Here is a 69,578-nt window from a genome sequence, read left to right as displayed (position 1 = left end):
GAAGCTTGACTTGGTCGATAGACAGACGGAGACATATTTGTCATTTGCTTTTGTAAGTGAACATGCTAAATTATGATACGTAACTTGAAATTTTTGAATTTGAATTTGGTCCGAAATTAAAGCGATGTTATTTCGTCATTCTAATATATATATATATATATATATATATTTTAAAAAATTAATAAAATTAAAAAAGAAGAAGAAGAATAAGAGAAAAGAAGAGAGTAGCAGAGAGAGAGAGAGAATCATCATCATCATCAACAACCACCTAACAAGTCATTCATTTTCAGATCTTCATCAACATCATCATTAACAACCATTTATTTTCATTTTCCGATCCAAAAAAAAATATCAACCATTCATCTTCATCATCAACAACAACATCTTCATCAACATCACCATCACCATCAGCCAACAGTTTTATTTTTTTTATTTTTTTCCCTTCATTTTCAAATCCAAATCCAGTAGGAAAAAAAAAAAAAAAAAAACAGGCTATGACGAGCGGAGGCGGTGGTGATCAACCCCCTCTCTCTCTCCATTCCCTCTTCCCCTCTCTTCTCTTTCTCTCTTTCTCTTTCTTTTTCTCTTCCTCTTCTTCTCTCTTCTCTCTTCTCACTCCTCTCTCTGTTTCAGAAGACATAAGGAGGAAAAAAAAAAATTGCCTAAAATGATGTCATTTTGGGCAGTCGGGGGATTCAAGGAAGAAATTTTCGAGCTACAAAGAATTATTCACACAAAAATAAAAATATATAAATAAAAATAAATAATGAATCACATCCCTAATTCATTTCTTAATTTAATCACCTTGAATATTTGGATATATAAGAAAATGTTTAGCTGCGTTGGATGGATTAATTAATGTCCCTCTTTCCTATCCAAAGTTTAAATTATAGCAAAAACATGCATGCCCATTATCCTCACAAATACATATTCAATGATTTTATATTATCACAAATTATAACAAGTTATACAAATTATAAAAGTGATTACGAGGTGGTTTGGAATATTCTAAATAAGTACATTTTTTGACTTTTTATAAAAAAAAAAAATGTATAAAAAAATAAAGAAAAGATGTTGATTGATGTAATCTAAAAAAAATAAAAAGATAAACTTATTTAGTTTATGCCATACCAATGTTTTAAAAATCGAATCGGTGAATGAACCGAAAAAAAGATTGGGCAAACGGGTCACCGGTTCAACCGTCGGGTTGAACCGGAATCGAACCGTGACGTCATAAATATATTAAAATTATATTTAAATAAAAATATAAGTAATAAAATTATAAATTAAAAAAATTAAATAATCGTAAATATTTCTCCTAATACTTTTTTTACTAAAAAATATAAAAATATATTTTAAAATATTATTAATTTTAATTTTGGAAGAAGAAATTAAATATTCAATATTTCCTCCATATGATTTTGATTCAAATAATTTGATTGAAAGAAGAGCAAAAATTTTGAGGGGATATCAAAATTTTAAGTTTTCCTCCAATAAATTTGATTGAATTCAACATAGATTTCTTGAGTTTTGTTGGAAGAATTTTTTTCTTATAAATAGGTAGAGGCTTTCACAATAATTTCAAGCTCTCAATGAGATTCCTTCCAAGAGGAGACCCTTGAAAGAGAGTTTCCAATTAAAATTTCTTTTATATATATATATATATATAATAAGAAAGAAAGAAAGAATAAAAAAAAAGAAAAAAAATGATTTTATTGACCCGGTGAATCGTCACCGGGTCGATCGGTTCGATTTTTCCAATTCTCTCAAAATAAGTCGGTTTTTCATTTTGAACAATCTAGTAAATGTGTCCGGATTAGAATCTCGACCGGTCGACGGTTCAACCGTTCAAACCGGCCGGTCCGATGCGATTTTAAAAACCTTGTGCCATACCACCCTAGATTCTATACGACTTATCCGAAATCAATGTCGAATTGACGCATCAGTCATAGTAGGCCCCGCAATCAAATCTATCTTAATCCACCATTGGATTTTTTATTAATTTTATTTTACGTTATATATATATACATATTTTTTTTTAGAAAAATATTTGGGAGCTCTAAAAAATAAGTTCTAAAATAGCTCTAATGTGTGTGTGGGCCCCATTTAATGTGATATTTTGGACTTTTGTTTGTTTTTTTTTTTTTAAATTTTTTTTTCACATCACTAGAGCTTAATTAAAACTTTAATTTTAGAAAAATGTATCATTGTTGATATTTTTAATCTCCTTCCCTTGTTCCTATGCAAACTGTGTAATGGAATCAGATTATCTATCGAACTCTCTTAGTCTTCCTGTCACAAGTTCTTTCTCTATCACAATCAGGAGCGGCTTAAACACATGGCCAAGTGTCACCCGTACCTCTAGATGATTTTTTTTACTTTTGATTATTATATAAGTATTATACTTTAAGAAAAAATAGAGCTGCTACAGGGCCCGAATATACAACGGCTCGAATGGCTCGAAATTGGTTTTCCTCCAAAAATTTGATGCATGTGGAGCTCATGTGTTCAGGAAAGCAAACTAATGAAACAAAAAACAGAAACAAGAGAGGAGAGAAGGGAAAGAGAGAGAGAGATAGAGAGAGAGGTTGCGAACCAGACTACAGGACTTTACGGCAACAAGAGAGACGACCACCGACCTGGTGTTCACCGACGAGCGTCGCTGACCACCGTCCACTACTGTTCGGAATCTCCATGCCGAATGTCCTAAACATTTTTTATCTGTGCATGTAGGTAAGTTATTGGTTTTTGTTTTTGTTTTTTTTTTTTTTTTTTTTTCTAAGATGCATTTGTAAGAGGCAATTTATTTGATCTGTGTCTGTAAAAAAAAAAAAAAAAAAAATTGGTTGTTTTGGAAGCAAGCCCTCTGTTAAACATTTTCATTGTAGTGATGCATGCCAATTGTTTGATGAAAGTCCCCATAGAGAAATTGTCCTATTTTTTATGTTTTGGTTGATGAAAGTCTTGATGCATGGCAATTGTTTTGGTTGATGAAATTATCCCCATAGATTCCTGATGTATGCCAATTATTGTCAAACAAACAAGTAAATAAATTATGTGTCATACTAATCTGTGTCATACTAATTTAGTGACATGATGCTAATCTTTCTTGATTTAGCAAGAACACTTAAATTATGTTTGAATTAACTAATTTTGACATTTAGGATAATGTTTGAATTACTGTTTGAATTCAAACACTAATCTCAGTGTTTGAATTAACTAATCTCATTATTGTACATTAGTTAATTCAAATAATCTCAGTGTTTGAATTTAAGTGTCTGTACAGTGTTCTCATTAGTTAACTAATCTCAATGTAAGAATGAACTCATTACTGAGATCAGTGTTCTCATTAGTTAACTGAGATCAACTCATTACTGAGATCATCTCAGTGTAAAAATTAACTCATTACTGAGATCAATGTGTTGAATTAATCTCAGTGTTTTCATCCATTGCTCTACATTACTATTTGAAAACTTGAAAATCATTGTAAACCATTTCTATGTTGTTTGATAAAACATAGAACTTTCATGGACATTAAAACAAATGGTATTAATTAACCTTGAAATGAAATATCCCTATCCAATTTGAACATCTATGTGGTTACTGGTTAAGTTGAAGAACCTTAGAAAAATTGAAATGCACTTACACTTTATTTTCTATTTGGTTTGAAGCTACACGAACTACACGCTTCAGTGGACATTGATTCAAACAATCCTTCATTGAATGGGAGTGAGAAAGTTGAAGAAACAGAGAACAATCCGTCATTAAATGAGATTGGTGAAGTTGAAGAACCTAAGAAGGGCATGTGTTTTAGCTCAAAGCAAGAAGTATATTCACTTTATGCAAAATATACGAAGCACCTCGGATTTGCTGTAACTTATAGAACACAAATTATTGGACAAGATGGGAAAGTAAAATACTTTGGAATTGAATGTACTCGGGCACGCAAGAGAACAAAACGATCAAAAGTACACCCTCTCGAACCATCTTTGTCATCATTCATTGAATGTAAAGCACAGGTTAGAGCAACTCTACAAAAGGATGGAAGATTTAAGTTGACCATAGCTGTGCGTGAACATACGCATGACTTGATTCCTAGTGACTCACGACATTTTGCAATGAATAAGAGAATTCTTACCCCTGTGAAGAGAAGACTAGAAATAAACGATGAAGTAGGGATAAGAGTGGCAAAGAATTTTCATTCTATAGTTGTTGAAGCAGGAGGGTATGAGGCATTAACATTTGATGAACGAGATGCAAGGAATTATATTCAGAGTATGAGAAGATTGAGGCTTGGGGTAGGAGATGCCGAATCAGTTGCACTTTATTTCATAGGATGCAACAACAAAATTCGAACTTCTATTCTACAATTGACCTCGATGAAGATGGTCGCATGCGAAACTTGTTTTGGGCGGATGCAAGGAGTAGGGCAGCTTATAAAGCATATGGGGATGTGGTTTCGTTTGACACAACTTATCTCACAAACAAATATGATATGCCATTTGCTCCGTTTGTAGGAGTTAATCACCATGGGCAGTCAATTTTGCTTGGTTGTGAGCTGTTATCTAATGAGAACACTGAAACATTTGTGTGGCTATTTAGAGAATGGTTAAGTTGCATGTCTGATGTTCCTCCAAAAGCTATAATAACAGACCAGTGCAGAGCTATGCAAAATGCCATTGAAGTTGTCTTTTCACAAGCTCGACATCGTTAGTGCTTATGGCATATAATGAAGAAAATTCCGGAAAAATTAAGAGGATATACCCAATATGAATCCATCATGTTTGCTTTGCAAAATGTAGTTTATGATTGTTTTACGAAAGATGAATTTGATGAAGAATGGCAAGCGATGATTGCAAAGTTCAAGTTAGATGATAATGAGTGGTTGGGGGTATTATACAGTGAGCAACATAGGTGGATTCCTGCCTATGTGAAGGATGTTTTTTGGGCTGGCATGTCGACTACACAACGAAGTGAGAATATGAACACATTTTTTGATGGATATGTGAACTCAACGACAACTTTAAAGCAATTTGTTGAACAGTATGATAATGCCTTGAGAAGTAAGGTTAAGAAAGAGATGAAAGCAGACTTTAAATCTCGAAACAAATTGTATGATTGCTTAATGGTATATGAGTTTGCGAAGCAATTTCGTGCAGGCTACACGAATGCAAAATTTAAAGAAGTGCAAGTAGAATTGAAGCGACTATTGTATTGTCTTGCGAATCTTGTCAAAGAGGTGGGAGCAATTTGTACTTATCATGTGAAGGAGGCTGTTCTTGTTGGTGAGAAAATGAAGACTGTGGAATTTGTTGTGTACTTTAATACAAGTGAATGTGAATTGCATTGTATGTGTCGGTGGTTTGAGTTTAGGGGCATTATGTGTACCCATGCAATTACTGTGCTACTTGAGACGTGTATATATTAGGTGCCAGATAAATACATTGTATCAAGATGGAAAAAAGATATCGAAAGAGGGTACATATGCATTCCAACCACATACACTAAAGCCGGAGCTGTTCTTAATGCAAAGTTGCATGATAAATACCACAAGATGTTGGATGAAATATTAGAAATTACTGCCAACGATGATGGTAAACACGAAGTGCTTGATCTTGGGTTGATAGAAATCAAGGATAGAGTGAGAAAAGATCAATCGGGTAGTGCGAGTCATGTACCACCTTCTACTAGTAATGTACCACCTTCTCATAGTTCGTTGAAAAGTCTGTCTGCTCATAGTACTACAATAGCAAGCATGTCTCACAAGATGCTTAGTCCTATGGTTGCTCGCCGAAGAGGACGTCCATGTACCAAACGGAAGGTTAGCAAAGTGGATGAAATAGTGAATCGGTTGAAAGGCAAGAGTAAAAGCCTCCAAAAGCACAGGTAAGTTCTTTTCTTGTGTGCGATATGAAAATTGTTGAATGTATTTAAGATAAATTATTCACCAATGTGTCTGTGTCTTACTATAAGGACGTACGGTTCCTCAATGTCAGCCTCAGAAGTTAAATTTTCCTGGTACAGATGATATACAATACAATACTTATCACGACCCGGTATGTATTTGAATTTTTATGTTGTTGGTTGTTTTTTACTTTAATGTGTTTTATGTATAATGAAATTGTGTTACTATGATCACAAAGCGACGCAAACTACACCTTACTATTTTCCTTGCATGGATAGCACGCAACAAAGTATGTATGTACCGGTATGTGTTCAATGTCTGAAATAAAATATTTGTACTTGTTTTAATTGATATATATGTTGAATGGACAATATTTGTAAAGTGTACTTGTGTAATAACCCAACCCTCATCTATGATTCTGGTATACTTTCAGTTCCCTTATTCTGTATATTTATATGCTCATTGTGAAATTCCATGTGGAATTACGGTTAAGTAAGTGAATCCCATGTTTAAGGATGTCTGTTTGTTGAACACGAAAAGTATCTGTTACATGTAGAATGCTTGAAGCAGAAATTGGAAGCCTTAGGGGCTTAATTATCTGAAATTGATTTTATATATGTGATCAGCATATATTTTAAGTAATATTAAATGTTTCTGTGAAATTTCAATTTGGGATGCTTAAACGATTGATTTTCGTCCTATTTAACTTTTTCTTTTATAAAATATATATGTGTATATGCTAGCTCTTTGACTTGGGACCCTTATATCAATATTTCCTGAGAGAGAGAGAATTAGAGAGGAGGAGGGTTTGTGAGAGAGTTCATCAAGGAAGAAGATTGAGGAATTAGAGGGGTTATAAAGATTTTAATGTAAGGGCACACTCCAGGAGGAGCAAGCACTCCGTTGTAGCACTGTGAGTAGTAGTACGGTAGTCGTACGTTCAATTATCGTTAATGATTCCTATTGTTAACGTTCAGTTCCTTGCATGCAATCATGTTAACAGTATTGATTGGAAAACCTAAGGGAATTGTTGCGCAGTACATTTTATTTACTGTTGATAAAGAATACTAACGTTATTTGCAAGATAGCTGTAGTGATTCATGGCGAACCAAGGGAACGTATAAGCATTATGGAACCATGGTATTCACGTATCCCTGATATTATTCAATCTGTACAATGTGCTTCAGGAATGTCCTGTTAGACTTAAGTTAACTATGTTAACTCATGTGAATGATGTAATGGTTACTATTAGTACTCTATTGATTACAAGTCAACTATGTTAACATATATGAACGATCAAACAAAGGTGTATGCTTCTATGTGCTACTGATTAATAGATCAAGTGAACTACGCCGTTCTTAAGGAATAAAGAGAAATTATGTTCATTCTTGAAGAACGGATTTGAGTAAATATGAGACAGTTATAGGTTATCAAGGGTAAACACCTTCGAAGAATCAGAATAATTGGAAAGTTATGTGTATTCGTGTGAATTGGAAGTTATTCAGAAACCACAACATAAGGGCAAACGTTTAACATTTTTATGTAACCCTCGTGAGAATGTGAATTATTCTATCTTTGTTAAGCGTACGATAATAACATGATATGACAAGAAATGCTCTATTTTCTAACATGTTACGTTTGACTCACTAAAAGATTGCTCATTCATATAAAGGTATTCAACACATCCTTAGCACAAAGCCCTTACCCGGGGGTAATAATACCGTAGTTCACGTATGTTACAAGTTCACATATATTACAAGTTTACGTATGTTACAAGTTTAAGTCTTTTACAAGTTCAAGGATGTTACAGGTTTCCTTTATGGAACTAACAAGAATGCTTTATATTGATTTATTAACGCTATTGAAGTGCCAGGTATAATTAAGTATGAATTCTGATTTCTGTTTATGATTCAAGCATAATGCATATGTATGAATTTGTTTCCGTTTATGATATGACGTGATATGTATGGTTGGTCTGTAAAACCTGTTAATCACTGGTATGGAACAAAGTGCTACTTGGAACTAAGTGCTACATTGTGAGCCACCTCTAGAGTCCATGTGAGACACCTCTTGAGTCCATACATATATGAACTAGGCTTATAGCCAATCTGGGCCTATGGCCATTCAATATGATCTATTAGGCCAGAGGCCATTCTGTGTTTTTGGTATGGAGCAAAGTGCTGTACGGAACTAAGTGTTGCAATGCGAGTCACCTCTAGAATCCGTACGAGCCACCTCTTGAGTCCATACATATGTGCAAGCTATGAGGCCTATGGCCATTCCGTACAAGTTGTTATAATATGTAACAAAGTGCTACACGGAACTAAGTGCTACGATGTGAGTCACCTCTAGAATCCGTGTGAGACACCTCTTGAATTCATACAAATATGTTCAAGGGATATATGCCAACATGTTTAAGGGCTTCATGCCATAAGTTCAAGGGCTATATGCCAACATGTTTAAAAGTTTAATGCTACTATATTCAAGGGCTTTATGCCACTCTGTTCAAGGGCTTCAAGCCATTATGTTTCAAAACAAGACTGGGCCTAAGGCCATTATGGAATTAGTACAGAATCAATTAACCTTACGCCCTCTTATTTATGTATGCATTGAAATGTATTATAATTCAAGTTGAATATTGAATTGTTATGTACTATTAATCATTGAGCTTCGCTCACTTTGTGTTATATCTGTTCTGTAGGTAATCACTTTGGAAGTCCGTCTTAATCCTTGATGCTCACCCTTCAGTTGTCAACCTCAGTATGCCCAGGCTCCCAGACCCAACCCATGCATTTATGTGAAGTGTTGTTAAGATTTTGGCTTACACTTTAATTATTTACCTAAGGTTAAAATGTATGTATATGACCCATTTCTTTACCAAAATTCGGTCATGCGCTCCATTATGTGTATGGGTATGTATATAGATAGATGGCTCTCACGTATGTGATCCTGACATGTTAGTTTTAGCTCAATGGATGTTATTCTACGTTACTTTGTAATATTCAATGCTTCCGTTCAGGCCCCATATATTATGTATATCAGGTTAAGTGTCCGTTTCTGCTTAGGTCATGCCCGAACTTTTAGCGGCGAGTTTAAGGCGTGACAACTTGTTTATTGAATAGGCACAGTTTAGTCAAATGCAAACAGAGGACCATATTGGAGGCATATCTCATACTCAATCAGGCATGGTGAACAACATCAGCAGTCAAAGTTCCTTCAAATTTTGTTCACTTCAATGTAGATGCAGATCCAAATGTCCCTCTTTTTTTTTAGTTTCGCATTGTACTTTTACTCTTTTTTTTTCTTTTTTTTTTTGTGAAATGCTCGTAAGATGAGTTTGTTTATAGAATACTATGAATGATGTTGAATAATGTTTAACTATAAATGATGGCAAATTGTATGTTGATGGTTAACTATGAATGATGGCAAATTTTATGTTAATGGTTAACTATGAATGATGGCAAATTGTATGTTGAATGGGGCAATTAATGGTCATATTCTTCTGTTGCTATGATTTTTAACTGTTTAATTGATTTTTAGGGTCATATTTTTAAAGTGTTTCAAACTGTTATATGACTGGTGCTTATGACTGTTCACTTCAATATGTTTCTCTTTGAATCTACCACATTTTCAAACTGATGCTTCAGGTCCATCTCATGATCCTTTCCTACTTCCATTTGCTGCTGGAATCTTCTCTATGAATCTGCCACATTTTCAATCTGTTTCTCTATGAATCTGCCAGATTTTCAATTTGTTTCTCTATGAATTTGCCAGATTTTCAATCTGTTTCTCTAAGAATCTGCCACATTTTCAATATGTTTCTCTATGAATCTACCAGATTTTCAATTTGTTTCTCTATGAATTTGCTAGATTTTCAATCTGTTTCTCTAAGAATCTGCCACATTTTCAATCTGTTTCTCTATGAATCTGCCACATTTTCAATATGTTTCTCTTTGAATCTGCCACATTTTCAACCTGATGCTTCACGTCCATCTTATGATCATTTCCTACTTCCATTTGCCACTGGAACCTTCTCTATGAATCTGCCACATTTTTAATCTGTTTCTATATGAATCTGCCACATTTTCAATCTATAATGAATAGCATTAGCACGGACAAGGGAATGGGATAGTTCAACAGGTTATGGTTCTTACCCCTGTTTCTTTTGTGCCTGATATAACTAAGGAAGATGCAGTTATTTAGGTTCCTACTCCTAATGGTTCCTACACTGTGAGGAGATCAGAAGTTATCTGGCATGATACTGTTTGGTTTAGAGGACTGGTTCCTAAATGATCATTTATTCTATGGTTGGTTTGTCATCAAAGGATAACTACTAAGGATAGAATGTTGCAATAGGGAATGCAGGTTGAACCCCTTTGTGTGCTATGTAATGCAGTTCAGGAAAGCCATAAGCATGTGTTTTTAATGTGTTTTTAGGCAGTATATATGGGATAGTCTCTGTTAAAGATTTATCAAACCAACAGAGGTGTTTTGGATTGGAGTAAGAAAATTCAGTGGTGTAAGGTGTAATGTTTAGGCAAGTCCCTGCGAAGTATGGCTCTTTATCTGTCTTTGTCTTGTGCAGTTTACCACATTTGGATTGAAAGAATATCAGAGTTAGAATTTGTTCTTTGAAAAATATTAGAAGAACTTTTCTTAATTGATTAGAAGAATGTTAGAAGAACTTTTCCACTTATCCATAATAAAATTAACATTTCCATTACATCCATTCAAACACTAACATTCAACATGTCCATTACATCAATAATTACATTCATCAAATTTTCCAAAAACTAACAGTCAAGTATTTCAATTCTTACATAATAAAGTACAAAACGATACACACTACAATCACATAAATTATAGTGTTGAATTTGTTATCCATCCTTTCAAGCCTTCTACCATGGTCATGTATTTCATTTTCTATCTCAGAAAGCCTTGCCTGACATCATTCAATTCTTCTATTCGGATAGCTTTACGAGGTCCACTATTGGAATGGATTGTCGAGGTAACGTCTCCATCATCATCGTCTACAAACTTGAAGTAATTGCAGTGTTCTTTGTTACTCTTACTCTACAATGCATGACAATCAATTATTTAATTTACACAAATAATTTCTGAAATACTACAAGTTTAATTTCATAACACATACTTACATATTTGGATGGGCAAACAAAAAAGAGACGCCCTTGATTTCCATTCTTGTTGGTTTGTACAATATACATTGTAGGTGTTTTCCCACAATCACACATTCTTGGTCTTAATCTAATATTGTTGTTGTTAGTAGAAGAAGAAGCTATTTTTAATCTGCATAAATAAAATTCATTAAATTTGAATATTAATTTCAAACCATGTTTCCATATTTCATGTCTTCAATGCTCTATGATATTCACCGGACAAGTGTTTTATACATTCAAAATTCAAAATTGAGATTTGATGGCAGTGAGTTTTTACAAAGTACATTTTTAGGAAAACTGACAACCTAAATCACTTAACAAGACACTTAACATATACATTCAAAATTATTAAGTGTCTTATAAATTCAAATTAAGTGTTCCATTTTCAGTAAAAACTCATAACCTAAATCACACCAACAAACACCCAACTTACATCCACAATTACACCATTAACAATTTCTATGTGGACTTTCATCAAACATAAATTTTCTATATAGACTTTGTGAAAGATGGTTTCTTGATTTTTCCTTGTTCAACATTCACAAATAAAACATATGTTAAACATAATTCTGGCTTCTTCATTTTTCCAAATGAAACATTCACAAATAAAACCCATGTTAAACATAATTCTAGCTTCTTGATTTTTCCTTGTTAAACATTCACAAATAAAATAGATGTTTCCTGATTGCTTCTTCATTTTTCCTTGTTAAACATTCACAAATCAAATATTATTACACATTCAGAAATTGATTTTTCTTTGTTAAACATTCAAAAATTCCCTTCCTGTTTTAATCTAATGGAAGAGGTTTACGCAGAGTCTGACTACAGAATAACCACAAAATTTTTTTTACAGAATGATTGGAACAAAATCAGTTGGGGACTTTCATCAAAACAGAAAGGGGATTTCTATAATGAACAAAATCAGTTAGGGACTTTCATCAAACACTTGGAATGCATCAATATAATGGAAGATGTTTAACCGAGGGTCTGATTCCAGAACAACCAAATAATTTTTTTTTAACAGACATGAAGTCACACAATTCAGCATATCCAATGTTCCTTTCACAAATGCATCTAAAAAAAAAAAAAAAAAAAAAAAAAAAAAAAAAAAAAAAAATACAAAACAATAGCTTACTTCACAAGCTGCAAGTGTGGGCCAAAATACAAAACTCTCAATCATCAAACTCTAATTTTTTGAGTTTATAGAGTTTACCTAAGATTGGGAGGAGAGAGGAGGTGACAGAACAACTTCTTTCCAGCGTCGTTTCGGAGGAGAGAGACTCGAATGATTCTTCAGAACGATGACAAACAGAGCAATAGAGAGAGAGTTTGAGAGTTTTGGTATGAGAACAAAAATGAGGACTTCGGGCGAGATAGTTTGGGTATGAGAAGAAAAATGAAAACAGAGGGCCAGATAGGCGAGATAGGCTCGTGAGCCCACGTTTTCGGGCCATTCGAGCCAATGTATTCGAGCCCTCAAACAATTTTCAAGAAAAAAATCTGTAACTAAACTCACTAAAATACAATTTTGAACTTATAATTTTCAGTCTCAAAACTTTGAACTCACCAATAAAAAAGCTTACTTTTTGACTTTTACCTACTTTTGTTTAAAATATTTTCTTTGTAAACCTATCTCTTTCTTTTGTCTACATTTTGTTTAAAATATTTTATTTGTAAAGTGATGGTTTGTATTCTTACTTTGGACACCTGAGAATTCTTGACATCTCTTTCTTTTGTTTGTTTTTTGTTTAAAATATTTTATTTGTAAAGTGATAGTTTGTATCTTACTTTGGACACTCGACTATTCTTGCCATCTCTTTTCAAGCTTCAGGCTAGAGATGAATTAGATAAAGACACTCCGAGCTCTCTCTCATTCATCACTCTCCATCCATAGCTTTCTCTTTTTATCATCAATCTTTTCCAATGACATCAACTACTCAGTTATTAGGTAAATCTTGTATAATTATTTTCCTATTTTATAGTGTTTTGGATAGAACAAATATAAATCAACAATTTTTGGGGTAAAAAGTTTGACTTTTTTTTAGCTCAAAAATTGTCTTGTTTGTAAATGTATTATGTATATTTTGTTTGTATATGTTTTGTTAAAACATCAATACTATTTAATTTCCCCCTTATATTTGGGGCTACAAATTAGGGCTTTATTTTTTCATTAGTTTTGTTTTTTTGGCTAATTGTTTGTAATTTGTAAATGTATTATCATGCATATGATTCTTCAATGCTTGTGTATGTTTTGTTAGAGATGTTACGTTGCACTATAATTGATTTATGAGTGGTTTTATGTACAATGTTTTTCTTTATTTATTTAATTTTTTTTTCCAATTAGTTCTACAGCTATGGACAAATCAACAGTAGTAGAAGATTCATCTCCTACACAAGAAACTTCTTTTAAGCAAAATCATGTAGATGTGAACAATCTTCCATCTAACCCAGGGCAAATTTTCATCTTCTATCTGCTCGAACCTGAATAATTCATTTTATGCTTTTGATAAGCAAAGGTTAATCCATCTTGCTAAATTCTATCCATCTGATTTTTCTGCAGTAGATCTCATGGCACTTGATAATCAACTTTGGAACTACATTGTTGACATGCACTCTAGCAATGAATTTTCTAAACTCAAAGGAATTGGTGACCTTACTAGAAAGTTGGTAGAGACAAAGAAAGACATTGTATATCCATTAGTCTATTTGCTTGTGAAATTGGCGTTGATTTTACTAGTTGCAACTGCAACAGTGGAAAGAGCATTTTCAGCAATGAAATTCATAAAGAATCGATTGTATAAACAAATGGGAGATCAATGGTTGAATGATTGTTTGGTTACATATATTGAGAAAGATGTATTTGATAGTGTTGATAATGAGCTTATTATGCAATGATTTCAAAATATGAAATCTCGTCGTGGTCAATTGTGAAGCTCGTGTATTAACATGCCTTTTTGTTTAAACAGTAGTACCAATATATTAAAATATTTTTGTTTATAATTTTAGAATTTAAATTAATTTGTTGATTTTTTTTCTCCATAGGTGATATAATGATTAATGTGAATTTTCTATAAGATATATGACATTTAAGATTTTTATTGACATCGCTGACAAAAATTCCTAGAGTCTCCACTGACCACAATAGTAGGAAATAAATAGATCAAATGATATAGAAATTGGAACAAAAAGACATGAAAGATTAGAATAGAAAATTCTCAACCCTTGCTTAACAGGCAACCAAGAATTAATTTCAAATCTTATGCTTGAATTTAGAATGTCGTTAGAGAAAAGAAAAGGGGAATCAATCTACTTGTACTTCATTTTAATATGGGTAACCAAATCTGAAAAAAAAATAAATAAATAAATAAATTATTGACAAATGTCTTTTTATTATCATCTTACTTATCCTTTTAACCAAAACAAAGGAAAAACATAGGGCAAGTATAGGAATGTTTTGAAAAATATGATCTTTTCGAAAAAAACATAAATGATGAAACTAATATGAAAAACTTGTTTGATATAATATAGTAAAAGCAATTGACTAGAAACTAAAATTGTGACACACCAATTCATCCATCTCTAATTTTCTCTATTGGTCCTCTAAAGATGGGTTCAAAAATATCTTTGAGGTGATATCACTTAAATATCAAGGAACTTATCCAATATCATATATACAAAACAAAAGAATTATATATATATATGGCCATTGAGACATGTGAATTTACTTCCTACATACTATCGTCAAATTTGGGACCAGAAAAAAATAAAAAATGTAATTGTGGGGATATATTTTCTGAGTACCAACTAGGAATGGCAATTTGAAACCGACCCGATGGGACCCGACCCCCCGACCCCGAATTGTGCGGGTTTTCCCTGAAAAATACTCCCGACGGGACGGGAATGGTATTTAAAAATCAATCCCCGAACAGATTTGGGCCAGGGACGGGGATAAGTGTCTCAGTCCCGTACCCGGCCTGGCCCCGTTCCCGTTCCTCGGCCCGATTTTTCCCCGAAATGAATTTACTAATTTACCCCTCGATATATACACACACACACACACATAGTGATAGTAACCAAACCAAATCTGTCTTTCGTCTCTCTCTCTCTCTCTCTCTCTCTCTCTCTCTCTCTTCACTTTACTCTCTCTCTCACTCTCACCACTGTCGCGACCCAATCACAGCAACCATTGCGATGCCGTCACGCCGATCGTCCTTCTTCAGCCACAACCTCCCTCCTCTCCCTCCGATCTCCGTCGCTGTGCTGCCTCACGCCGATCTCCATCGCTGCCGATCTCCCTCCCTCCGATCTCACTGTCTCACACCGATCTCCATCACTGCCTCCTCCCTTCCGTCGTTTCTGTCTCACACCGATCTCCATCATTCCGTCGCTTCTGTCGCCTCCTCCCTCGGATCTGCCTCACACAAGTTGTGTTAGATTCAACATGCTCAGATCTGATAAAAGATGTGTTAGATTGTTTGTTTTTTATTTTTATTTTTTATATTTGATGAATTACATTTGATGAATTATATATTTTTTACATCTGATGTGTTAGATCTGTTGTTGGATGATGTTTATGTTGTTGTTGTTGTTATTTAATTTTAGCCGGGGAATTATCGGGGTCGGGGAAACCCGATCCCCGTTGGGGGGTGGGGGCGGGGGCGGGGGCAGTGACAGGTTCCCCGTCGGGGATCGGGGCCGGGGACGGGGGTATTTCCACCATCGGGGATCGGGGACGGGGAGTACGATCCCCGACTCCGCCCCGCCCCGTTGCCATTCCTAGTACCAACACGTGGCCAAGGTGACGCCAACGTGTCAGCCGAGGTGCCACGTGTCCTGGTTGTTATGCTGAGGTCATCTCGGATAGGCCGAGGTTACCTCCGAAGATATCGGAATCCGAGATAAGCGGATGAGGGGCAAGAGTCCTAGAATGAGAGAAGACTTCAGTTTGTATTAAGATAAGACTCTTAGAGAGTTTATCCTAATCTTACTGGGAGTCCAAGATTAGCAGTAATCCTAAGTCCATAGAAGTTAGGCTTCTATTGGGACTAGGTTTATGTTGGCCATAAAAGAGAGGCACCCCCATGGGTCTAAGGTATGCTTTTGATACTCAAGCTTGTGAATTTAGCACTTGATTTATCTTTGAGAGGTATACTGACTTGATCGTCGGAGTGTCCCGGGTGGACGAACCAACACCGGAATCTTCTCTTTCTGTTGCAGGTCAGCCAGGTGCCATCTATTCTGCCGGTGCTCTCCGGCTAGTTACTAAGCGGGCAGTGTGGTCAGAAAATCACTCACACAGTAATCATCCTCTAAATTAAATTAATCTTATAGGGAATTTAGTGAAAATAACCAAATGACTTGCTCATGCAATTAAGCTATCTTTAAAAGCAATTATTACAACCCTTTTCATTGTGACCTTTTCTTTTTATGCTTTACCATACTTTCTATAGGAATCCAATTTAAAATTGATGTTCCAAAACAAAGGAAATAAATTGCTTCAAAGCATGTTACTAATGTAATTCTTAAAAGGTGATTTGTCTCTGTCAATTACGTACCTAGTCGTAAAAATGGTCTTTAGAATACAATGGAATTCAACCAATACTATTTATTAATGTGCATCATGCACAAAAGAAGATTGACTTGTAATACTCGAAGTTAAGACAAATAAAATCAAGTTTCGAAATTTTATATCTGCCGAAAGAGGAGGAGGAGGAGGAGTTTTGAATTCAAGATAATTTCTATTTGATTAGACTACTTTTTGGTATTTATTTAGATCATATCATGATTATCCCCAACAGTGGAGTCTCTTGAACTATTCAAATTTTAAACTCTTCCAAACAATCCTCAACTCATAAACACCAATAACTACTATTGTGGCAGCTGGTTAATATAGTGATTAAAGAGTATAAAGGATGATGATTGCAATTGTTAAGTGCATGGTACATGTGCACCAAAATTACCCTACCACCAATTGTAGGGTACATTAGTACAAGTCAGCACATGTTTTTTACTTTTTTGTTAAAAAGAAAAAAACTTTTGTGGACAACCTTTTGGTGACAACCTTGTGAGGGTAGGAGTTGATCTCAAAAAATATGTTTTGTAGCAAATTTTTTACTTTTACACACATTTAATTCTTAAAATTTTTATATGTTAGTAATCATTCTTTGCAAAAATGTGTCATACAAACATGTAAACATTTTATATAATATAACTAGATTCGAGTTGGACGTGAAAAGGGATAACCCAACTTGCATGATTATAAGTAATAGTATGAAATTATTCTTAATTTTTTATGTAACCATTTAATGTATGATCATATAAAATGATCTTTAATATTTTACACTGCACTTCTTTCTTCGTCTGATTTTGATTCTCAACATATCAATGCCGATCAAATCTCACATTGTTAAAATTCAATACTAAAAGTATAAATCATAAAACTAAGTTAGTTGGATTAGGCATTGGGAAGAGTCTAATGGATCTAGACGGTTGGAATAATATTTTGCGTTTAATTAAGGGATAATGTTTGAGAGCTCGAATTTGGCCCCCCCAATCCCCCTAATCCCCAAAACGACGTCGTTTTGGACATTTTTTTTTTTTTCTTTCTCCATTTTCGACTCTGAAACAGGGAGAGGGAGAGGGAGAGAAGCAGAGGGGAGGGGAAGAGAGAAAGAGAGAGAGAGAGAGAGAGAGATAGAGAGAGAGAGAGAAGACGATCGTCGATCGCCAATGCCTAGTCGTCGATCGTCGCCCAGCCGCCGGTCGTCGTCGCAGCCCAGCCCCGCCGTCGCAGTCCCCTCCTTCCTCCTCCTCCTCCCTCCTTCCTCCTCATCTTCTCCTTCTCTGCTTCGGAAAGGCCCCCTCCAGTCCCCTCCTTCCTCCTCCTCCTCCTCCTCCCCCTCCCTCCTTCCTCCTCCTCTCCTCCTTCTCTGTTTTTGAAAAAAAAAAAAAAAAAAAAAAAAAAAAATATTAGGGGGATTCGGGGTAGCTCATTTCAAGCTACCCAGCACGACTCTTAATTAAGGCCTTATTTGGAGAGTAATCATTTTAGTCAAAAAATCAAAAAGTCACCATAAGTTGTCATATCACTCTCTTTACTTTTTTGTACATCTTTTCATAAAAGTCAAAAAATTACTAAAATAACTTATTTCCAAACGAGACCTAAATATAATAAAAATCGTTTTCTTGCCTGCCATAACTTTTTTTTTTTTTTTGGAAAGAAACTTTCCCTCAAAAGTTTTTCCTAAAAAAGATAAATGATTATGTATGACAAGGAAGTTTAAATTGTTATCATACTCGTTTGTTAGTGATTCTTGCAATCAACCTAGAAAACAATTTGGTATCAACCCATACTAGCATGTTGCCATCCTTGTCAATTTAGTAATGTGGGACTGCAATAACAGTAATGACCCCAACTGCACAACCGAAACCCTACTACTTTTTCCCTTTTATACATCACACAAAGCCAATCTAATCAACAAAAAGGGCAAAAAAAAAGTATATCAAAAATAGAGAATTCTATTACACACGTCCTATATTGTATACATTTTTAGTTATATTATTTTCTTATTTAATTATGATTATTTTTTTTTTTTGGTTGTGATATTATTTTGAGATTTTAGTTATGACTTTTTTGTATTTAGTTATGACTTCTTTATTTTTTTTAATTGTGACTCAAAAAATATAAAATTATACTATTTTTTGGGGACTGACTATTTTAGCCAAAAAGCCAAAAAGCCAACTAAAACTAGTCACATCACCTCTCTACTTTTCTGCACATCTTTTCGTAAAAAGCCAAAAAGTTACTAAAATAACCTGTTCCCAAACGATTTAAATTTAATTTTTTTTCTATATCTTTCAAAACACATTTATAATGAACAATACTACAAACAATTTTTAGCATACATAGTGGTCCTGTTTGGTGTAGCTGTTAAAATAGATTATAAATTATAACTTAACAGATTATAAATTATGACTTTAATCAGAAACTGTTAATCTGTTTGGTATAGCTGTTGGATTATAGATTTAAATTGCTAAGTAATATTTGTTAAATAAGCTGTGAAGTAACTTTTTCAATTAACTTTCATTTTTTATTATTCACTATTTGTCTATATTTCTCATAAAAAATAATAATAATATTTTACAGTCCATTTGGGTCTTTTTCTATTTTTTAAAAAATAAAAAATAAAAAAATCTAAGAGTATAACCGTGAATTAACATGTCCACAGCAGAAGCTGATAATCGGAAGTAAGGGGTGAACAGCTTCTCAGAATCAGCTTTTTTGACGTAAAATAAGTTGTTAGAATCATAAGCTGTTTGAAATAAGTTTAATCAAACAGTCTAAAATAACGTTTTAAAAGTCAGAAGTCATAAGTTGACTCAAAAAAACTCTACCAAACACCCCCAATATTTGCTATGATCATCGAAAATCATTTTCATATTTTAATGATCGAAATTTTTAGTATGTTCAACCTTTTTTTCCCTTCACACACACACACACAAATATATATATATATATATATATAATAGTTTGGTCACTTAAGTTACAATGTGAAATTGAAAGACAAGAACTTTTTTTTTTTTTTTTGGATAAATTACAAATACACTCCTTGAGATTTGCTTAAAATATGAATTGTCCCATGTGATTTGGAAAATTACAAATATCTCTCTGTCAGAATTTTTTATTTAATAAAATTGATTCAAAAAGTGAAATTTCTAACTGTTCATCTATACAATAATAAAATTATTTGAATTATTAATTGAAATAAAATTTTAACATTATTAAAAACTGTTAATTAATTTGATGATTTATTAGTAAAAAGACCTATTTGTTATAAAATTAAAAACCTTAGAGGGCATAATGTAATTTTTAAAACTATAAGGAGTAATAGTAAACCCCAGAGGGTGTGTTTGTAATTTACTTTCTTTTTTTTTTTTTAAACACGAAAGATACAAAGAATTCGGATGGCACATGTAGACAGAGGCGGTACTGTGTACGAGCTGGGAGGCCCCTCAAGGCCGAGTTTGAATCCTCTCCAGCATCTCTCTCCGGCTGTTCCTTCGGGAGACGGCTTAGATAGAGCCACGTTACCCACAAAGAAACAAACGGCCCAGATTTGTTTCTTGAAAAAAAAAATACACACCCACTGACACACACACTCACAACACAAACACACTCTCTTTCCGTCCCTTTCTCATTGACACACACTCTCTCTGTCTCTGTCTCTGTCTCTCTTTATCACATTTTTAATAAAGAAATTAAAATCACACACACTCTCTCTCTATCACATTTCTAATTAAAAAAAATTTAAAAAAACTATTTTAATCTTTTTCATTTTATTTTCATAATATATATATATATAGCTTTTAATATAAAATTTTAATTTTTATAAAATTAATATCATTAAAAACATACTTTTAAAATAAGACTAATATTAAATATATTTAATAAAAATTTAAAATAAATAAAAAGTATTTACTATGTTTAGTTATGCTTTCAAAGTATTATTTTTAAAATATAAAAATTATTTTGATGAAAGTAAACACACAAAAATCATATATTTTTGAAATTCTTAAAAACAATCTTCATTCCAATAAAAAAAAAATGAAAATAATGACTTCTGTGCATAGATGTAAATTTTTTATTTTTTTTAAAACACTAAATAAATCTATGCATCGGTGTAAATCAAATATATATATATATATATATTTTAATTTTCTTTAAGAAAAATTATAAACTCGTTTGGTTAATAAAATTAAATTAAAAGTCATTATTTTCGTATGATTTTTTTTTTTGGAATGAAGATTGTTTTTTAGAATTTGAAAAATATATGATTTTTGTGTGTTTATTTCATCAAATTAATTTTTATATTTAAAAATAATAATTTGAAAACATAACTAAACATTGTAATTATTTTTTATTTATTTTAAATTTCTATTAAATATATTTAATGTTATTCTCATTTTAAAGGTATATTTTCAATGATATTAATTTTATAAAATTAAAATTTTATATTAAAAATTATATATATATATATATATTATGAAAATAAAATGAAAAAATAAAATAAATTTTTAAATTTTTTATTAGAAATGAGAGAGAGAGAGAGAGAGAGAGAGAGGGGGGGTGGAATGTGACTCGTGACGTGTGTGCAGTGAGGAAGAGAGAGAAGGAGTCAAAGAAAAGGGAATGATTCAGTATGGGTGTGTTTTGAAATTTTTTTGTTTAAAGAAATAAATCTGAGCTATTCGTTTCCTTGCGGGGTGGCGTGGCTCTATCTGAGCTGTCCCCCACAGGATCGGCCGGAGAAAATAACTGGAGAGGATCTGGACTCCCTCTGCCCCCTTTGACTTTTGAAAATTTGTTATTAATTTTATATTTATAAAATATATAATGTGATGATTCTGTAATTTTATAAAAAATATTTTATTAACTTTTTGTTTTATTAATATTTCACAATATATAATGGAAATAATCTCTAATTATTTTACATTTTAAATAATAGTATCAATTTTATCGAGTCGATTTTATTAATATAATAGGTACATATCACTTATTTTTTAACTTTAAAAATAAAATTGTATGTATACTTTTTTATAGGATAAATTACACTTTAATCCTCTGTGGTTTATCCAAAAAATACGGAGACCCCTCGAATTTCATTTGTAACACTTAAATCTCTTGAACTTCATACCAAAGTGTAATTTCGAACGGAAACATTTGTTTCAACAGAGCGTGTGTTGCACGACCATAAAACCAAAATTTTTCCTCATCGACCACACTAGATAGTTCCTTACCTTCTTTTTTTCAAGTTTTTTGAAAAGAGAAGCTGGTTTCTTTCTCTAAAATGTTTCCCTCTCTCTAGCTTATCTCTCTCATTTTTCCATCTTTCTCTTTCATTTTTGTTTCATCATTCTTCTAAAATCTATGTATATCCTTTTTTTATTTTTTGTTATTACAGGAAAATCCTTACATCATTCCGCATGTCCTAGGCACCGCCCATGTCGAGATCACCATGGTATCCTATTATTCGTTCCGGAAGAGAAAATCTATATCTATCATTCTCTTAACTTAAATAAAGTTAACTCAGAAATTAAAATTTATGTCTATCATTCTCTACCATAGCAACCACCATTATCCTTCATCTTCTCTTTATCACTATAGACACACATACATTATATACATAGGCATACCCACTTAATTAAGCCAAGATGCAAATTGTAGTGGTGGCTACCACCATGGGTGCCGTGAGATGGGGAAGGTGGTGGATGTTGGTCGAGTGGAGAAGATGGGATGAACTTGGTAAGTGTTTGCAACGATGGACTATTTGTTTGGGTCTAAATTCTAGAAAAAGAGAGAAAGATAAGTGTTTGTTGGGTCTAAATTCTAGAGAGAGATAGATATGTATATGATGATGGTATGAGAGATGTGTGGTTTGCCATATGGTGAAAAATAAATGAGAGGAAAAGAAGAAGAAGAGGAAAAGAATACAAAAAAATTAAAGAAAAATATCAGAGAATATTCTGATTTGTAATGGCATTAAGAAGAAAATTAGAGAAAGAAATAAAGGTAATTTAGACTTTTTACAACTTTTGTTACGTCTGTCCGAAATTGCACTTTGTTATGAAGTTTAACGGTTTAAGTGTTACAAATAAAATTATAGGGGGTTCCGTTTTTTTTGGGTAAATCGCATGGGATTAAAGTGTAATTTACTCTTTTTTTTTAATAAGAGAACCTAAGGCTCTATTTGGTTTAGATTTCAAAACATAATTTCACCACTGATTTGAATGTGGCATTTGGTTGCAGCTTTCAAATCATAATTCTACACTCATTTCTCAAAACTCATTTCAAACTATAATCATTACTTTTCAGAACTCATAGCCAAACATACAATTCAAAACTCTTTTCAAAACTCAAAAATAACTTAATTTTTATTTTAAATATTTTTTGTTTTTTTATTTTAAATATTTTTTTATTTTATAGGAATATTCTTAATATTTTAATTTTCAAAAAAATATTTAAATGTTTTAATTTTAATATTTTGATATTTTAATTGTAAATATTTTGATTTTCGGAATATTTTTAATATTTTTATTTTTGAAATATTTTTAATATTCTTAATATTTTAATTTTTGGAATATTTTTAATATTTTAATATTCTAAATATTTTTAATATTTTTAATGTTTATACAGGCCTAAAAAATGAATTGACAGAAAAATTAATTGACATAAAATAATTGACATAGAAGTTATTTGAAAAAAAATTATTCAAAAAAATTACTTAAAAACAATTAATTGAAAAAAAATCATTTTTTTATTTGATTATTTTAAAAATAATTTGGTTATGACTGTTGATCAAAAATACGGATATCGAGTTATGAGTTGTGTGTTTGATTATTGTGGGGAAAGAGGTTTGGAAATACTCTTTAGATCCTGGAGACGCTAGTGATCCTCAGCTAGTCACCTGAAAAGATACAAACACTCCAGTCGAGGGTGCCGAAATTAGTATTCCGACGGACAAGTCAGTTCAGACACTCAGGATAGCTTCTTTACTCAGTTAAGTGAAGTGATTCTTACATACCTTTCCCAATCCATTGTTCCTATATTTATACCTGTTCCTTTTGATCCTCGGGGCCAGGGCCTACTTTTTAATCATTGTCCTTTCTCTTATTCGGCTCTAAGGATCTACACTTATTCGGTATATGTATTGTATTCGGCTTCCCATTCTCGTAGGATACAGCCGATTAATATCAGTCTAAGGGACGCACCTTCTGATCTTGCCATTTATTCGGCTCCCACAATTGCCCCCCGAACTCCCCATTGACGGTAGTTAAGCGGCGTGTTTGGTCTTGAATTGGAAAAGTCGAAATAGGTCAGGCGGCTTCGCGTGCCCCAATACAAATGTCAGAACGCGCACACCTTTTTGGTCATCATTACATTTTCCTGCCTCATTCGTGCGTCTCGCATGTATTGCGATTTAAAATTTCAGTCCTTTCGAGTGCACATTTTGTCGAGTATTCGAGACTCTTGGACCGCCAACGAGCAACCCTTCTCTGACTCACGTTTTCTACAACTCTTCTCCGTCTATCCTTGCCTCGTCTACTCGTAAGTCTTCTTCTCTCTTCTTTGCAACCCTATTTTCTGTTTGTCATTTTGATTTCGGTGGAACCTTGAATCCCCGCGAAAATAGCTAAACACTTGAAAGACCTCCTTTCTGAGGGTCATATTTCCGGATTCCGGCGACACTTTTCCATTCCTGACGATGTCCACTCATCTCTTGTAATGGACAGTACTCTTGATATGGAGAGGGAGGATCCAAATACGATCGTCTTCCCTCTCTTATCCATAGCGGAGGGCGAAGTCCGTTTTCCTCTACATCTATTGCGTAGGGCCGTCTTTCGCTATTAGAGTCTGATTCCTTCTCAACCCAATGTAAATTTCTTTCGAATCATCATGGGGGTAATAGAGTTGAACCGACGCCTTAGGATCAACCTTGGCATTCCGGCGATTCGGCACTGTTACGCTTTGGCCAAATCTTCCGGTCGGTCGGGGCGATACTTTCTCAGGGCCAAGAACATTGACCATCACTTGATAACCATGCTTGCCAGTTCTGGTAAGAGAGTTGACGACGTAATGGTCAATGTTCGAGGTAATTGGGAGTTCGGTGAAGGCGAAGACCGCCTAGACCCTATTCCTAGACGGAAGGGTGATCCAGGTTGCCATTTAACGCCTCGTGTTTGTTGATCTGCCTTTTATTCGGCTTTTTTCCTTTAATCACCCATTGTTCTTTGCAGGTAACAGATTGAAGAAGATTCTTCCCTCAATCGACGACGCAGTCCTTGAGGAAATTAAGTCTACACTCAGATACTTCGACTGTCCAAACGTACAAAAGCAAGGGAGAGCTGCTCACATACTCCTCCAATACGAACCTACTTATACTACATTCTCGGCCGCAGACGGCATTCCAATTCCATCCGGCGATCAACACCTTTCGGCTCTTCTCTTTCCCAGCTTCAAGAGCTTAGGCAAATTGGCCTCGAAGATTCGGATTCGGATTCGGATTCGGGGGAAGACGCGGAGCCGGAGGTAGAGGTAGTTGCTGAACCAACCAGAGAGGTCGCTGAGGAGGCTGAAGAGGTCGACGAGGCAATACGCTCAGCGTTCGAGGCTGCCGGACTTAACCAGCCTTCACCGTCCACTTCGGGTCGGGCAGAGTTCTCTTCTAGAGATATTTTTGTGAATTTGGGAGACCTACCTGGTGATTTTTCCAAAGGTATGGCTGGGAAAAGCCTTACGCAGATGGCGCGAAAGAAAAATGCCGAGCGAATGGCTGCTCGAAAGAAGGCCGAGGCCGCCCATTCTGAGCCCACCGTGATTAAAACTTTCATACCCATTATTGAAAAGGCGGCTTAGGTTGTTACGACCAAAGCGGGGAAAGAGGTTGAACAGGTGATTGACGAACGTCTGGTTCCGAAGGAGCGGGGCAAAAAGTGTAGTGGCGAGGGAGAGGCTGGGTCAGAGATTAGCCCTGCTTCCAAACGGCCTCGTTTAGAAGAGTCGGACGTGGTTGCTCCTTTTATTACTCGGCCAAAGATCAAAGATACGCCGATTTCTTCTGACGCTTCAACTATTGAGGATCCAGCCGTAGCGTTGAGCCTAGCGGCTTCAATTTCCTTGCCGGCTGACACCGCAGCCTTTCGCGCCGTGCCGGATGTTATGGCCATAGCCCTATCTGCGCAGTCGGTGCTCCTGGTAAGTGACCATCTCAAATTCTCTTTAATTTGTTTTCATTAAGGTATCTGACAATCCCAACTTGTTTTGCAGACGGTTGGCAAGATCGCGGATCTAGGCCGCCGCCTGCATGATGCCCTTGGCAAGATTTATCGTTTGCAAACGGAGACGGACGGTCAAAAGAGTAGGGCCGAGTTTGAAGTGATGAGAGTCGCAATGGAGAGTGCGCGAGCTGAAGCAGAGGAGGAGAGGGCTCGCTCAGCTGAACAGCTCTACTCTGACGCTGAGAGTAGGGCAAATACGAGCGAAGAATCGCTCAAGTTAGCCAATGAGGTGCTTGCCGAGGTGAAGGTTCAGTTAGAGGAGCTCAAGGCGGCCAAGGAAAAAGCCAATTTTGAGGCTTCTGTGGCATTTGAGGCAGAAAAAGCGCCGTCTATACGGAATATGTAGATGAAGTCCCCAAATTCGAGAATCGGGGGTTCAAACATGGGTGGCTCAAAGCCCTTGCTGCCGCTGGAGTTACATTAGCCTTGTCAATTCCCTACGAGCGAGTGGACGTTGAGCCACTCGAATCTGACCACGAGGATTGATCTGGGACACATTTCAATTATATTAAGTATTTTTAATTTTGATGTAAGTTTTTGTTCGGTAGACTTAGACTTTTGTTGGTTTAGGGTAGTTTTCATGTATAAATTGGTTACTATTTGCACTTAATTTATTAATGAAAATTTCCTTGTTATTTCACCACCACTTGTACACAGTTTGTGAAGTTATGTTAATGAAGAATGTTTTGCCTTTAACTACTTTGGATAAAATCATTGCTGTGTTTGAGCTTTCAGCTCATGAATATCTTATGACAATATTGATTTATCACTCATATGTCGAGTATTGTGGGCATTCAAGCCGAATATATTGATGAATCTTAAGTATTATGAATAATCGATTCATGAGCCGTCTAGGGCATTTAAGCCGAATAGATTGATGAATCTGCCCTTGCCCTAGGCGGTGCATGATCATTCGAGAGCCGAATGAAACGACCTTAAGAATTTTGAAGTCGATTCATGAGCTGTCTGGGGCACTTGAGCCAAATAGATTGATGAATCTGCCCTTGCCCCAGGCAGTGCATGATCATTCAAGGAGCCGGATGAGACGGCCTTGAGAATTTTGAAGAGTCGATTCATGAGCCGTCTGGGGCATTTAAGTCGAATAGACTGATGAATCTACCCTTGCCCCAGGGGGTACATGATCATTCGGGAGCCGGATGAGACGATCTTGAGAATTTTGAAGTCGATTCATGAGCCATCTAGGGCATTTAAGCCAAATAGATTGATGAATCTGCCCTTGCCCCAGGGGGTGCATAATCATTCAGGAGCCGGATGAAACGACGTTAAGAATTTTGAAGTCGATTCATAAACCATCTGGGGCACTTGCCCCAGACGGTGTATGATCATTCGGGAGCCGGATGAGACGGCCTTGAGAATTTTGAAGAGTCGATTCATGAGCCGTCTGGGGCATTTAAGCCGAATAGACTGATAAATCTACCCTTGCCCCAGGGGGTGCATGATCATTCGGAAGCCGGATAAGGCGACCTTGAGAATTTTGAAGTCGATTCATGAGCTGTCTGGGGCATTTAAGCCGAATAGATTGATGAATATGCCCTTATCCCAAGCGGTGCATGATCATTCGGGAGCTGGATAAAACGACCTTAAGAATTTTGAAGTCGATTCATGAGCCGTCTGGGGCACTTGAGCCGAATAGATTGATGAATCTGCCCTTGCCCCAGGCGGTGCATGATCATTCGGGAGCCGAATGAGATGGCCTTGAGAATTTTGAAGAGTCGTTTCATGAGCCGTCTGGGGCATTTAAGCCGAATAGATTAATGAATCTGCCCTTGCCCCAGGCGATGCATAATCATTCGGGAGCCGGATGAAATGACCCTAAGAATTTTGAAGAGTCGATTCATGAGCCGTCTGGGGCATTTAAGCCAAATAGATTGATGAATCTGCCCTTGCCCCAGGCGGTGCATGATCATTCGGGCGCCGGACGATTGAGGTTTTTTTCAATTAATGAGATTGCCTCGAGGGTGCTGCCTCTATAAAGGATAAGTGAACAAAGGTATAACCTTTATGAGCTTAGTAAACAGCTGACTCCAGCTCTTGGAGGAAGATTTATCATGTGAATGTCGAACAGACTTTTCTTTAACAGCAGAGGGGAAGCGAGGACGCTAACTGAGATGGGCGGAGACATGAATCGAGGTGGTGAACCTTCGCGCACAGGAAGTAGGAGTTCTAGGGATCGAGAGAGGCGTTAGTCTCCTCGACGTCGAAGCAGGTCACCCAGGCGGGACAAGCAGTCACAGGGCAGATCTCTGCAAGTCCAAGTCGAAAGGGGATCTGATGCGAATCCATGACCATTAAGCTTTGCGGTATTTGTGGGGAGCAGACCCATGACAGAGGCGGACTCGATCGTTCGAGACCCAAATGTAGTGGTCGAGTTTGCTCGACAAATTTTTCCTCCTGAGGTGCAGCAGTCAATAGTAGGTCGCCAGGACTATGACGTATTTCGCGAAGGCATTCATGGGGCAGTGAAGGGGCTTTACACTGCCTATGAAATTGGCATGCGGCTGCGCGCTGCCCGTCGAGAATTAAAGAAGAAGGAGGAACGTATTCGAAGTTTGGAGGCTCGCGCGGAGGCAGCTGAGCGTGAGTTAAGGAAGACTAGGGCGGCTCAGGCACAACCCGTCGAGCAGGGAAACCCAATTGTGGAGGAAAGGGTTATTAGTCGGCTCATCAGTGCCACGCTCGCCGATCGTGAGACGGCGAGTATGTTTGCAATGGAGTCTGCGAAGGGGAGGGCCTATGAAAAAGGTTTTCATGAAGGTCGAAAAGTTGGAATCGAAAAGACCAAGGAGAAGCTTGTCGAAGAGGTTTGCCGATGTGAGAATCGTGGATTTAGGCACGGTTGGATCAAGGCATCTCAAGCCGCAGATGCTCTTCGAGCGTCGGGCATTGATTCGGCATCGCCACTCTACCACAGTAAACATTTTTCGTTTTCCGCTTTTGAAGTCGAGAAAAGTGAGGATGAGGATGATGCCGTATAAGAATACGCATTATAAGGTTGAATCGTAATAAAAACTATGTAATTTATTATTGGATTGAATAGAAACGTTCTATTATAAATATTCTGTCGTAGTTCGTATTCGGTATATACGTGTTTCATTTTATTGCATGGATGTTTGAATGAATGTACAAACATTGATCGTATAGTGATACGCCGTCTTATAGGCAGGGTCGGCCCAATCGTGATGGCCGTTTATTCTTGAATGTTGCCACTGTAATTTCAAGAGGCCAAAAGCTAGTCCGTGAAGTGGCTGTGGCAAATTCCAGTGGGCGCGGGGTCTAAATGCTTGGCCGGTTGGATTGATAGCGCTGCCCCTGTCACAGTCAGCGCATGTGTTCCAAAAAGCCGTTCGGGTACCTAGGCCGTGGTGAATGTCAACCGATGTTCGTCTCTTGGGGTTTTGGCGTTAATGAAATTGCCTCGGGGTCACTGCCAGCATTTAAAAATAAATGAAATGGACTCTTCGTGCCAGTGACCTTATTAATATAACGCCATTTATTGCGTGGGGTTACATAATATTGTGGATGTAAAACAGAGTTTCTTTAATCAGCCAAACTCGAACTTTGGCCGAGCTTGATGCCGCAATGGATCGCAGCAGAGAATTCTCTGGTGTGGGAGGTAGGTCGTTAAAAAAGAAACGGGAGGCTCGTCAGCCTTGAAGTCGTCGAAGCAGATGGCCCCGAAAGGAGACACAACGACCGTTGCCCTTAACCTTCCTTGTCTTGGATCTTGGCCTTGACATTGTCGATGGTGTCAGAGGGAGGTCCAGAGATAAGCTGATTAGGGCACGGTTAGATCAAGGCATTTTGAGCCGCGGAGGCCTTCCAAACGACGTGCATTGATTTGGGGCCTCTGCTGTATCAACGTGATTAATTCCCCTTTTCGCCTTAGAAGTTAAAGATAGATATTGTAATGGTCGAACGCAGATTACGTCTATGTAACAACTGCTTGATCAAATAAAAAGTTTTATTTCAAACATTTGCGTCTTACTCTGGATTTTTTTTTTTTTAAAGCTAAGCACCTTATTTCGAATGTTGGCATGTGTTGTTTCGTTTTGTTCGTGCCGAAGGGTGCTCCGAATTCGGAGGTACGATCTACCCTAGGGTGTTATGCGTCAGAGGCGTTGCGAATTCGGAGTCTTAATCGGCCCAAAGACATCTTGAGCCGATGGGGCTCCGTAACCGGCGTTTCGATGCGGAGACTTTAATCGGTCCCAAGGTGTAATGCACCAAAAGGGGGCTCCGAATTTGGAGACTTAGTTTGGCCAATCGTGATATCCACGAAGGGCGCACCGAATCCGGAGTCTTAGTCGGCCCAAAGGTGTCATGTACCAAAGGGGGCTCCGAATCTGGAGACTTAGTTTGGCCAATCGTGATATCCACGAAGGGCGCTCCGAATCCGGAGTCTTAGTCGGCCCTAAGGTGTCATGCACCAAAGGGGGCTCTGAATTTGGAGACTTAGTTTGGCCAATCGTGATATCCACAAAGGGCGCTCCGAATCCAGAGTCTTAGTCAGCTCTAAGGTGTCATGCACCAAAGGGGGTTCTGAATCCGGAGACTTAGTTTGGCCAATTGTGATATCCACGAAGGGTGCTCCGAATCCGGAGTCTTAGTCGGCCCTAAGGTGTCATGCACTAAAGGGGGCTCCGAATCCGGAGACTTTGTTTGGCCAATCGTGATACCCACGAAGGGCGCTCCGAATCCGGAGTCTTAGTCGGCCCTAAGGTGTCATGCACCAAAGGGGGCTCCGAATCCGAAGACTTTGTTTGGCCAATCGTGATATCCATGAAGGGCGCTCCGAATCCAGAGTCTTAGTCGGCCCTAAGGTGTCATGCACCAAAGGGGGCTCCAAATCCGAAGACTTTAATCGGCCATAAGGTGTTATACACCAAAAGGGGCTCCGAATCCGGAGACTTTAATCGGCCCTAAGGTGTCATACACCAAAGGGGGCTCCGAATCCGAAGACTTTAATCGGCCCTAAGGTGTCATACACCAAAGGGGGGTCCGAATCTGGAGACTTTAATCGGCCCTTTGGTGTCATACACCAAAGGGGCTCCGAGAAATAAATTGAGCGACGAAGAAAAATGGTTTGCATTGTAGAAGTGATATATATACAAGTATCAAAGCCCACAGGTCGAGTCAGTGATAGGGTTTACATAAAATCTCTGCTTGTGCCGATTGCGGGGAGCCACGGATTTCTTCAATGCCATGGGCTGTCGAGAAGCGCACAAGCTGATGATAAGTGATTGGAACCACCTTCATAATATGTAACTAGGTTCGCCCCATGATGACATTATACGGCGATGGGAGCTTTACGACCAGGAATTCTACTTCGACCGTTCTGGAGCCCGCTCAAACAAGTAGTATGATCTTTCCTAACGGGTACTCAGGATTCGTACTAAAGCCGAACAATGGGTGAGGCGCCGGAGACAGATCTGACTCGTTGAAGCCGAGTTTGATGAAAGTTTTGTAATACATAACCTCTGAAGTACTCCCTGGGTCTATGAGAATACGTTCAATGGTGAACCGTTTTACGCGTAATTTGATGACCAATGGATCGATGTGGGAGGCTGTTGTGCCGCTAAGATCGGAGTCATTGAAAGTAATTATCGGGGCTTCTCTGGGCCATTCGGTCGGAATACGTTGCTTTTAGGGGATTGGATGCGATTGAATTGTATGTACGGTTGGGGACACAGGCAGGCTGTAGATTATATGGATCACGCCAAGTGGAGGTGAGTCCTGTCTCAAGGCTAATGCCAGGGTTGGCTTTCCCTTTCTCACGTACTGTTGCAGTCGGCCGTCTTGCACCAGTTCTTCCAGGTGATCCTTTAATGCGTAACAGCACTCGGTTTCGTGGTCGTGATCTTTATGATACTCGCACCGCCTATCCCTTCTTCGCGTGTCGGGTGGCCTCATCATCTGTGACGGCCATTTGAAGAATGGAAGGTGTTGGACTTTGGTCATTATTGTAGTGATTGGTTCTGACAACTCTGTGTACTTCTTGTCGGCACGCCTCGAGCGTCTACTGTCGACTTATAGTTGTTCATTCGTCCAGTGGGAGCATTGATTGCTTGATCGGTGAGAATCCCGCCTTTTGTCTCGTTTAGCGCGTTGTCGTGGCTCAGGGCTCGAAGGTGGCACGAAAATTATTGGTTGAGCACTTTCAAGGGGGGCCGTTTTGTTGGACATTTGTCCGGTTTTTATTCTCAAGGCATCATCTTCCACTTTGCAATACTCTTCAACTTTCTCCATCAATGCCCAAACTGTTTTGGGGGGTCTTCTGGTCAAGGAACTGTGAAGAGCACTGTCGAGATGTAGTCCCATTTTGAAGGTGGTGATGGCCATAGAGTCGTTGCAAGTGTCGTCGACGAGGTTGAAGCACTCCCAATAGCGCGCCGAATACGCTTTGAGCGTTTCTCTTGACTAGATCTACATAGCCCAGAGAGAGTCGGCCTGTTTCGGCTGTACCTCGTTGGTGATGAACCTGGCCCTGAAGGATTTCTGTAATTGATGGAAGCCTTTGATCGAAGCTGGCTCCAGCTTGTAATACCACCTGACAGCTAATGGCCCCAGGCTGCTGGGGAATATTCGGCATATGAGGGTTTCGTTGTCTGCATCTAATGTCATGGCCTGCTTGTAGTGACGGATATGATCAGTGGGGTCTGATTTTCTGTCCTAAAAAGTGAATGACAGAGCCTTGAACTTCTTGGGCAGGGCCGCCCTTGCGATCCGTCGGACAAAAGGATAGTGCTGGTCTTCTTCGTCTGAACTGCTTCTTCTGCGCTTGTTCCTCGTATGTAGACTCTTTTCGAAGGAGCTGGAAGTTTTGGATCGTCCCTTCTTGTTGAGCTCCGTGGGTGATGAGTTGGAGTCACTATCGGTCTCCTTTGGTTGGGCTCAAGGTCGTTGTCCACCTGCCCTCGGAGGTCGTTCGGGATCTTGGCTCACGGCTTCTCTGGATTTTGCTACTTCTAGGGCCAAATCTTGATGGAGACGTTCATTTTCAACGATCATGTTCTCCAGCCTTTGTTCATTCTGCTTTGCTTGTTCCATGATCACTCGCATTGTCTCTTGCGCTGAAGTCATTGGTGAGTCGAAGTTCAAGGTGCGTCTTGCAGCGATGGTTTCCTTTCCGAGCATATTTGCTGGAGTGAGGTCATCTCTCTGTGTGGTCTCGTTAGTGGCTATCGGAGGATCTTCAGTCATGCCTACCATGGATGTATTTGAGTATTCCCACAGACGGCGCCAATTGTAGGGAAAGAGGTTTGGAAATACTCTTCAGATCTTGGGAGACGCTAGTGATCCTCAGCTAGTCACTTGAAAAGGTACAAACACTCCGGTCGGGGGTGCCGAAATTAGCACTTCGACGGACAAGTCAGTTCAAACACTCAGGATAGCTTCTTTACTAAGTTAAGTGAAGTGATTCTTACATACCTTTCCCAATCCATTGTTCTTGTATTTATACCTGTTCCTTTTGATCCTCGGGGCCAGGGCCTACTTTTTAATCATTGTCCTTTCTCTTATTCGGCTCTAAGGATCTACACTTATTCGGCATATGTATTGTATTCGGCTTTCCATTCTCGTAGGATACAGCCGATTAATATCAGTCTTCTAAGATACGCACCTTCTGATCTTATCATTTATTTGGCTCCCACAATTATCAATTTTAGGTTGAATTAAGTTTTGAAAACTATTTTAAAAACTTATCACCAAACAAATTTTCTTATTTCACATGTCACATCAAACTTTCAAAACTCAATTCCACATACAATTCAAAACTTTATTCAACACTTTATTCAAAAACCATAACCAAACAAATTTTCTACACTCAAATCATAATTCCACAACTCACAAACTCAAAATACAACTCATACTCTCAAATCATATTTACAAAATTCTACCAAACACAACTTAAAATTTCATTAATTTCCAAACAATCAATTGACATATAACATTCAACGCCATTGAGTGTAAATTTAAGAGTTATATTTTAAATGTCTTAATTATTTTTTACTTTTTATTTACTAAATTATATTTGACATGGGTAAGCCCATAAGGATATGACCCACCACTTAAGGCCCAGTCCATGATTCAAATAGTAAAGCCCAACATTTTTGAAATCCAACATTACACCAAGTACCAATGAAGTCTAAACACTTGGCAGGTGAAGAACTTGTCACATCAGCAAACAAAGATCCTGCAGAGTTATTGCACCACACATCAGCCATTAATGAGTTTCCCTGCAGCACTTATTACGATAACCCTTCACGTCGGAACGGAACAGCCTCACCATGAACAAGGTAAGCTAGAACATAGACTTTCGGCCAACATAACAGCTCGGAGTGGACAAGGAAATGATGAGCAAATGATATAAGCAGACTTCTAAGACAAAGAAATGGTTAAGTTCTCTATCACCATCCTATCTATACATTCTCTTACTCTCATTTCTCTAACTTGCTCGTTGGAGGGTTTGCTGGGGAACTCCCCGTTCCCCACTGAACTCTTGTGCAGGTTTCTCTGTGGATTCGACCCTCGGACAACGGCTTGGGAAGCGTGGATCGATCCAACCCGTTCCATTTGGAGCACCTAATACTAAGTATCATCAATATTAATTAATAAAATAGCATAAAACGGCGGTTTAACCGATTATATATTGATATTTCAAAACTTTTAAAAATTAACATATTATTTGTTGGATTTATTTAATTTTCTTGTAAGATACCTTATTTCACAAAGTTTAATTAATAATGTATTAAAATTAATTTAATACTTTTTATGCATATAGAATGGTCCCGCCGGTGTTTCAAAATGTAGTTTAAAATTTTTTAACTTTTAAATAAATTTTTTTGAAAAAATATAAAAATAAATAAAATAATAATATCACATAAAAAAAATCAAAAACACTAAAAAAATTAACTTTTAACCCCACACTATAGGCCAAAATTCCTAATTCTGCCTTGCAGAGAAAGGAGCGTACTGCAGGCCATCACTTTGGTTCATAAAAAGCACATGAGTGGGGTTATCAAAATTATTAGATTGGAGTTTTTGGGAAGAAAAAAAAAATTAACTTTTAATTTTTTATTCATTTTAGATCATATTATTTTTTATATTTTTTATTTATAAAAAGGATAAAATAAATTAAAAAAATAAAAAAATTAACTTTTTATCAACTTTTCAAAACACTCCATAATAGTCTCTTTGAAACTCTCAAAATTTATGGTAAATTATAAATATATTCCTTACGATTTATTTAAATTATAAATTATTTCTTGTAATTTTAAAAATTACATTATGTCATCTAAGGTTTCTAATTTTATAATAAATAGGTCATTTTATTAATAAATCATCAAATTAATTAATATTTTTTAATAATATTAAAATTTTATTTCAATTAATAATTCAGATAATTTTATTATTGTATAGGTGAACTGTTAAAAATTTCACTTTTTTAATTAATTCTGTTAAATAAAAAATTCTAACAAGAAAATATTTGTAATTTTTTAAATCATAAAAATAATTTATATTTTAAACAAATCTCAAAAAAATATATTTATAATTTATTCCAAAATTTATAAAAGCATCCCCACCGACATGTCTTGACAAGACATATTCGACCAATACATTAATATTCAAAAAAATATTATCATATATAAAATTTAGGATTGTTTAGAATAATCTAAACAATTACACTAGCCTCCGTTTGAAAAGTGGGTTGATTTTTTAGTTTTTTAATTTTTTAATTATTTTAGCCTGGGGCTAAAAAGCCTGGCTTAGAAATAACTTTTTGGCTTTTTAACTTTTTTGACATTTTTTATGAGAGAGGAATGTAATGATTATGGGTTGAATTTGATATTTTGTTTTTTGTGACTAAAATAGTCTTTTTTTTTTTTTGGACTATTTTAACCCCTAACTCACCAAAACCAACTTCCCAAGCTATGCCTTAACAAGTTGTTTGAATTACATTGTTTTTTTATACATGTTTTTATAATATATATATATATATATATACTAAATAAGTAAATTCCAAATACGTCCTTATACCAAAAAAAAAAAAAAATCACAACAACACATAAGTTTTGAGAGGGAAAGATTCACATTAAATCTAATCCAATATTTTTTGTTGATACATAAAAAAGCCAAATAATTATTTCATAATTTCAAAACATGATATGAGATTGTAATTTTATCCGTATAATATACTAATTCATATTTATTAAATAATTAAAAAAAATAAATAATAATTCACTTGATATGTTATAATTTTTTATTAATGGATAATATCATGTTAATATCTAATAATTGATTATTCCTGAAAATTTTACTTGCATGTTCAGTCCCCGTTTGGTTTTCATTTTGAGGCTAAAAAGTACAAAAAGACAAAATAGATTATGTGAGTCAACAAGATAAATTATCACATTCAATCAATAATCGTTATATTTTTTTTTCACAAAAATCAAAAAAACTCAAAAATAAAAACCAAACGAAACTAAAAAGGCCAAGTTAAAAAAGTTTTACACAAAAAAAAAAGTTAACAACAATAGCCAAAGTCATACGAAGCTTTAGTGAGAGAATGAGAAGCCGCATAAATAAGTAATCATTACAAGTATTTAAAAGAATAAGTTATTCTTTCGCATGTGTTATTTTAGCACATTCTCCTATTTAGGTAACAATCATCTTATTTAAGTTACACCATATCTACCATATCATTTCAAACCCAACTCATATTTTAACCTTTTTTTTTTGTTTATAAAAAGTCAAAAAATATACTAAAACCCTTAAATAAAATTATTTCTCTGTTTCAAGACTCCTGATTTTTTTTTTTTTTAATCACTTACAAAGTTGATCCAGCACTAATAAATCCTACTATAATTAGGGTTTTTTTGAAAAAATGATTAAAAGTTGACTTTTACCCTTTTTTTAGACTTTTTTTGAAAAAAAAAAAACTTATAAAATATAAGAGATAATATAATTCAAAATGAATTAAAAATTGAAAAATAACGTGTAATCATCCTCTCAAAATAGCGCTCAATAAAACAACTCTTTCTTAGGATTGATCATAGAGCATTTTACTTCCTCCTCCAAAACATTAATAATTTATGATTAGAGAGGTAAAACAAGTTATGTTACTCGAAGTGGATTAAAAAATTATTTAAAATTGACTCTTTATATAAACGGTAAATTATACTCAAACTCTTGTAATTTGATTCAATTACATTTCACTCCATGATATTTTGGAAATTACATTTCTACTTCAATGGTTAATAGTCTCATTTCACAAGCTTTTCTACTTATATAAAAAGTAACAACTCCTAATAGAAAAATAGAGAAAATTACATTGAAAAAAAAAGTAACGGAAAGAAAATGAGAAGAAAAAACAAAGGAAGTAAAATAAAGTAAGAAAAGAGAGAGTCCATGAGTTCAATATCTTCATTCCGTCTAAATAATTACAATGGCAGAGGGATTAGTATAATTTTTCAAATATCAACCTAAACCTCAATGGGTATAAGTGTAATTTACCGTTATATAAATAAATTGAATTTAAATATATTCAAATTTTGTTAATTTTTAAACCCGACTTGATAAATTTATATATATTATAAAAATTTAAACTAAATAATATTTAGCAACTTATTATTAACTTAAAAGTTGTTTGGGATGATCTAAATAAGTGTATTTTTTGATTTTTTACGAAAAAAATGTAAAATATGAGTTGAATTTGAAGTGATATAGTAGAGAGATGATATGATTTAAATAGAATAGTGATTTTTTAACTTTTTAAATTATGTCAAACTAGGCCTTAATTCAAATTTTTGACCACCTTAACAATAATCAAACAAATATAAAAAAAAATTGAAATATATTTAATGAATTAATGATATTCATACCCTACTTTAAATGTCTTGTACTCTCTTTGTTAGAGATTATAAAAATAAATAAACAAATTAAAAAAATCAGATGCTTAAAGTGAAGTGTAAATATGATTGTTTGTTCCCTTACAAAGATATCTTTGGATTCGAGAATTATGGCCTTGTTTGGTTTGTATTTGAGAAATATGTTTTGAGATAAAAAGTACGAAAATTTGTTTGATTTGGTTTTTTTTCAAAAGATGTTTTGAAAAATTATTTTGAGAGAGAGTTTTGGAAAAAGTGATTGATTTGATGTGTATGAGAGAGAGATTTGTTTGGAAAATTTGTAAACCAAACAAGTTTTGAAAATTTTTTTTTGAAAAATTTGTTTGGTTTGATTAACTTTGAAAACTTATTTGTAGAGAATTTTTCCCAAAATTTGGTTTGATTAATGTATCTTTTTGTTCCTCTGTTGATTATTATTATTATTATTATTATTATTATACTATATGAATATTTGTATCCTAAAGAGGAAGGGAGTGCTACTAGTGAGGCATAAATAATAAAAAATGAAAAAAACATAATAATATTGTACTTGTAGTTTAATTATTTTGATGAACACTAAAACCATACATTATAGTAACAAAAGAGTTTACTATCTAAAAGAAATCATATGATTGAATTTCACGAATATCAAACATCTCAAATTTTAAGATTATTAACTTCAAGTATCCGGATTAGTCGAGTTGCGGCTAAAATGCTCTCTCACTTGATTATCAAAAAAATAAAAAATAAAAAACAATAACACAACAATGAACAAAACTTAAAATAGTATAACCAAAGCAATTAACAAGAAACTAAAACTGTAAGACGCCAAGATCTTATCTCCATATCTACTTTCTTCTGAAGATCCTACTGCTGGAAATGGAGGGATGCTCTGTTCATTTCTGAAGAAATTTTGTGGATCAACCATGGTCTTCACTTTCACCAACCTATCAAGATTACCCTTAAAATACTTCTCCCCAAACACCTTACCTTCACTGTAACTATTCTTCCCATTGTGTGTGATTCCAATATCAACATCTCTGTAGCACAGAAATGATTCTCTAGGGAACTTTGACACAAATGGAGTCATGAAACTGTATAGCTCTCTAACTTGATTCAAATTGTTGTTCTCTGCTGCAACTCCTTCCTCATCCCAATTCAATGAGTACTGGATTTTGAAAATGTTCCCGGCCCGGTGAGGGAACGGTGTCGCGGCCGCCGGGATTTCACCCATTCTCCCTCCATATGGATTGAACACAAATCCAGGTTTTCCCAATTCCATCATCTTGTTCCAAATCGATTCCAACCCGACTTTAGAAATCGGACTTTGGAGATAATCTGATTTTCTTTTCGAAAATTTAGCCGCATAGGTTCTATCTAGCAACACATTTGTGGAGTTGTTTGGGTCGAAATTTGCCCAGTAAAGCACAGATTGAATCCAACTCATTTCCATACAATCCTGTTTTTGCAAACCCAATTCAGGAAAGTCTCTGTTCATCACTGTCATGAGTCTATTTGAATCACCAAGAAACAATGAAATGAACGATGTTCTAATTGTTTTCTTACCGGTTTGTTTGTTAACAATTGGTTGTATAAGAAGCCTAACAAATAAATCATTATCAGTCTTGTTCGCCACGAATTGCCATCGATAAACAATGTCTGTCGCATTCTGTTCCAATGTCTTCTCAACCCGAAAAACCGTTACAGTTTCGGGCACCAGAACAAGCCTAATCTTATACGACAGCACCACCGCAAAGCTGGCGGCGCCGCCACCAGCCACCGCCCAAAACAAGTCCTCACCCATTGCTTTCCGATCCAAAACCCGGCCATTAACATCTACAATTCGAGCATCGAGCACGTTATCGACCGATAACCCGTACTTTCGCAACATGTTGCCGTAGCCGCCGCAGCCGAGGTGGCCGCCGACGGCGATGGTGGAGCAAGCTCCTGCGGGGAAACCGTGGGTTTTGCTGATGGATGCGATTTTGAAGTAGAGTTCGCCGAGGGTGGCTCCGGATTGGACCCAGGCGGTGTTGGTGGTGGTGTCGAGAGAGATGGAGCGCAGGTTGAACGTGTCGAGGATGATGAAGGGGACGCCGGCGGCGGCGACGTAGGAGAGGCCGTCGTAGTCGTGGCCACCGCTGCGGATTTTGAGCTGTTTTCCGGTGAGTTTGGAGCAGAGAACGGCGGCCTGAACGTGGGTTTCGTAGAGGGGGGTGATGATGATGAGTGGTTTTGGGGTGGCGGCGGTGGCGAAGCGGAGGTTTCGAATGTAGGATTGGAGGATGGTGGTGAATGATGGGTTGTTTGGAGCATAGACTATGGTGGAGATTTGGTTTTGTGGGATTGAGTGGTTTGAGAGACATTGAACAAAAGTGTCATAGTCTGAGGCTACCATTGATAGAGGAAGTAGAAGAAGAAGAAGAAGAAGAAGAAAATGTGATGGTGAAGTTTCTTCCATTGTTTGCTTTCTTTGTTTTTGTTTTGTTTTCTTTTGGGTATGGGAAAGATTTGAGAGAACTATTGTTGGTTATGTGCAAACCATGTATATAAAGATTCTATGGTTTGGAGCGGGGTTTACTTTTGGAGTAATTATTCAATGCGGTAGGAGTAATACTTCTATTTTATGGTGGGGGAAGGTGTTGCCGTCGCTGGAATTTCACTCATTCTCCCTCCATATGGGTTGAAGACGAATCCAGTTTTTCCCAATTCGATCTTCTTTTTCCAAATCGATTCCAACCCAGTTTTTGAAATCGGAGTTTGGACATAATCTGATTTTCTCTTCTGAAAATTAGCAGCATAGGTTCGATCGAGCAGGACGTTTGGGGATTGGTTTGGGTTGAAATTTGCCCAGTAAAGCACAGATTGAATCCAACTCATTTCCATCAGGAAGGTCTCCGTTCATCACTGTCATGAGTTGATTTGAATTACCCAGAAACAATGAAATGAATGTTGCTCGAATCGTTTTCACACCCTTTTGTGTTCTACTACTAATTGGCAGAATCAGAAGCCTCATAAACAACCCATTATCGATCTTATCTGCAACGAATTGCCATCAATGAACAAAGCTCTGTTGCGTTCTGATCAAATCCTTTCTCAACCCGAAAAACCGTCAGAGTTTCCGGCACCGGAACAAGCCTAAATAGTAGTGACGATGAGAAGGGGTTTGGGGATGGAGGAGGTGTTGAAGCGGCGGTTGCGGATGTAGGATCGGAGGACGGTTGGGTAGGATGGGTTGCGGATGTCAAGGTTTGACAGTAGGAGGTTGAATCTATGGATGCCCATGGTGGTGAACTTTTCTCCATTGCTTGCTTTCTTGCTTGTTTTGTTTTGTTTTATTTATTTATTTTTCCGTTTTGTTTTGGGTAATGAGAAAATGTGTCCCTGGGTTACAATTTGAAAACATAAAGGAAAATGTCATGTATTTTAAATAATTTATTAAATTTTTTATTAAACTTATCTCATTTTAAAACTTATCTATAAGACCTATCCCATTTAAGCCCATCTTAGGTTTCGTTTGGGAGATAATTTTTGATTTTTTGACTTTTAACTGAGGCTTAAAAATTTTGCTTGGGTTAGTTTTTTTGGTTTTTTTTTTTAATTTTTGTAATAAAAAATGAAACAATTATAATTTTAATATGATATTTTATTTTATTAATTTTTTAATTTATTTTTTTCTTTTATTATTATTAATTTAGCCAAAAAGTCCACGTGCCAAACGCTAAGCCTTACTCTATCATGTAGGAGCTATGGTATACCAAAAAAAAAAAAATGTTTATATATCAATACTTGAAATAAATAAAGAAAATTGTAATTGGGTGGGATCTTCACAAAATATTTATAAATTTGTAAAAATTTATAACTTTAATTACTAAAATTGATAAAATTTATCACTAATTTCAAATAATTTTTGAAAATTTTCGCCAATTTGTGATTTTTCCAAATAAATAAAGGTAATCCTATTTACGTGCAAGTACCATCTGTTAGGGGTGAGCATGGTTCGGATTGGACCGGATTGGGGTAAAACCAGGACCAATCCGTTATCTACGGTTCCTGAAAAATTGGAACCAATCCAATCCGTTTAAATCATGGAACCAATCCGAACCAATCCATTTAAATACGGATTGGATCGGTTTAGAACCACGGATTCACATAATTAAATAACAAAAAAATATATATAACACTTTAATTTCATAAAAATATAAACATAGCGCTATATAAGTTCCACAATAGCAACATCTATTTCTATAATAGCGACATACTGTGCTAAAATTTAAACAACTATAAGAAAACTGGTTTCACCATAAGTATTTAGACTATTACAAATTAAAACTAAAAACTAACAAATAAAAGCAATAAAAGAAGATATTATACGATTTTAGGTTTGAATTTAGATTTTATATAGAATAAGAGAAGATACTATGGGGGAGGATGTATAATAAAAATATATACTATTTGTATACGGTCCGGATCGGTTCCAATCCAGAACCATGGGGTTCAATCTAGAACCAATCCGTGTACTACGGATTTTTAATTTTTCAATCCGGAACCGAACCACGGATTCAAAAAACCAATCCAAACCTATCGGATTGGACTGGACTGGATCGGATTACGGATTTCACGGATTCCTTGCTCAGCCCTACCATCTGTACCATTGGAGATGCCTCGACAATAGTATAAATAAATTATTTATTAGTTTATTTGGATTATACCATTTTTTTTACTTTACGTTAGTAAGTAAAAAAGTTAAATTATGAAGGGAGATTTAATCAAATTCTCTTCATAATAAAATTTTAATGTATTAAAAATAATCATAATTTTTTTTTAAAAGTCCAACATATTATTATTATCAAAATATACTTAGTGAGTAATTTAATATTTTAAATTTTAAAATAATATAATTTTTGATCTAAATATCGATTTTTAATAAAATTAGTATTTTTAGATCATTTCATCAAGATTTATCAAATAAGATTCTTATTGACTATAAAATTCTTAAAATATAAAAAATAAAACAAATTACCTTTGAAATTAACACAAATAATAACATATTATTTTAATTTACTGTAATATTTTACTGTTATATATATGGCCATTGAGACATGTGAATTTAGTTCCCACGTACCATAATCAAATTTGGGCCCAGAAAAAAAAAATATATATATATATATATACAATCATGTTCTAATTTAAATTAATCTTATTCGGAACTTAGTGAAAATAACCAAATGATTTGTATGTGCAGTTAAGCTATCTTTAAATGCAATTATTACAACCCTTTTCGTTGAAACCCTTTTTTTTTTTTTTATGCTTTATCATACTTGAGGAATCCTATTTAAAATTGATGTTCCCCAAAACAAAATTTATATAGGAAAAGTTAGGAATAATGAAAAAAAATTTATAAAAATGATCATGAAATATTTATAATTTTTGGATTATCATAATTAGTGTGTGGTGCTTTATTTTAAGTGTAATTTAAGAGTCACAAAGTTTTTATAATTATTTTCATGAAAATTTTTTTTATGATATCTAACATTGCTATAAATAAATTGTTTCAAAACAGGTTACTAAGAGTATTTCCAATTCACCCTTTATACCTTCACCTTTAAAGGATTTGCACCTTTAACCCATCTTCTAAATAGGGCCGGCCCTCGGGCATAGGCTACAAGGCCATGGCCTAGGGCCCACCAAAATAGATTAAAAAAATAGGTCCTTCCTATTATAATTTAGTGTAATATATTACGTATGTTTTAAGTTTAAAAAAATGGCAAATTACATATACCTCCCTCGAGATTTAGCTAAATTACAGATACCCCCTGAAGGTTATATTTTCATAACAAATTAGGGGGCAATTTGTTATGAAAATATAAATCTCAGGCGGCAATTTGCTATGAAAATATAAACCTCAGGGGGGTATCTGTAATTTTCGAAACCTCAGGGATATTTATAATTTAGCTAAACCTCAAGGGAGGTACATGTAATTTGCCCTTAAAAAAATTTAAAAAAGCTCATACTAACTTAAAATAAATTGATCCATTAAAAAATTGAAAGACTATTCAAAAAAATTAGCATTATTATCAATTGAAAATAGACCCAAAAAAATGGGTTTCTCTTATTATAGTTTAGTCTAATATATTAAGTATATTTTACGTCCAAAAAAAATTAAGGAAGGCCCAAATTAACTTAAAATAATTAATCCATTAAAAAATTGAAAGGCCCATTTAAAATAATTAGTATTGTTATTCATTGAAAATGATTTTACAAAAAAATTAGATTATGCAAGTATGATTGATTTATTTGCTTCGAAAAATACAAGAAGAGTGAGGATCAAGCGATACTTATTAGTTATTGTAATGTAATAATGTAATACTAAGTATTTTTTGTAATTTTGATACAAATCTTTTGTCCTTTACTTTTAAATTTTTTTTCTCATTCAATGGAAAAAAAGTGTGAATGACCCATAAATTTATTAGTTGATTATCGGCTTTGGACCCTGGAAATCTCATGGTCGGGCCTACTTCTAAATCCATCTCTATTTGGAAGGAGAATGGATTGATCCTTCATTTTTGGAAGGAGGATGAAAATAGAGGATCCTCTCTAAAATACTATTCATTTTATATTTTTTATTATATTACAAATAATTTTTAATATGTAAATTTAATTTTTATAAAATTGGCATCATTAAAAAGGATGAAATAATACCTTTAAAATGCTTATAATATTAAATATATTTTACAAAAAATTTAGAATTAAATATTTGTTAATGAACAAAAATTATTTACTTTTTGATGAAAATATTTTCCAAAGAAATCTTTAGAGAAGAAAATGATGATTAATGTTTTAAAAAAATGCCCAACAAGTAAAAAAATAAAATAATAAAATTGTTGTTGACCGATTGACCGACCAGACAGTAACGAGCAAGGATCCTCTCCTTACCTTCTCTACTTCACTTCCTCCTTGCAATGGTCAAGATTCATTTTAAGAGAATTTAATGGTGTAGATCATTCTAAAAAATTTATTTTTTAAATTTTAATAAAGTAATCTGAGCCATTAAATTCTTTTAGGATGAATCTTAGCCATTGCAAGGAGGAACTGAAGTAGGGAATGCAAGGAGAGAATCCTTGCTCGACAGTAACACCCAATCTCGAAGAAAATGAAAGTTTGTGTTTAGAATTTGAATGAATAGTAACATACTTGATTCTTTTTTTTTTTTTGAATAAAAAAATTTATTTTCACCCTCTTGGTGAGAGGATTGGGTTGAAAATACTCTAATGTTGTTATTAAAAACTGATTTGTCCCTATCAATTATGTACCTAGTTGTAAAAATCGTCTTCACAATACAATGGAATTCAAGTAACACTATTTATTAATATGCTTCGTGCACAACAGAAGATTGACTCGCAATACCCAAAATTAAGACAAATAAAATCAGGTTTTGAAATTTTATGTCTACCGAAAATAGAACAGAGAGAAGAAGAATAGAGTAATTTTGAATTCAAGATAATTTCTATTTGAGCAGACTAATTTTTTGGTATTTATTTAGATCATATATCATGATTATTTTCAACAGTGGAGTCTCTCAAACATTTCCCCTCAAACAGTTCAAATTTTAAACTCTTCCAAACAATCATTCACGCATAACTACCAATAACTACTGTTGTGGCAGCTGGTTAATATTGATTAGAAGAATAAAAAGGATGATGATTGCTAGTGTTATCAAGTCACCACATGCTTTGCTTTTTTTTTTTTCTTTTTTTTTTTTCAGTGATGGAATATATTAATTCATCAATTCACTTCTATTTTATGTTTTAAAGTTTTGTGGACAACCGTGACAGGAGTTGATCTGAGAATATTTTTTGTAACAAAATTTTGATTTTTATGGATAAAAACTTAATCTTTAAAATTCTTATGTATTATAATCATTCTTTATAAAAATATGTTCTAAAAATATATAAACATTTTGATGTCGTTTGAGAATTGGGTTGGTTTTTTTTATTTTTTTGACTATTGTAGTCTGGGATTAAAAAGCTTGATTTGAAAAGGACTTTTTGACTTTTTAACTTTTTGATGAGGTGTCTTCATGTTAAATGACCAAACTGCCCTTGAAGTGATTTTTACATGTCAACTCCTTGCCTTACATCCTCCATGTCAGCGTCATTGGACCAGAATTTAATTTAATTTTTTTTTTGTATTAGGCGTATTTTTATGGTTTTTTTTTTAATTTATGTTTTTGTCATTTTTCTTTTTGTATACATTAATTTGTTTTTTTTCTTTAATTTACGCTTTTGTCTTATTTATTTTTATTGGTATATAATAATTTGTTTTTATTTTTCAAAAATAGATTTTTATGTGTTTTATTTATTTGTAAATTATCTGGCAAATGCTAATTTCTGTTTTTATGTTTTTATTTTTTTGGATGAGGCGTATTTTTGTAGTTCTTTTTTTTTTTAATTTACGTTTTTGTCATTTTTTTTATTTCTATACATTAATTTGTTTTTATTTTTTAAAAATAGGTTTTCATGTGTTTTATTTATTTGTAAATTACATGGCTAATGCCAATTTCTATTTTCATGTTTTTATTTTTTTATTTTTTTGGATGAGGCGTATTTTTGTGGTTCTTTTTTTTTTTTAAAATTTAGGTTTTTGTCATTTTTTTATTTTTATACATTAATTTGTTTTTATTTTTTAAAAATGGGTTTTCATGTGTTTTCATTATTTTTAAATTATGTGGCAAATGCTAATTTCTGTTTGATTTTTTTTTTATGAGACTTATTTGTGTGGTTCTTTTTTTTTTTCATTTACGCTTTTGTCAATTTTTTTTTATTTGTATACATTAATTTGTTTTTTGTTTTCAAAAATGGTTTTTCATGTGTTTTCATTATTTTTAAATTATGTGACAACTGCTAATTTATGTTTTTTATTTTTTACTTGGTTTGTTTTTTTTTTGGAAAAACGTTTTTTCATGTCATTTATTTAAAATGATGTGAAAAATCATATATTGCCGTGGCACATGATAAAAAATGTTGTTTGTTTTAGCTTTTTGTTGTTTTAAACAAGTCTTTTTATGTTTTTAATTGACGTCGCGCATGATAATTTTTGAATTTGTTTTTTTTTTATTTTTCTTATTTGTTTGACCTTGTTTTTTTTTTTCGAAAATGCTTTTTTCTGTGGTTTTTGGTTTTTCAAAGTTAGGCACGTCACGAACTGAAAGGGATTATATTCCCGTGTAAACATATACATATTGTACACGATAATATAGTTGAATACAGTCTGGTTGTGTTACTAATGTTTGAACCCTACGAATATTATGTGGATTATTATATATTTTCTAACGTTCCGTTATTACGCAAGTACACTAACTTGTCGCGTATGCGAAGTCGCGCCAATGCCATATGCGGGTCCTCATCCCCAACCATTAAACCATCCTCGTCAAGTTCAACTTCTGGTATGGCATTTACTATTGTCATAGCCTCTTCCTTGTCGCAGATTGGGTGAATAGTTGTTGGATTACCTGTATTTCGCCGTATATAATTATGTAATGACATTGACGCACTTACTAACAAAACTTGCACATTTGCAAAGTCATACCGAGGCATGTCTCTAATAAACCAACATCGATTTTTCCAGGCACCGAAAGTGCGTTCCACCACGCTGCGTAACAACGAGTGCACTTTGTTAAATAATTCCCTTGGGGTTTTTGCCGTTCTATTCTGTTGACTACTTCGGAATTGTTGTTGGTGGTAACGGCTGCCTTTGAAATGTGCTAGGTAAGCTACCTGGTTTGGATAACCAGCATCGACAAGATAATATTTGCCTGCAGACAGTACAAGAATTTATGACACGAAAATCGACATTGTGCTTCATTTTCAAGTAACGATGTTTGCCGAAAAATTATACCTCCATCGAATTTTCAATGCAATGTGTTACCTTCTTCAGGATATGGAAATGTGACATTGTCATTTGTTAGTATCTCGTTAAAAATGCGACTATCGTGCATACTTCCTTCCCATCCGCACGAAATGAAGATGAAACACATGTCAAAAATTCATGCGGCCATGATATTTTGCGTGTGACGGTATTTCCTGCCGAAATATGTTGCCGCATCTGGCCCTGTAACCCATGCACTTGCATGTGTTCCGTCTATGGCTCCAATACAGTCCTGCCAACAACCCAATTGTATTGTTACTCCTACGGGTACATGTAATGATTGTTTTCATATGTCACGTCCACTTAAAAATAAAAACAACATAACTGGACTTGGCACAAATAACTGTTGGAGGTTTAGTCAATAGTATCTTGAACGGTTGGTATTTCCATTTAGACCGCACGTATGGATGTATACGATGCTGACTATATGTGGGCCAACAATGAACAACAGTGAACTCTTTCATGGAAATTAATACGTTATGCCGTGCCGAGACACAGTCTCCCCCGAATATTGGAACCGTTCTTGGATTTCCCAATTTTGCTTTCCTTTCAACACGTGAATAAACATTGCAACGCTTTCTTCAACAGCTAATCTATGTGAACGTTGCGGTACTTGTAACCCAAAATCATTTACTAATGTCTCACATAAAGCGGCAAAAACTTGCTTCGGCATGCAAACATTTTCCTCAAATCGACTTATATGGCCCACATATAGTTCGGATATCCATGCATGCCCGGTCAATATAGAAGTGCGACATGGTGTTTTAGCCATGTGTTTTTCATACCACTCTTTGATATACTGGCATGCTTGTAGAAATGTCTAGTTGTTTTGTTGTTACAGCTGTATGGCCATTTGATTAAGCATTTTCCTTAAATCGTCATTGTTGCTTCCATCCCAGGGATTCATCACATCTTGGTTCTTGCAAAACCTACAACAGTGGCATGGTTTCAATCAGTTTGCACGTGATGCATTGACTCAAATGTAATAACAGTTTGCAATTACAGAGTGCCGACATAATTCTTAATGTAACAAATTTGCGTCACCAATTCCATTACTAACGCGTTACATTTCATATAACTGCACGTACAATGACATGAATTAAACAAATAGTGAACCTGGTTTTAATTGTTTAGAGGGGGACCATTAACACAGACACAACCACAAAAGAACCACAACAAAATAAATAAATACAAAAGCACCACACGCAGCCCGTTGTTGCACATTTTATTCCCAAAAATAAAATTCAAACACATGGAGACTATTCCATCCCAAAAAGACACACAACCATTATTCCATCCTAAACTCGGAAAAACATGCCAACCTTTGTTCACCATAACTAGCCAAAAAAAAAAAAAACTGAAAACAGTTTAAAACATACACACAACCATCCTGTTTTAGTATAGTTCCAATAATAACTTGAATAAAAGTTTTGCAACGCAAGAGAAGGGTAGGCATCTTCAGCATTACACCGCTATATCACATCCGGCAAGCCCCAAACAGGTTCGCAAACGGCGCTGACGTAGTACAGTGGAGCTGCTTCTGTGTAAGCCACCCTACAATGTGGTCGTCATCAGGCTGGCACATCATCACCTCCCGATAATTTGCGTTATCCATAAGTGTCGAGGCAAAATGAAATAGCGGCGTACCAATAAGGGATGGAATATTCGTCAGCCGATGCATGTACTCCGAAATTGTGTGCAGTGATTCATTACATGTGAGGTGCCTCATCATTACCTGCTGATTCTAGGTACAAACCACATTTGCTAGATTGTTCATGCTTTCTGCAATAACTGACGCTCCATTTGTTGCCTTCTTCGACTTTGAAACACTTGTTGATGGCGTCTTTCTCATTTTTCCCTTTTCAGCCGGAACAGGTTCGAGTGAAGAATTTGAATCGACGTCCTGTACTCCTCGGGGTATCGTATCAGCAAATGGTTACACTCCCAAACTATGCACAAAATCAGACGAGTCATCGGCAGCTTCAGGAAGTTTCTCTCCCGGGGTCCAATGGTGCTTACCAGTCATTGATGCCCCGGTAAAGACCGTCTCCATCAAGTCACGATGTTCCAAAGTTTTTTTCCTGAACTTGGCACACTCCTTGTTTATCTACACAATTGGAGATTTATGAAACTATAAGATGTTACATTTCATATAACAAGTAATGCAGTTAACGAAACAAAGGTTAAATTTACTGGTAATAGACAAAGATGAAACGAAACAAATATGTACTTACCGATTCCATCTTGTCCCACCACTCCTCAGATGCCTAAAACATACCAGTTTCGCTGTCAAACCCTATCCCTGACACTCCTTTGCTTGAATCCATCAACTTTGTCCACGCTTGCCACTCTTTTTTCAGACTCGTGTATTTCTTCTTCAACTATTTGAGGCTATGTTTTCTTCCTTTTGTTTCTCAAATTTTCATGCCAAAGACTTGTACCCTGCTTGGCTGAGGACTAGGAATGGCCGATTTCCTTTTGTAATCTCATTTGCAATCAACTGCAGGAAAATTTAGATTGAGTCACTATCCCATGAGGCCTTGTGGCTGAACAGAGTCTATGTCTCTTCAAGACTGTTTGACTTCTCTATCACAATGCCTTTGCTTTTGGAATGTGTACGCGGAGAAGTACGTATGAAAGCCATTACCAACAACGATGCAGCTAACTAATGTAGCGTTACAAAATATCACCATTACATATTTGGTTGTTATATACAAACGTATAAGCCCATAGCAGAATAATTTAAATTGGTTACACGATGCACAATCTATGCCCATGAACAATAAACAGACAAATAGGATGGTAAATTTCATAGCATATAACCATTGCACAGTAATAAAATACATAAATAAACATGCAACTGAGCGGTGGACATAGTTATGATAGTCATTAATACGTCTACCATTTCCTAGTGGAGGAACGCAAAACAAGCTTATAGCCATACAAAAAGATACTAACAACGTACTAACAACCTCTTAACGTTCCGAACATGCCAAAAAGTCATCCTAATGTTCCTTACGTACGCAACAACAAAATGACAACGACAATGCATAGCACAGACACAATGGTCTTAAGGAGATGCAAAGATTGTTGAATGTGTATGACATCATCCCGCAATTGCATAACAATGTCGTTTCTGGATGACGCATAGTTCGTGCTCTCTCGCCTTGGTTCTTCGCACCAACCAATCCAACTGACACAGGGCTGATGAGTGGAAATTATGAAACTATTAGTCAATGGGTTCTTAATGTTCATGCAGTTATGACCGGTAATGAATTGGGCACTCACCACAGGGCGGGGACATGCAAAGTAGGGACGCCTTGGATTTTTGGTGCACCTTGAAATCTTAACAATGTAGAGACCATGTCCACAGGCACACATTTGACGTGGCCATGTACTGGAAGTTACACTAGAGGTAAATGAAGCCATGCTATGTTTGACAAACATTCGAAAGTAACAATGAATCATAGCAGTAATTAGTTTATGATATCCATATTTCAGGTTAAACATGAACTCAATACGCTGATGCACAAGTTTCATAGGATGGGTTTACAAACTCATTATTTTATTCATTTTATGTTAAAGAAAAACAGCATACCAGTTATGGTTTCATTGTCAACATGTTTGTAAAATGAAAATTTTAAACTAAAATAATGACAAATCCCCACATTATATAAACTGGATATTTTACTTCCTCACATTATCACATTCAATTAAAATTATGCCAAAGGTCAAGCACTGAAATGTTTTTTTTACATTTATGATAAATATGTCAATGAAAACAAAAATCAACTACTTTATGCCATATGCAATCGAGTGCTCCAATGGCAAGTTTACATTCATGAATCCACAATATAATAATAGTGTAGTTGAAGTTCCATACATTTTCTAATAACAGTTTGAAATGTCCTGTGTAATAAGAAGTGAAGTTGAATAACCACAAAAAAAAAATCTCATATATATGAATGAAGCCACATATGAAAACAGATTTTTTGAAGAGACATGGAGACATTCTCAATCAAAGGAAGTGGTGTGGACATTTGGGTTTAGGAGAGGTTTGTAGGACTGGAAAATTGATTCTATACTTACGTATGTGTCCAACAATTTTAGGTCGGTTACATGAAGCTTGTTTTACCATCCTACTCAATCAAAGCCTTCAAAGGCCATAATCTTAGTTAAACCACAAGCTAATATGCCTTTCTTTATTATCTCAAACCAATTTAATTTGTTCTCCCTCATCTCCCAATGTTACCTTAAATGTAGATAATGTCACTCTTTTTCATCTCCTAAGCAACATGATTCTTGTGTCATAACAATGAAATTGATTACATGGCAGCCTGTGTTGAAATGCTATACGATTGTTCAGTTCAAAGTAAGATCAAGGCATGATGATGTGGAGACTTTCTCAGATTTATGACGACAAAAGCAAAGGGTTTTACTCAGATTTAAGATTATTATCAATACATAAAATTAGATTTCAGATTTCAGCAAAAAAATTGATTACAAATTCCAAATTTCATAAACAAAAATCAGAAAAAATCACAAATTCAGAATTCATAATTCAGGAAAATCATATTGCATTCACCATTCACAAATCAATAAACACTTTGATATGAACTTTTTTTTTTCTGTAATGAGAATTATAAGAAATCAAATAAAGAATTTACACAACTCAAATTTGTTTGTAAATTCAGATTTTTTTAAGACACATAGAGACATTCTGAGATTTATGAAGATAAACGCAGAGGGCAAATTCAGATTTCAGATTTCAGCAAAAAAAATTGATTAGAAATTCCAGATTTGAGGAAAAAATCAAAACAAATCAGAAATTCAGATTTCATATTTCAGAAAAATCAGATTTCATTTTCAGCATTCAAAAATCAATGAACACTTTGATATGAATTTTGTTCTTTTTTAATGAGAATTATAAGAAATCAAATAAACAACTTACAAAACTAAAATTTGTTACGAAGACATTCTAGATTTATGAAAACAACACTGAAATTTGTTTAAGACACATGGAGACATTGTTTTTGTAAATTCAGAATTTTTGAAGACACATGGAGACATTCGCAAATTAATGAAGACAAAAATTTAGATTTCATATTTCAGCAAAAAAATTGATTAGAAATTCCAGATGTCAGGAAAAAAAATCAGAAAACATCAGAAATTCAGATTTCATATTTCACAAAAATCAGATATCAACATTCAGATTTCAGATTAGGCATAACAATCAGATTTATGAAGATAGAAATTAAGATTTCAGATTTTAGAAAAAATCTGATTAGAAATTCCATATTTAAGAAAAAATTAGCAGAAACAAAGCAAAAAATCTGAATTCAGAAAAATCATATTTCATAAATACAGATTTCATATGTGAAGAACACCTCAAATAATTGTCAAAAAAAATGTGTTTTCACAAATCGGCCGTGACGACTAGTTTCCATGACTGAGCGTCCATCGGAGTGAGGTTTTGCAGTGAGTGCGAGAGATATAACAGTGGGTTTCCCATAGTGCAAACCGAAATGAACAAAATGTAATCCAAATTTTGAAGCAGCAACAACAATGGGTTTCAAAGATAAATCGACCAGATCGGGTTCGAGGATAGCCTATTATGCAAACAAACCCCCAAAAAAAACAAAAAAAAAAAAAGAAGGTAAAACCAACCATTACCTCAAAATCGGTCGTGTTTGAGAGACTGAGGATGAGGGTCGCCACCAATATGAACTCCGGTGGTGTTGGCCTGTCAGAAGTATCACTGTGGTTCTTCCCCGAGCAGCGCTGTTTAGATCGCCTCCTTTAACGAGTGGCTGTGGATGACCTAACTAGTGCGAAGTGTATGTGTGTGGGGGGTTAGAGACTGTGCTACTGTGAACACAGTGCCAAGGGTAGTTTGGTACTTTCACCCCGCCTTGTATGTAAGTCATGCCCGTGACCCCATTTTGTCGTTTAGTGGCTAATTTAGCCTATTTTGGACTATAGTGGCTATTTTAGCCCAAAACTCTATTGCCAAATGGAGCTTTTATGTCATATAATTGGGTTTGCGTTGGATATGAAAAACGATAGGCCAACTTGCGTGACTTGATCATAAGTAATATTATGAAATTATTCTTAATTTTTTGTATAACCATTAATGTTTGATCATAAAAAATGAACTTTAAGGTTTTACACTGCACTTCTTTCTTCTTTTGCATATCAATGCCGATCAAATAAGTTTGTGTACTTTGACCTTTATAATTCATTTATCATTGTGAGCTATAAAACCTCGCATTGTTAAAATTCAATAATACATGTATTAATTATAAAACTAAGTTGGTTGTGAGCTATAAAATCTCGCATTGTTAGAATTCAATAATAAATGTATAAATTATAAAACTAAAGTTTTTTGAATTAAGCATTGAGAAGAGTCTAATGAATCAAGATGGTTAGAATAATGTTTTCCGTTTATCTGACATGAAAAGTAAAATAAAATTTGTTTTCCTTTCCACAATAACTATTTTTTTCCCCTTCATTTGAAGGAAACTTTCCCTAAAAAAATTTCCTATAAAAGATACATGATTATGAATCACAAGGAAGTTTAAAGGGAAATTTGGTCATAAATCCCTCATAGTTTCCTTTACTTGTTAAAAGGATAAAAAAGAAAAATTTAGTACTTTCAAAACCCCATCATAATTCAGTTTGGGTTTGTTGCTGCGCATAGTGCACAGCAGCAACTGTTACGCCCTTTATTAGGCCCATTTCAGGGCCTAATTCGATTATCTGGACCGTTCACATTTTAAAAGGTATCAAGTAGAATATACCTATAAAAAATCACATCAATCGGATATCGTTATCAAATCACATTTGTACTGAGTTTTATATTTCAAATTACATTTATCTTCTGTTTTTTTTTTTTAATACAAATGTGATTTGATGAAAAGGCCAACGATATTTGATTGACGTGATTTTTTACAAGTATATTCTATTCAATACTTTCTAAAATGTGATCGTTCAGATTATCGAATTAGGCCCTGAAATGGGCCTAATAAAACGCGCAACAGTTACTGCTGCGCACCATGCGCAACAGCAACCCTAAACTCATAATAATTATAAAATCCTATATGAAGGACAAAATTTGGGGTGCCTCTATTTACACACCATATTTAGTCTCAAGGCACACCATTAATTGGTTATTTTTTATTACAATAATGACTTTACATAAAATGACCAAAACAACCACAAAACAATATCAATCCAGCTCCCACACACCACCACTCTTCGCCGCCTAATTCTATCTTCGGCCACCATCACCAAAACCCAGCCACCATCGCAACCCCCACAACCTCCCTACCTCGTTGGTGACCCATTTCCCCTATGCAAACCGTTCTCCCTCTCCTTATCAATGAACAACCCAATCTCCCACTTTGGCCATGGCTTGTTTTTCTCCATTACAGAGAGAGAGAGAGAGAGAGAGAGAGAGAGAGAGAATCCTAGGGTTTTCAAATCTAGATCTAGAGCTTGCAGGAGTTCGATCGTGCAAACCAAATTCAAAGTTTCGATCTAGGATTTCAAGCTCTGATTCGAAGCTTTACTGCTGCAGATGTCTTCGGCGAGAAGCTCCTCTCCGATGGATTGGGGAAGATCTCTGTAAAAGGAGGGTTGCGGTGGTAAGGATAGGTTTGGTAGTTTTTAGAGAGAGAAAAAGAAGTAGGATATGAGATGGGATGGGATGAGAGGTTGTGGCGGTGATGGTGGGGAGGTGGTTGAGTCGGTGGTGGAGGGAAGAATAGGGTGGAAAAAGGTTTGGGAGTGTGGTTGGAAGTGGTAAGGCAGGGAGAGTGATGGATGGAGGAGTGAGGAAGAGATTCGCCGAAGACGGAGGGAGATGCGACGACCTGTGGCGAGTGGCGGCGGCTAGGGTTAGGGTTAGTGGGGTGGTTGAAGAAGATGAGGATATTTTAGGTATATTTGAAAATGGATGGTGTGTATTGAGCAAAAATAATAAAGTTAAAATTGTGTTTGGTGTGCATTAAGTAAGTGATGTGCCTTGAGACCAAATGTGGTGTGTAAATAGAGACCCCCCAAAATTTGTTATTTTAATATTTTATTTGACCATTGTACCCTTTCTTTCTTCTCTTTGTTTTACAGCACTCTCTCTCTCTCTTTTCACCAACTCAACGGTTGTTCATCATCTCCACTATCTTCATTGTTTACTAGCATTGCTTATCCTCATCATCAACGAACCACTATTTTTACCGTCAAACCACTACCATCTCAGATTTGATACCTACAAACTCATATTTGAAATCAATAACTTCAGACCTGAGATTAAAAAAAAAAAAACTTAGATTTGACAGAAAAATGAGAAATCGAGATATTGCAATGAAAAATTAAGAGTTTTTTTGTTTGTTTTTTTTTTTTCATAGATCTAAAAGTAAAATTTGATTCTGGTTCGTTCATTTAGTATGTACTTTATTTTTTGCAAAAGTATAATTTTACTTTGGTTAACAATATGCTAATCTACTTAACAGTAGTAAAATTGTACTTTGAATCATAGTAAATGTTACTTTGATTCAAAGTAAAATTTTACTTACAGGGTAAAATTTTACTCTGAAACAAACTGCGAGGATAACTTTACAAGAGACTGCTGTGTCATGAACCAATGTAAAATTTTACTATTCAAAAAACAGAGCGTCATGAGAAAAAGAAAGAGACAAAGGATCATAAGAAAGAAGAAGAAGAAGAAAAAGGGAGAGAAAAAGCATAAATGGTGAGTGACACACACATACATACATAGAGTGAGCACGAACCATCAGAACCAGAGAAAGGAAGAGAGTGAAGGATCTCAGATCTGAGGTTTGCTAATCATTGTGAATTGTCATTTTCCAGCGACAACGATGACAACTGGAATGATCTTAGATATGAGGTTGTGGATGTGACGAAAGTGACGGTGGCGATGAAGACGATGGAGAGAGTTCCATGGTGAGCAGCAGTGGCGCCAATAGCGCCGATAGAGAGCAACAGTGATAACAGAAAGACAGAGAGAAGAGGGATTAAGATGAGAGAGAGTGATTGCAATCTGATACACACACGTATATGTGTGTGTGTGTGTGTGTGTGTGTGTGTGTGTGTGTGTGTGTGAGGGTATTATAGTAAAAGAAATAAATTTTAAAATACTAAAGGGTTTTGAAATGATCTATATAATTTTTATCATTTTGAAGGATAAATTAGACACTAAAGAGTCTATCACAAAATCTCCCAGTTTAAATTGTTATCATTCTCCTTTGTTAGTGATTCTTGCAATCAACCTAGAAAACAATTTGGTACCAACCCATAACAGCTTGTTGCCATTCTTGTCAATTGAGCAATGTGGGACTACAACAATAGTAATGACCTCAATTGCACAATCAAACTACAAGACCTACCACAATCCTACTATTTTTTCTTTTTTAATAAAAAATTATATTTAATTTCAATAAGTTACATGACACAAAACCACTGTACAATCAACAAAAAGGAAAATATATATGTATATATATGTAATCAATAAAGTTAAAGGCTCTATTTGGTTTAACTGTTAAAAAAGTTTTGAAAATTAAAAATTTGTTTAGTTATGAGTTTTGAAAATAATTTTGGGATAATTTATAATTTGATTTATTATTTTTATTTTTGTTGGAAAAATAATGATTTTTTTGGTGACTTTAATGCAATATTAGAGTGGTTGTCAATCCTTAATTGAGGTAGAGTGAAGGGGTTTAGGTTATTTGTAATGAAATCTTTACACCACAAAAAGAATAACAAAAAATCATTAAAGTTTAAATGAGAAATTGACTCATTAAGTTGGTTTCATGATAGAGATGTTGGGAAATGTGTAAAACATTTTATCCCACATTGATTGTAGATTAGAGCATTGATGGGTATTTTAAATCCCATTTTTTGCTTGAAGGTATGAGCCCTTTAGGGCATCCAAATTTTTCGAAGAAAAGGGAGTTATGGATGCTTCAAGGATGGACTTGGGCCAAGGCTGTGGTCTAAGTTGGTTATGTAGAAATTGCCACATGCGCGCGCGCACCGCTTCCCTCCCTCTCCTTCCCCCCTCCTGACGCTCGGACCAGGCCGGGTCCATGAGTCGTGGATCTTGGGGCTAAGGCCTAGGCTTGGAATGGATTAAGTATGCGGGTTGGGCTTGTCTCACCCATCTTAATCTTTCTGGGCCAAGCCAAATGTGTAGGCTGCAGGAATGTATACATAAAACCTATGTGTATGATAGAGTTGGCAACTCCTTTATTCATGATGGATTTATTCCATCAATTTTACAGATTAATACAAAATTGATTTCTATATTTGTGAGGGGCTCTAATTGCTGGAGCCTTTTCCCCTCTCCCTCCATGTGTATAAAATGAGACCTTTCTTCTTTATTCTTTGGACCCAGAATTTTGGCTCTTGTCTTCAAAAGTTTCTCTTATTTTATATTCTTCCTAGTGAGAGTGTGCTATCATAGTTTTGTTCGCTGAAACTACTCAGTCGGTGCATTATTGTAGCTGGCCCAACCGTCGTATCCTGGGAAACAGACGTCGGACAACCTCTAGCACCCAATCGGTGATGCAACGAATCTGTTTTAAGGACACTGTCTAGTACATGCTTCGGTTTGCTTCCTTTTGCTAGTTTTATTTTATTATAATTTTTTTGTAAATTCCACTATGTTCTAGTTCTGGAATTTTCAAATGTTTGTTCAATATGAGACTATTTGTTTTATGTTATTCCACAATTTATGCAACAAACTTAAAACAGATTAATTACTTTTTTCCCCTTCAATTTAAAGAATAGATTTATGCCTAATAGTTACCGCTAGTAGTTATTTGTTTTAATAAAAAATAAATACAGAACCTATGTGGTTTACCTCTGTACAATTAATCTATATGGATGCTACTGTTTATAACTACAGACTCAATTTCTTTATATGAATAGGATACTATTCTTATTTATTTAAATATAGGCAATTTTTCTTTAAATTTGTACATTCATGTTTCTGCTTATATACTTGCACATAGAAACAGATTCATGCTGTCTAGCATAGGTTCATCCTTGTTAGTAAATTCATAGATTGTGGCAGTGTTTAAGAAGGAGGCTAAACATTTTAAACAAATAGCCAAAAAGTTGTACTGTAGCTGAGCTTGCTTTTTTTTTTTTTTTAAATTAGAAACTGACATGGACAGATTTGGCAAAAGTGTATAACTGTGAAGGGCATATTTGAAAGTACGATTTTGCCCTTTTACTTTTTGACTAACCCACCAACTTGGCATTCTAACCCACGGGGGCACTTTAGTCATTTCATACCCCAACATAATCATAATTCAAGTCAGGCATAGCTTCATCACGTCATGCACGACTTTTGGGGAATAATTTAATTATTTTTTATTTAAAAATCATTTCAAATACATTTTTCAATACAACAACTCAAATAAAAATCCAACCCAACCTCCCAAACACAAAAACTAAAATAACCTACTAAAATAGCCAAAAAGTTAAAAAGCCTCTAAAATAGCTACTTCCCAAACACCCACTTTGTGTGCTATCAAAATAGTACCATGGCTGGAGACTAGTACCTCTTAGATGTACTGCGAATACTGAATGGTGGAATTCCTTAAGTACCTTTTCCCTTAGTGAGTCGTCGCTTGGCACGAACATTCGACCTTGATATTTCAAACTCCTATCTATGTGAATTTCCCAACCAGGCATGGTTTCACTAGATTCCATTCGTGCCTTGATGAATGCTACTTCCAGATCGTACTTTTGTGATTCTAATATCTCGCTCAAAATTTTAGGTGTAGCAATCTGAGCACCAAGGTAAACCCTTTCATCTTGAACCTCCATTTGAACCCCAAATTCATTGAATGTTCCAACCATATTCCATTCTCTAAGTGCTAAACTAGCAATAATCCCTCTATTCTTGCAACTTAGCGCGTCTGCCACCACGTTAGCCTTGTTGGGATGATAGGAAAGGGTAAATTGGTAATCCTCAAGATGCTCCTTCCAGCATCTCTAACGCATGTTCAAGTCCTTTTGGGTGAACATATTTTCAAGCTTTTGTGATCGGTGAATATCTCAAACTTTTCATCATACAGGTAGTGTCTCCAAATTTTGAGTGCGTGAACTATAGCTGCTAGCTCCAAGTCATGAGTGGGATAATTCTTCTCATGGTTCTTTAATTGCCTTATCCATATGCCACCAACTTGTCATGTTGCATCAATACGTACCCCAGACCTTTTTTGGAAGCATCACAATACACATTATACCCAACGTCACGTTCTGGTACTCTGAGAATAGGGGCACTCATCAATCTTTTCTTGAGTTCTTGGAATGAATTTTTACAGGACTCGTTCCATTCAAACTTAACTCCCTTTTGAGTCAAATATGTCATTGGTTTGGCCAATTTTGAGAAGTCTTGAATGAATCTTCAATAATAACCGGCCAATCCTAAAAAACTACGAATCTCAAATGTGTTTTTAGGTTGCTCTCATTATGTTACTGCTTTTACTTTAGTTGGGTCACTGATATTCCCTTTTTTGGCACTACGTGACCTAAAAATTTTACTTCCTCCATCCAAAACTCACATTTACTGCACATACAGTTGGTTCTCCCTCAAGGTTTGAAGTATTATTCTCAAATGTTGTTTGGGGTCTCCTTCAGACTTGGAATATACCAAAATATCATCAATGAAAACTACCACAAATTGATCTAAGTAAGGCGTGAATATTTTGTTCATTAAGCTCATGAACACGCCTAGTGCATTGGTTAGGCCGAATGGCATCACTACAAACTCAGGTTCGAAACTCAGTCTTAAGAATATCTTCTTGCCAAACCCATCTACTCTTGTAGGGAGTGCTAGTATAGGAGTTAACACAAGTCGACTTTTTAATTCTTAGAAGCAACGCTCTTGTTTGTCAGTCCATTCAAAGGGTGTGTTCTTCTGAGTTAGCTGGGTCAAAGGTGATGCTATTTTTGAGAAATCTTGCACGAAACGTCGGTAAAAGCCAGCTAGACCCAAGAAACTTTGAATTTCTGACACATTAGTAGGTCGCAGCTAGTCCACGATTGCTGCAACTTTTGGGGGGTCAACCGAGATGCTATCTTTGTTAATGATGTGGCTGAGGAAGTGTACACTAGTGATCCAGAATTCGCATTTCTTTAACTTGTTTGTCAGTCCATTCAAAGGGTGTGTTCTTCTGAGTTAGTTGAATCAAAGGTGATGCTATTTTCAAGAAATCTTGTACGAAATGTCGGTAATAGCTAGCTAGACCCAAGAAACTTCGAATTTCTGACACATTAGTAGGTCGCAACCAGTCCACGATTGCTGTAACTTTTTGGGGGTCAACCGAGATACTATCTTTGTTGATGACATGACTGAGGAAGTGTACACTAGTGATCCATAATTAGCATTTCTTCAACTTGGCATAATGTTTGTAATCACGTAGTATTTGGAGAATCATTCGCAAGTGTTGTTCATGGGCCTCTGGTGACTTGGAGTATATGAGGATATCGTTAATGAAGACGATGAAGAACTTATCAAGATAGGGTTTGAACACTCGGTTCATGAGGTCCATGAAAGCTGCTGGAGCATTTGTGATGCCAAATGGCATAATGAGAAACTTGTAGTGCCCGTAACAGGTTCTAAAGGCAATATTTTCGATACTTTCCGTTATGAATTTTAGTTGATGGCAGCCAGAACGCAAGTCAATTTTCGAGAATACTTGGGAGCCTTGTAGTTGATTGAACAAGTCATCGATTCATGGCAGCGGGTATTGATTCTTGATGGTGACTTTGTTCAACTCTCGGTAATCAACACATAACCTCATCGTGCCATCTTTTTCTTTACGAATAGTACTGGAGCTCCCTAGGGTGAGGTACTAGATTGAATGAAACGTTTGTCCAGGAGTTCCTGGAGTTGAGTCTTCAATTCTTTTAATTCCGTCATTGACACGCAGTAAGAGGCTTTTGATACTAGTTAGGTACCAGGTTGAGTTTCAATGGTGAATTTGATTTCCCAGTCAACCGGAGTACCAGGTAGATCTTCAAGAAAAACATCCGAGAATTCTCGTACTACGAGGATTGCATCAACGGTGGAGGCCTCTTTTTGTGTATCGATCACATAACAAACATAACTACCACAACCCTTTCTTAGAAGTCGTTGGGTTGTCATAGAGGATATAATACAGGGAGGGTTGGAAACTCCAATCGCATCAAAGACAAGCTCGGGTTGGTTTGGTAACCTAAGGAAGACCTTTTTGGCTTTATAATCAATAGAGGCGTGGTTGGCAGCCAGCCAATCCATACTTAAGATCACATCAAAGTTCCTAATGCGGAGGGGAATTAAGTCTACGTATAAGGTTTTGCCTTTTAGGAATTTAGCACAAGATTTGTATATATCAGCACTAAAGGCAAAATTACCAGAAAGAAAAGACACAAACAATATATATCCTAAAGGTTTGGGTGTTGATACCAGTTTTTCAGCAAAGTGTGGTGCAACAAAAGAATGAGTTGACCCAGAGTCAATGAGGACATGAGCTAAATGACCACAGACAGAAAGTGTACCTGACATAACGTTTTCGGTAACTTCTGGTTTTCCAGGTACCAAGGCAAAAGCCCTTCCTTGGCGTTTTTGGTCCTTCCTCTTTCCTCCAAGTCTTGCAAGTTTTCCGACTGGGCCAGAGGAGCTGGCTCGATGATTGGTCAGCTTTGGACAATCTCTTAACAAGTGGCCAACTTGACCGCATTTAAAGCATGCTCCCATGTCTCAATGGCATTGTCCCCAATGAGCCTTTCCACAAGTAGGACAAGTTGGAATAGTGCTACCTCGGGGGTTGGTAGGACCTTGATTGCCTGAACTGGTTGTACCCGTATTTACCTTTTTGGGAGGCGCAACACCGGGTCTTCTGTTGTCTCTTTTCCATAATCGTTTCTTTTGGCTTGGTTCCCCGAAACACGAGGCTTTAATTCCCTTTTTTGCAATGTATGCTCGGTTTACCACTTCTGCATAGGTTAGCAGTTTCAAAACCTCAAGCCTATCTTTGATTTCAACATCCAATCCTGCTTCGAATTTTCTTTCTTTTCGAGCTTCGGTGGGGATGACATATGTAGCAAACCGAGCGAGTTATGTAAACTTGCTCTCGTATTCAGCCACCATCATGGTTCCTTACTTTAGATGTATGAATTCCGACGCCTTCTGTTACCGCAACGAATCTGGGAAGTATTTTGCATAGAACACTTCCAAGAATCTTGCCTAAGTCACAATTTCTTCTTTCTCTAGGGTGAGAAACCACCATTCCTGTGCATTATCTTTAAAGATGAAAGTGGCGAAAGTAACCTTCTGTCTTTTAGTACAGGGTAAGACGCAAAAGGTCTTTTCCATGTCTTTAACCCAAGTGTCTGCTACCATTGGGTCTGGGCCACCGATAAATGTGGTAGGTTTCAGATCCTGGAACTGTTTTATGGTAACCATCTCTTCTCGCCGTTTCGGCATCCCATTATTGATGTTAGTCTATAAGGCTTGCAAAAAGCTAGTAACCGCTCTTTCCATGATTCTTTCCATCGATTCAGTGCCACTGACTAATGACTCTCTTCCGTTACCATTATTGGCCATTCTACAAAGTAATAAACAAGGAATTACATCCATAACGCAGCTTATATATAAGCATATATAACGCAATATATATATATAAAATACTAAATTTATTATTTTTACAATTAATATTACATCCTTGTTCAAAAGTCAAAATATGTTAGTTTCTCATCCCTGTGGTACAACAAAAATAAAATCAAATCAAATAAAAAACAAAAAAAATGGATTAGAACACATCATGGTTAGCGTACAAAAAAGGTTTTCCTTCACCAAATCTAGAGTGATGAGTCAAATGACTCAAACGACCACGGGAAGTAATGTTGCATAAAAAGCTCAAATTCTCATCCTAACTGGACCACACCAAAATACATCCACGCTGCCTAGACTGTGAAAATGGGGACGGACTGTATGTATCTCAAAAATGCTTGATCAACAATCCAATCAGGTGTCTCGATATATGATAGGTCATTACTAAAATCAACATTTTGAATATTAATAATTTTTAACAAGTTTGGGGTAGTGATAAAAATATAGTCCTCGGGGTACACATTTTCCCTTCTTGTCACAAAATCTAGGGGCAAAGGGTCTACGATGTAGTGTGGGCAGTCATATCCCAGGGCAATGCCGAGGACACGAGTGGGTCCGAGAAAGCGTCCGCGTGTATAGGCACGGCTCTGCCTCCAAAGTAAGTATGGGACATCAGTGGGATCAGTCTGTATATAGATTAGCTGACCCATCAATTGGGCAAGGCCTGGATACAGTCTCCTAATTATATCCTCCGAGTCTCCCCATCCTTTAGGTAAGGTGGGGGCGGGGTGCTCTGTTAAAATGTCTTCCAAATTAATAGCCCCAAGCTCCTTCCAAAATGCCTCATCAAGATTAATCTCGGACATTCCTACATCACCAGAATAAATGTGAGATTTTACATAAAAGGACTAACGTCACAGGTTATGTAGTTCTAGGTGTATATGCATACATATATATTTTTGTTAAAATCGTTGCTCTGATACCACCTTTGTCATGACCCAATCCCAGGGGCTTAGGGCTAGAATCGCAACTTACTAATTTATTTGTAGCAATTTAAATGGCGCAGGCGAAGGCAAATAAAAATAATTAAACAGAAAATTAATTCATTTTACTATTTTAATAAGAAAAAATATATTTATAAGGCTTCCATTTATTTATGTTTTTATTATGCATCGACCGGCCCTTAGTAAAAAATAAAAATAAAAAAAAATGAAAGGAAGAAAAATAAAATAAAATAAAATAATGAATCAATATCAATTCTTGTTCAGGTTCCATTACATGAGGTTATGGGTCTTCCTTACATCTCGTCACCTGAAAGAGTAACAGCTATAAGCACACAGCAGAGTGAGAAATATTATGCCAAGAGTATAGGGAACACAAAATCATCATGGATAGTTAGTTAAGCTAAAACATTTATGTAACTTAATTTGAATAAACAAATTATTCAAAGTGGCAGAAATTAAAAATTATAGTAAGTCAAAACATACGTAAAATGTATTATGGTGACTAAAAATTATAAATTATATTATATTATACCTCCAATTAATATATTTTAAAATTTTGACTAAAAATTCTTATTTCAAGAATCTCCTCTCATAAGGAAGAGTCTCATTGAAAGTTTGAGAAGATTATGAAAGTCTATTCCTATTTATAGGAAAAGATTTTTCAAAGAGAACCTACAAAATTCTATGTGGGATTCAATCAAATTATTTGAAACATATTGATTGGAGGGAGAGTTGAAAATTTCATTTCCCTCCAAAATTAAATCTAGCATTCAATCAATTTATTTGGAGGAAATGTTTAAAAAATTTAATTTCTTTAAAATAAGTGACTTTTTTTAATCAATTATGACTTTATTAAATATTATTAATAAATACTATGCAACAATTTTTATTTTTATTTGATTATATATATATTTTTTTATTTATTTATAATTTATAATTATATATTTTAATTATATAATATTAATTATGACGTCACGGTTCGACCGCTTTGACCTGACAGTTGAACCGGTGACCCGTCCACCCGGTCCCTTTTTCGATTCGCTCACCGGTCTGGTTTTGAAAACATTGGTTACAAGAGTGACAGTTAGAACAGAGGTCAATGGATCCATGACAAACAGAGGATTACAAAGTGGCCAAACAGAGGCCAATGGTTATTTATGTCCCCCAAGGCATGGGACTCCCATGGTGGTACTTACAAAACATAATTGCTTATAAGGTCATAGTCAAATACTTTCGCAAATCTAAACAAATATATCCATGGGTTTCATTTTAAATGAATAGAGTTCAGAAATTAATCCACGTAATTGAAATATTAATATAATTTATAAAGCATAATTGTATAAAATAAATTATAGTAAGTTAAAATATACGTAAAATATATTATAGTGACTCAAGGTATAATATAACCCACCTTAAGATTGAGTCTTACTATTTCCTTCCTATTTTTTTCCTATCTTTTCGAGACTCCCTCCTATACAGTACCTTCGCTGATTTTCCTTCATTTTAGTATCTTCAATTTTGCTGCTTTGGCTTGCTTATATACACAAGGCCCGTATCTTCACCATAATGACTAGATCAAAATTATACAGGTGGTGTAATCCTCCAAGGCCACCTTTCATCCTAATAGATTCACACAAATTTGTCATCTTGTTTAGATAACTATCCTATTATTATTATTATTATTATTATTATTGTTATTATTATTACTTTTATGTTTATTCGTTTCTATTTATTTATTTAACTTTTGGTGTCATATATGTTATTTATTTTTAATATATTGTCACATACTACCATAATTATATATATATATATAACTATAAATATTTATGTGGTATTTCATTAAACTTTCAGGGTATCACACCAGCCATTTGTATTCATTGTGACAGCCAATCAACGATTGGACGGGCACAGAGTAATAAGTATAATGGAAAGTATATACATATTCGTCATAGATATAATTGCATACGACAACTATCCTCGAACAGACTTGTCACCTTAGACTATGTAAAATCTCAAGACAACATTGCGGATTCGCTAACCAAAGAGTTAAATCGAGTATTAGTAGAGAAGTCATCAAAAGATATGAGGTTAAGGCCTTTAGTGTAAGGTGTTACAGGAATGAAACCCAACCTAGTTGACTGGAGATCCCAAGATCTAAATTCAATGGGACAACCTAACTGTGTGTAACGGTGGTATGTCACTGAGGAGATTAAACCTCTAGCCATTCCTTTTATCAATGATACTTGCAAATGTAGAGATTAAGCCGAGCTTTTAATGACTATAGTGTGTTAAGCTGTTGAGATGAGTATAGCAGGATACTCAAGTAGAGTCACCTATGTGAGTGTGAAGTGGGGCCGCTTCTATAAGAATTGACAGGGCCTAATTATTTAAACCACTCACAAAACTAGGCTAGTGTTCCAAGGCCAAACCGGATACAACAGTGAAAATAGAACGATGGTTGGAGTAATTCCTGTGTGAGGTCTGTTGTCTTGATTTACATAAACAGCAGAACAGTTCAAGACTTTGTGTTCACTGGACAGCTAGTAAATCTGATAGACTTCACTATGAGGGGTTTAAAGCTAGAAACTACCTTTTTCGATGCCGAGGTTATTTCGTTGCACTCTATCCGAGTCTTTGTTGTTAAGCGTTGTTCGTTTGTTGTTATTCGGTAAATTTTTATTTATGTAGGGGATTGTTGGAAAAATAATAATTTTTTGGTGACTTTAATGCAATATTAAAGTGGGTGCCAATCCTCAATTGAGGTGGAGTAAAGTGAGTTTAGATTCTTTGTAATGAAATATTTACACCACAAAAAGAATGACGAAAAACCATTAAGGTTTGAATGAGAAATTAACTTATTAAGTTGGCCTCATGATAGAGGTGTTGGGGAAATGTGTAAAACCTTCTATCCCATATTGATTGCAAAGGAGAGCATTGATGGGTATTTAAATCCCATTTTTTGCTTAAGGTTATGAGCCCTTTAGGGCATCCAAATTTTTTAAAGGAAGGAAGTTATGGATGCTTCAAGGATGGACTTGGGCCAAGGCTATGGTCTAAGTTGGTTACGCAGAAATTACCACACGTGCATACGCGCTGTCCGCCTACCTGGACCGGACCAGACCGGCTTGGGTCCGTGGTCCATGATTCATAGATCGTGGTTCTTAGATCTTGGGCTTGGGGTTAGGGTTGCTAGAATGTATGTGGGGGTTGGGCTTGTCCCATCCATTTTAATCTTTTTGAGCCAAGCCAGATGTGTGGGCTGTAGGAATGTATACACAAAACCTATGTGTATAATAGAGTTGATAACTCTTCTATTCATGATGGATTTATGCAATACAAAATTAATTTTTGCATTTGTGAGGGGCTCTAATTGTTGGAGCCTTTTTCTCTCTCCCTCCATGTGTATAAAAGGAGACCCTTCTCCTTCATTCTTTGGACCCAGAATTTTGGTTTTTGTCTTCAAAAGTTTCTCCCATTTTATATTCTTCCTAGTGAGAGTGTGCTGTCATAGTTCTGTTCGTCAAAACTACTTAGTCGGTGTATTGTTGTAGCTAGTCCAACTGTCGTATCTTAGGAAACAGACATCGGACAACCTCCAGCACCCAACCAGTAAGGCGACGAATCTGTTTTAAAGACACTGTCTAGAACAGACTTTGGTTTGTTTCCTTTTACTAGTTTTATTTTATTATAAATTTTTGTAAATTCCACCATGTTCTAGTTCTGGAATTTTCAATTGTTTGTTCAACATGAATCTATTTGTTTTATGTTATTCTACAATTTATGCAACAATTTTATAGTTGAATAGATGAGTGTGTAGAATGTGAGAAAAGAGAGGAGAGAGCAGAGAAGAGAGAAAAAAAGTAATTAATTGATTTATTAATAAATAAAAAAAGAATGAGAGAGGAGTGTGAAAAAATAATTTTAAAAAAAGTTTTAAAATTTATTAATCAAATATGTTTTTTTAATTTTTTGATCCAAATGTTAATTTAAAAATTAAACCAAACACTATCAAAATTTTGCAATATTTTTTTTATACCTTTCAAAACACGTACGTTATGAACAATATTTTAAACAATTTTAGCATATATAAGATTTTCTATGATCATATATCGAAAACTTTATCAATAAAATCACGGATTTTTCATATTTTTTTGCAACTATCAACATAATAATGTGGTGTTTTGAAAAGTGGGTAAAGAGTTAATTTTTTGATTTTTTTAAATTTATTTTTTTTTTTATGAGTAAAAAATGTGAGAGATGATATGATTTAAAATGGATAAAAAATTAAAAACCGATTTTTTTTTTTTTTTTTTTTTCCTTTTATTTCTCAAAAACCCCATTGTCTATATATAAATTTATACACTAGAAGTCGGTGATTTCGATGATGACATTTTTTGGTATGTTTAAATATTTTTCACATGTGTATATGTTATCGTGTGAAATTGAAAGCCAAGAACATTAATACAATGAATTAAGATCACGCAGGGTTATTTTGAAAAATGATTAAAAATTAGTTTTTAAATTTTTTTTTTAAAATGTATAAAAAAATATAAAGATGATATGACTTAAAAAGTCAAAAAATCAAAAATTGACTTTAATCAACTTGTCAAAATAGGCCACAAGCAGATAAAAGACAATGACTCTATTTGTAAAAAAAAATTTAAGTTAAAAGTTGATAATTAAAAAATAAAAATTTAAAATATTTATTTATTAATTTTTAAATATTTAATTTTTTAATTTTTTTTAAAAATTATTTATACCTAATAAATTATAAATAAAAATTTTATCAAATATTTTGACACATACTTCTAAGAACATCTCCAATGGATGGTTAAATCAGCTGCTAAAGCCATAATATAGCAGCATAGGCAATCTTAGCTTCTTTAATGGCATGCTATAACAGTTGCCAAATTTGGCAACTACCAAATCATGTGCCAAATTTGGCAGCTACTTTGGCCAAATCTGCCAAGTCACCCAAAATTAAACTATTTTCTTCCTTCCCTCCTTCCTTTTCAGTTGGAATTTTCCAAAATACTTGAAGTTTTTTATAAAAGAAATGAAATTCACCATGTCGTTAAACAGAAATCATCACAAATTAATCAGAATGAACAAGAATTTTAGCAAATTCATCAATATCAATATTCACAAATTCATCAAGAATTTCAGCAAATTCATACCAAATTCATCAATATCAATTTC

The 69,578-nt window shown here is 35.1% G+C and overlaps 3 protein-coding genes across 3 annotated transcripts; all 3 read right to left on the bottom strand.

Annotated features, from left to right (window-relative positions):
- Positions 1 to 38,429: 38,429 nt before the first annotated feature.
- On the bottom strand, positions 38,430 to 41,321 carry LOC114258463 (berberine bridge enzyme-like 8). The gene has a single exon (XM_028198411.2). The coding sequence runs from the start codon at positions 40,282 to 40,284 to the stop codon at positions 38,602 to 38,604; it is 1,683 nt and encodes a 560-aa protein (XP_028054212.2). The 5' UTR covers positions 40,285 to 41,321; the 3' UTR covers positions 38,430 to 38,601.
- Positions 41,322 to 47,140: 5,819 nt separating this feature from the next.
- On the bottom strand, positions 47,141 to 49,993 carry LOC114258476 (uncharacterized). The gene is made up of 3 exons (XM_082888817.1): positions 49,985 to 49,993; positions 49,770 to 49,857; positions 47,141 to 47,637 (listed from the first exon to the last, which is right to left on the bottom strand). Exons 1-3 carry the CDS (start codon positions 49,991 to 49,993, stop codon positions 47,141 to 47,143), a joined length of 594 nt encoding a protein of 197 aa, XP_082744943.1.
- Positions 49,994 to 61,734: 11,741 nt separating this feature from the next.
- LOC145799270 (uncharacterized) lies at positions 61,735 to 62,520 on the bottom strand. Its single transcript, XM_082888816.1, has one exon. It carries the CDS (start codon positions 62,518 to 62,520, stop codon positions 61,735 to 61,737), a length of 786 nt encoding a protein of 261 aa, XP_082744942.1.
- Positions 62,521 to 69,578: the final 7,058 nt, after the last annotated feature.

This window comes from Camellia sinensis, chromosome 9, assembly GCF_055761805.1.
Source record: "Camellia sinensis isolate YWXY chromosome 9, ASM5576180v1, whole genome shotgun sequence".
Classification (NCBI taxonomy): Eukaryota; Viridiplantae; Streptophyta; class Magnoliopsida; order Ericales; family Theaceae; genus Camellia; species Camellia sinensis.
The sequence above is the reverse complement of the archived record's forward strand: the minus strand, read 5'-3'. Positions and strand labels throughout refer to the sequence as shown.

Coding starts and splice junctions, on each gene's coding strand:
- LOC114258476 (XM_082888817.1), bottom strand. Junction 47,638..49,769: donor TACCGGGGCATCAATGACTG/GTAAGCACCATT, acceptor TACTGTCTGCAG/GCAAATATTATCTTGTCGAT.
- LOC114258463 (XM_028198411.2), bottom strand. CDS start 40,284: ATGGAAGAAACTTCACCATCACATTTTCTTCTTCTTCTTCTTCTTCTT.
- LOC145799270 (XM_082888816.1), bottom strand. CDS start 62,520: ATGGGAGCATGCTTTAAATGCGGTCAAGTTGGCCACTTGTTAAGAGAT.